Source organism: Eleutherodactylus coqui, chromosome 1 (genome assembly GCF_035609145.1).
Source record: "Eleutherodactylus coqui strain aEleCoq1 chromosome 1, aEleCoq1.hap1, whole genome shotgun sequence".
Classification (NCBI taxonomy): domain Eukaryota; kingdom Metazoa; phylum Chordata; class Amphibia; order Anura; family Eleutherodactylidae; genus Eleutherodactylus; species Eleutherodactylus coqui.
The window spans coordinates 507,851,603-507,923,691 of NC_089837.1; positions in this window are offsets into that span (position 1 = coordinate 507,851,603).

The window sequence follows — 72,089 nt, forward strand, 5'->3', positions numbered from 1 at the left end:
ATCAAAACCGGGGCCAATACAACAGTAACTTCAACTAAAGACATTGCCAGACAGTTCCAACTTTTTTATACGGATCTGTACAATCTACAGAGACAATCCCCAGAGGGACCGACATCTAAAATTAAGGAACAAATTGACTTCTTCTTAAGCAGACTCACTCTACCAAAATTAAAAAGGGACGAAGCAAGAGAACTTCTGGAACCTGTGACACAATCGGAGATAAAAGAGCTAATAGCCTCCTGCCCACCCAATAAGAGCCCCGGACCTGATGGTCTTACTTTGACATACTATAAAGCCTTTGAGTCTACTTTGACCCCCAGTCTGATGGACTTGTTCAATGCATTTCTTTCAGGGTCCAAACTACCCAAACAAGCACAGGAGGCGCATATAGCATTATTCACAAAGAAAACAAGGACCCTGTGCTCTGTGGGAGTTATAGGCCCATATCTCTTATTAATCAAGATGTCAAACTGTGGGCAAAACTCCTGGCTAAAAGGTTAGATAGATTCATACCAGCTTTGAGCAGTGGAGAACAGGCGGGCTTTGTGGGGGGGAGAGAGGGTAGAGACAACTGCCACAGGCTCCTCTATGCAGCACGTTATGCACGGATCCACAACATTCCGTTAGCCTTTGTCGGAACTGATGCCGAAAAGGCATTCGATAGGGTCAGCTGGAGTTACATGAAAAGCACCCTACTTAATTATAATATCCCAGAGGAGTTTGTGTCAGCTATTTTCTCGTTGTACGATTGTCCTCACGCTAGACTTCGGGTGAATGAAGTATTATCACTCCCGTTTGACATTAAGAACGGCACTCGTCAAGGCTGCCCTCTCTCTCCCTCACACTTCATACTGACACTTGAGTCCCTCCTAACACAAATCAGACACGACCCCGACCTTAAAGGCCTAAACATAGGAGAGGACACTTTGTCCACTGCGGCTTATGCGGATGACATAGTCTTCCTCATAACTAATCCTGAAAAAGGCTTTACCAGGTTAATTGAGATACTAAACGCATTTGGCGCAATTTCAAATTTAAAAATAAATTTTAATAAATCCACGGCTCTCAACATCTCCATTCCCGTTTCTCGCTCCGAAATACTTAAGACAACATCTCCCTTTGCGTGGTCGGAGACCTCCCTGGACTATCTAGGCATAAAAATACCAAAGAGAACTAAGGACATATACGCTGTAAATTTTGTTCCACTGCTGGACCAGGTTAAGAAGCTTTTAACCGAATACGACTTGCCAATTATGTCCTGGTTCGGCAGGAGGAACATTTTGAAATCCTACGTCCTGCCAAAAATTTTGTACAAAATTAGGATGCTCCCCATACACCTTCCAGGCAGTTTCTTTAAGTCTCTACGCTCAGCTTTCGCGGCATATGTGTGGAGGCATAAAAGACCAAGGCTGGCATACAGCCTAATGATTAAGAGGAAATCAGAGGGCGGCATCGGACTCCCTAACATACTCGATTATTATAAAGCCTCGCAACTGCGCCACTGGTTGGACTTAGTCCTTTCGGCTAAAAACAACATGCTTCCTAAGCTTGCCTTAGCTCGCAACAATGTGGTACGATTGGAGGATCTATGGTATCCGAGCAGAAATAACTATAGACAAAAGGACTTCTGTCCCCTCTTGAGAGGACCATGCGAGGTATGGGACATGGTGAGAAAGGAATTAGCCCCAGACCCATCTCCAATTTTCCTGTTAAGCACCATTCATAAAATGCTAGACTTGCCATCCGACTCATGCGATGCTTCAATCTGGGTAAAATTCCGGGATCAAAAAATCGGAGATCTACAGGAGCTAGCTCATATTCCCCCTTCAGAGATCCCACAAAGACTGTTACCAAGCTGGTCCCCCTCCTTCCTCACTCTAGCATCAGTGTCCAAGACAATAGGGGACTTTCTCAAGAGTCATGGAACAGCCAGACCCTTGACACCTTTCGAAATTACACTTAAACACATCATGCCAAGTAAGAGGAAAATCTCCCTGATAAGGAAGCACTTCATCACCCCCCATAACTCAACAAAACCCACCCTTATCACCTCGTGGGAAAAGGAACTGAGCCTAACTCTCTCCCCTAGTGAAATTAAAGCGATCATGAACACCTCACTGGGCCTATCTCCTTGCATTCTTGCTCAAGAATCTCATTACAAACTCCTGATCAGGTGGTACAGGACTCCGCAATGGCTTTCAGCATACAAATTATCCTCTCAGGACTGCTGCTGGAGGTGTAAGGGGGAGGTGGGCTCATACCTCCACATCTGGTGGACGTGCGAGAGGCTGAAACCCTTCTGGAAAGATGTGGGGGAGGTCCTGGAAAAGATAAAACCAGTATTCTCCCTTACGCCAGACATGGTGTTTCTCTGGAGGCCATCCCCATCATTCCACCCGAATAGGGATAAGTTGATAGCTTTCCTAATAGAGGCTGCGAAGGCTCTGATTCCTCTCTGCTGGCAACGCGAGGCACCTCCCTCTCTGATGCAATGGAGAGATAAAGTAGACATGATCTACAATCTGGAAGAGCTTTCAAGCTGGCATAACAACTCATATGATAAGTTCATTAAAACTTGGTTTTCCTGGCGTGACCTGAGACTCCTCAATATTTTCACTATCTAGCTCAAGTACATATCTTCAAGACATAGCTACCTCCTGCCGCACCCCTACTAAACACCCAACCTCCCGCCCTGCTACCTTTCTCCATTCCCCCCCTTTTCACTCCCCTTGTCCTTGTCTTTGTTCTGTCTCGTCATGTTTGTCACAACGCTTTATTCTGGAGAGATACCCTCATATTGCTCTTGTCTAGGTTAGTTAAAACTTTACTCTAGCCTAACAATCAACCTGTTAATTGTTAGATTGCATCACAGTCTTCTGACTTACTTTCTATCCTCTGAATTGAAAACTGTGTATTACGATCTGTGATTTGCCTTATGTTGTCTGATGTTGTTAGTATATTGTAAAACTGAAAAATTCAATAAAAACAGATTTAATAAAAAAAAACAAAAACTACTGGGTGTCAAAGCTGGACACGTGACCCGAACTCGCGCTGTATGCCCTGGAGGTGTTGGCGTGCCCTGCGGCTAGCGTCTTGTCAGAGAGGATGTTTAGTGCAGCTGGGGGAATCATCACGGACAAGCGTACCCGCCTGTCAACTGACAGCGCCGACAGGCTTACACTCATAAAGATGAACAAAGCCTGGATTTCCCCAGACTTCTCTTCTCCACCAGCAGACAGCAGCGGTACCTAAAGACCTTTGTCAATCTGTGTATGATATTCGTCCTCCTCCTCCGGATCCTCCTCCTGAAACCTCTCGTAATCACCCCGAACGGGCAATTTTTCTGTGGGCCAAAAGGCTCATATAACTTTTCTAAATAATATTTATCTGTTTCAATTCTCATTAAAGCATTGAAACTTCCACCTGAACCAATTGTTTTTTAGACTGGGCTGCCTCCAGGCCTAGTTAAAAAGTAAGCCACAGTAAGCTAAGCGATTAATGGGTTTCACCTGCCCTCTGGGTTGGGCATGGGCAATTTTTCAGGGGTACATTTGTACTGTCGGTACAACAGTTTTTCGGGCCCTCGCCTACAATGTTATCCAAGTAATTTTTATGGTCTTCGCCTGCACTCATGGTACACCACTGTGTCTGGGGTTGGCCTACACTTTTGCTACAGAAATGTAACTCTGTTCTGCCTACCTATACTTCTGCCACAGTAATGCTACAGGGGTCTGACTATACTTCAGCAACAGAAATGTTACTTCGGTCTGCCGATACTTTTGCTCCTGAAATGTTACCTTGGTTGGTGTATACTGTTACTACTGTAATTTTACTAATACTGGGCTCTGCCCATAATGCTTCAACGGATATGTTACTGGGGCAGGTCTATAGTGCTAAAACAGAAATGCAACTAATAGAGGGCTCTGCCCATACTGCTTCTACGTTACTGTTACTGGGACCTGTCTATACTGCTACTACTGAAATGTTACAAATGCTGTACTCTCCCTACACTGCTGCCAGAAAAATGTGAATCTGCTGCTTTGCCCATCCTGCTTCTACGTTACTGTTACTGGGGTCTGACTATACTGCTACTACTGAAATCTTACAAATGCTGTGCTCTCCCTACACTGCTGCCAGGGAAATGTGAATCTGCTGCTTTGCCCATACTGCTTCTACGTTAATGTTACTGGGGCAAGTCTATACTGCTACTACTGAAATCTTACCAATACTATGCTCTCCCTACACTGCTGCCAGAGAAATGTGAATCTGCTGCTTTGCCCATACTGCTTCTACGTAACTGTTACTGGGGTCTGACTATACTGCTACAACTGAAATATTACAAATACTTTGCTCTCCCTACACTGCTGCCAGGGAAATGTTTATCTGCTGCTTTGCCCATACTGCTTCTACGTAACTGTTACTGTGGTCTGACTATACTGCTACAACTGAAATATTACAAATACTTTGCTCTCCCTACACTGCTGCCAGGGAAATGTTTATCTGCTGCTTTGCCCATACTGCTTCTACGTAACTGTTACTGGGGTCTGACTATACTGCTACAACTGAAATATTACAAATACTTTGCTCTCCCTACACTGCTGCCAGGGAAATGTTTATCTGCTGCTTTGCCCATACTGCTTCTACGTAAGTGTTACTGGGGTCTGACTATACTGCTACAACTGAAATATTACAAATACTTTGCTCTCCCTACACTGCTGCCAGGGAAATGTTTATCTGCTGCTTTGCCCATACTGCTTCTACGTAAGTGTTACTGGGGTCTGACTATACTGCTACTACTGAAAAGTTACAAATGCTGTGCTCTCCCTACACTGCTGCCAGGGAAATGTGAATCTGCTGCTTTGCCCATACTGCTTCAACGTTACTGTTACTGGGGTCTGTCTGCACTGCTAGAACTGAAATGTGACTGGGGCATGTCGCTACTGATACTACTGAAATGTTACTGGGGTCCGTCAATACTGCTGGAACTGAAATGTTACTGGGGTCTGTCTATACTGATACTACTGAAATGTTACTGGGGTTTGTGTATACTGCTGCAAAAGAAATGTTAGTGGGGTCTGTCCTCACTGCTGCCAATGAAATGTTACAGGGTGTTGGTGCATACTCTTACCGCTGAAATGTTACTAATTCTCTACTCTGCCTATACTGCTGCTACTGCAATGTTACAGGGTAGTGGAAACGGAGGCTTCCCAAAGACATGATAGTGGCGAGACCGTGCTACTAGGTTCCACAGGCTCGACAACTTTTCAGCGACTCGGTCACTGGGAAGGTGCATATAACCGCGGACACGGGGACAGGACACGTACTGCCTCAAAAACTTCCCCGTCCTCCTCCTCCAACAATGAAAACATACTTGGCCGAAGCCCACCTGTATTTAATCAGACGTTATCTCTGCTGTCCAGGGCACTGCAATAGGATATATTTTTGTACCGCCGGTGGGTTCCAGGAAGCCACCCATGCTGTCAGGTGGTGAATTGGCCATGGTATTATTAAGCAAAGTTTTTTCTACCTGACTTGGAATAAGTTCAGGAGTAAAAAACATAAATTCCTGGGGAGTTTGTTTAGGTGTGTGTCTCTCATTAGCTATATGACTATGTTCTGGTGACTGGGATTTAGACATAGTGCTACGCTCCACAGAATCTATGACCACCAGGGAACTAATATTGCTGTCCAAATACTGTGCTGTACCTTGATCCATGAACCTAGGATAGCTAACATCCGTTTGTGTGTTAATATCTCTCCGTTTGGAGCTAACCTGATTCCTTACTGGCCTCACCCAATCCCTTTGCTGATCATATTTATTATCAGAGATGTTATTAGATGCAAACCTTCTAGGCCCATTAGAAGAGGGATGGTAAGTCTTCCTTCTTGGAGGATAGGGTCTTCGAGAAAAAAGTTATTACTTCTATTATTTGCTCCTGACATGGGTTGACCCTCATGACGTGATAGATCCCCAGGGGGATTGATGTTACTGGGATGGTTATCATTACAGGACTCACCATTGGGACCCATCGTTGCATTATTATTATAATTACTACGATTATAGTTGGTGAACACTCTGGTTTCACCAGACCAGACCCGTCTACCAATTGTCCCCCTATCGTTAGTATACCCTCTATTCTTATTGTTATGTGAGGATGTTAATTGTCCTAATTGCTCATGTTGATTATTTCTATTATTAGTTTCATCATTATTTTTATTCTTATTATTGTTTTTATTTCTTTTCCTATATTCTGTGGGGAAAAAAAGTCTCAGACTGGAAATCCTCATGATCCCTTATCGATTTCTTTATTTTCCTGAGTAAGATGTCTTTTTCAATTTGATATATCGAATCAATTACATGTATACTTTCTTTTCTAGGGGCAATACCTCCCAAGTTTATAGCTTGTTGTACCTGAGTGTTGGCCATCAGCAAGGGATAAGGGCCATCAACACTATCTTGAATGAAGACTCCCTAATGCCAAATCAACAAAGGGAGTTCATAACTAGAGCGATACTGTTCATTTTAAAGAATAATTATTTCTCTTACAATTCGGTGTATTACAAACAGATAATGGGTACCGCGATGGGGACTAAATGTGCCCCATCTTTTGCTAATCTGCTCATGGGAGCCTTCAAGACCCACGCATTATACTATACAAGCGATACATCGATGATATTCTTATTATTTGGAATGGTAGCAGTGAACATCTAACCGAATATATTGAGACATTGAATACTAACGAGTATGAATTTAGATTTACGGACCATATAAGTAATAAAAGCGTTGTCTTTTTAGATTTACAATTGGTTATTGAAAACGAGACAGAAATTATCACCAGGACCCACTTCAAAAAAGTTGATACAAATAGCTATTTAAGCTTCCATAGTTGTCATTATAAAAGGTGGAAGATAAATGTTCCATATAGTCAGTTCAAGAGAGTTAGGAGAAACTATACGAAAGACTCTGATTTCATCGAACAAGCCAAAATCATCTCCACCAGATTTCAAGAAAAAGGATACCCCCCATCTATTGTTAAATCGGCTTATGATAGAGTATTAGGTAGTACAGAGGATCAGATTAAGGGAAACAAGACTGGGGTAAATGAAACCATATTGAGAGTTGAAGACAAAGGAGGCGAAAAACAAAGTCTTGTTAAGAATCAGGTTTAGGTATACACTATAAAACAGCATTTATAACCAAATATAGCTCGCATCATGGCCATTCTGAAAGAGGACCCTTACTTGAGTAAAAATATGTCTAGTAATCCTGTATGTATATTCCAGAAAAACAAAACTTTGAAAAATATATTGGCCCCCTCACGTCCGAAAAAAGTAAAAACAATCATTTATTCATATCTTCAAAAAAGGGAGTATATAAGTGTGGAGTAAAAAAATGCAAATGTTGCGCTTACATATCGCACAAAACTCAGGGGATTCAGCTTAATACGAATGAACATATCGAGATTAAACAACATCTCACATGTAGCACCGCATATGTTATCTATTTATTGGAGTGCCCGTGCGCTAAGCGATATGTGGGACGCACTAGTAATGCCCTGAGAATTCGGGTTACGCAGCATAGGTGCAATATAAAAAAGGGGTATTTGAAACATAGCATCTCCCGGCACTTTTGCATTGAACATGCTTGTGATCCCTCTGGGCTTAGAGTCACCCCTCTCGATTGTATATATAATAAATCCATTTCAGATTTGCGAAATAAAGAAATGTTTTGGATCTTTAAATGAAATACATTAACACCCGCTGGTTTAAATGAGGTCTTAGAAAAAATTTAAGTAACTTTGTGCAGTTTGATATGTATAATTATTAGAGATGAGCGAACGTGTTCGTCCGAGCTTGATATTCGTGCGAATATTAGGGTGTTCGGGATGTTCGTTATTCGTAACGAACACCATGCGGTGTTCGGGTTACTTTCACTTCCTTCCCTGAGACGTTAGCGCGCTTTTCTGGCCAATTGAAAGACAGGGAAGGCATTACAACTTCCCCCTGTGACGTTCAAGCCCTATACCACCCCCTGCTGTGAGTGGCTGGGAAGATCAGATGTCACCCGAATATAAAAGTCGGCCCCTCCCGCGGCTCGCCTCAGATGCCTTGTGAGTTAGATGAGGGACAGTGCTGCTGGTACCGGAGCTGCTGTAGGGAGAGAAATAGCAGTTAGTGTAGGCTTCAAGAACCCCAAAGGTCCTTATTAGGGCCAGTAATACCTGTGTGTTGGCTGCTGTTAGCAGTGCCTTTTTTTTTCTTTCTCAAAATCGCCTCTGCAGAGCGTTGCACCCGGCATTAGGGACAGAAGTGTTGGATAGGCAGGGAGAGTGTTAGGAGTGAGTGTAGCCTTCAAGAACCTCAACGGTCCTTTCTAGGGCCATATTTAACCGTGTGCAGTACTGTCCAGGCTGCTGTTAGCTGTGCTGCATATTTTTTTTTCTCTCAAAATCGCCTCTGCAGAGCATTGCACCCTCCATTGATACTACAGGGAAAGAATTGTGTAGGCAGGGCCACAACACAGTTATTATTCATTGAATATACGCAGTGGGTCATTTGGTGTAAAAAAAGGGAAACGAAATCTATTTGTCCTGCCTCTGTCCGTCCTAAGGGCTGTGGACACGTGTGAGCTGCGTGTACAACGTTAAAAAATCAGACGCACCCAGCTACGGTTTACTGCTGGCTTCGCCATTTGCTTTCCTTAATTGGGAAAAAAATACCTGCTCTGCCAGAGTTAATAACTCTGCTACCCTCAAGTTCTGTGACACATTAGCAGGGACACAGCACAGTTATTAAACTTAGATTATTCATTGAATATACGCAGTGGGTCCTTTTGGTGTAAAAAAAGGGAAACAAAATCTATTTGTCCTCCCTCTGTCCGTCCTAAGGGCTGTGGACACGTGTGAGCTGCGTGTACAACGTTAAAAAATCAGACGCACCCAGCTACGGTTTACTGCTGGCTTCGCCATTTGCTTTCCTTAATTGGGAAAAAAATACCTGCTCTGCCAGAGTTAATAACTCTGCTACCCTCAAGTTCTGTGACACATTAGCAGGGACACAGCACAGTTATTAAACTTAGATTATTCATTCAATAGAGGCAGTGGGGCCTTTCGTTTTCAAAAAAAGGAAAAAATTATATTTGGCCTGCAGTCTTGCGCCAATTTATTTCTTGCCTGTGAAATCAAATCACTGGTAATACAGCATGCTGAGGGGTAGGGGTAGGCCTAGAGGACGTGGACGCGGCCGAGGACGCGGAGGGCCAAGTCAGGGTGTGGGCACAGGCCGAGCTCCTGATCCAGGTGTGTCGCAGCCGACTGCTGCGCGATTAGGAGAGAGGCACGTTTCTGGCGTCCCCACATTCATCGCCCAATTAATGGGTCCACGCGGGAGACGGTTATTAGAAAATGAGCAGTGTGAGCAGGTCCTGTCCTGGATGGCAGAAAGTGCTTCGAGCAACCTATCGTCCACCCGCAGTTCTGCGCCGTCCACTGCTGCAAATCCGAATCCTCTGTCTGCTGCTGCTCCTCCTTCCTCCCAGCCTCCTCACTCCACTACAATGACACCTGCTCAGGAGCGGGAACACTCCCAGGAACTGTTCTCGGGCCCCTGCTTAGATTGGGCAGGAGTGGTTCCTCTCCCACCAGAGGAGTTTATCGTCACTGATGCCCAACCATTCGAAAGTTCCCGGGGTCCGGGGGAAGAGGCTGGGGACTTCCGCCAACTGTCTCAAGAACTTTCTGTGTGTGAGGAGGACGATGACGATGAGACACAGTTGTCTTGCAGTGAGGTAGTAGTAAGGGCAGTAAGTCCGAGGGAGCAGCGCACAGAGGATTCGGAGGAAGAGCAGCAGGACGATGAGGTGACTGACCCCACCTGGTGTGCAACGCCTACACAGGACAGGTCTTCAGAGGGGGAGGCACGGGCAGCAGCAGGGCAGGTTGCAAGAGGCAGTGCGGTGGCCAGGGGTAGAGGCAGGGCCAGACCGAATAATCCACCAACTGTTTCCCAAAGCGCACCCTCGCGCCATGCCACCCTGCAGAGGCCGAGGTGCTCTAAGGTCTGGCAGTTTTTCACAGAGATGCCTGACGACCGACGAACAGTGGTGTGCAACCTTTGTCGCGCAAAGCTCAGCCGGGGAGCCAACACCAACAGCCTCACCACCACCAGCATGCGCAGACATATGATGGCCAAGCACCCCACAAGGTGGGACGAAGGCCGTTCACCGCCTCCGGTTTGCACCCCTGCCTCTCCCCCTGTGCCCCAACCTGCCACTGAGATGCAACCCCCCTCTCAGGACACAGGCACTACTGTCTCCTGGCCTGCACCCACACCCTAACCTCCGCTGTCCTCGGCCCCATCCACCAGTGTAGTTCAGCGCACCGTCCAGCCGTCGCTTGCGCAACTGTTGGAGCGCAAGCGCAAGTACGCCGCCACGCACCCGCACGCTCAAACGTTAACCGTCCGCATAGCAAAATTCATCAGCCTTGAGATGCTGCCGTATAGGGTTGTGGAAACGGAGTCCTTCAAAAGTATCATGGAGGCGGCGGCTCCGCGCTACTCAGTTCCCAGTCGCCACTACTTTTCCCGATGTGCCGTCCCAGCCCTGCAAGACCACGTCTCCCGCAACATTGTACGTGCCCTCACCAACGCGGTTACTGCCACGGTCCACTTATCAACGGACACGTGGACAAGCACAGGCGGGCAGGGCCACTACATCTCCCTGACGGCACATTGGGTGTATTTAGTGGAGGCTGGGACAGAGTCAGAGCCTGGGACCGCTCATGTCCTACCCACCCCCAGAATTGCGGGCCCCAGCTCGGTGGTGGTATCTGCGGAGGTGTATGCTTCCTCCACTAAAGCACCCTCCTCCTCCTCCTCCGCAACCTCTGTCTAGCAATCAAGATGTGTTAGCAGCAGCATGTCGCCAGCAGTCGGTGTCGCGCGGTGTGGCAGCACAGCGGTGGGCAAGCGTCAGCAGGCCGTGCTGAAACTACTCAGCTTAGGAGATAAGAGGCACACGGCCCACGAACTGCTGCAGGGTCTGACACAGCAGACCGACCGCTGGCTTGCGCCGCTGAGCCTCCAACCGGGCATGGTCGTGTGTGACAACGGCCGTAACCTGGTGGCGGCTCTGCAGCTCGGCAGCCTCACGCACGTGCCATGCCTGGCCCACGTCTTTAATTTGGTGGTTCAGCGCTTTCTGAAAAGCTACCCACGCTTGTCAGATCTGCTCGTAAAGGCGCGCCGGCTCTGCGCACATTTCCGCAAGTCCCACACGGACGCTGCCACCCTGCGCACCCTGCAACATCGCTTTAAGCTGCCAGTGCACCGACTGCTGTGCGACGTGCCCACACGGTGGAACTCTACGCTCCACATGTTGGCTAGGCTCTATGAGCAGCGTAGAGCTATAGTGGAATACCAACTCCAACATGGGCGGCACAGTGGGAGTCAGCCTCCTCAATTCTTTTCAGAAGAGTGGGCCTGGTTGGCAGACAACTGCCATGTCCTTGGTAATTTTGAGGAGTCTACCCAGGTGGTGAGCGGCGATGCTGCAATCATTAGCGTCACCATTCCTCTGCTATGCATCTTGAGAAATTCCCTGCAAAGCATAAAGGCAGCTGCTTTGCGCTCGGAAACGGGGGCGGTGGAAGACAGTATGTCGCTGGATAGTCAGAGCACCCTCCTGTCTATTTCTCAGCGCGTAGAGGAGGAGGAGCATGAGGAGGATGAGGAGGAGGGGGAAGAGACAGCTTGGCCCGCTGCTGACGGTACACCGGCTGATTGCCTGTCATCCTTTCAGCGTGTATGGCCTGAGGAGGAGGAGGAGGAGGAGGATCCTAAAAGTGATCTGCCTAGTGAAGACAGCCATGTGTTGCGTACAGGTACCCTGGCACACATGGCTGACTTCATGTTAGGATGCCTTTCTCGTGACCCTCGCGTTGCACGCATTCTGGCCACAACGGATTACTGGGTGTACACACTGCTCGACCCACGCTATAAGGAGAACCTGCCCACTCTCATTCCCGAAGAGGAAAGGGGTTCGAGAGTGTTGCTATACCACAGGACCCTTGCGGAGAAGCTGATGGTAAAATTCCCAGCCGACAGCGCTAGTAGCAGAAGGCGCAGTACCGAGGGCAAGGTAGCAGGGGAGGTGCGGAGATCGAGCAGCATGTACATCCCAGGCAGTGCAACAGTCTTTAAGGGCCTGGACAGCTTTATGGCTCCCCACCAAGACTGTGTCACCGCTCCCCAGTCAAGGCTGAGTCGGCAGGAGCACTGTAAAAGGATGGTGAGGGAGTACGTAGCCGATCGCACGACCGTCCTCCGTGACGCCTCTGCCACCTACAACTACTGGGTGTCGAAGCTGGACACGTGGCCTGAACTAGCGCTGTATGCCCTGGAGGTGCTTGCTTGTCCTGCGGCTAGCGTCTTGTCGGAGAGGGTGTTTAGTGCGGCTGGGGGAATCATCACAGATAAGCGTAGCCGCTTGTCAACCGACAGTGCCGACAGGCTAACACTCATCAAGATGAACAAAGCCTGGATTTCCCCAGACTTCTGTTCTCCACCAGCGGTCAGCAGCGATACCTAAGCAATACGTAGGCTGCACCCGCGGATGGAAGCTACGTTCTCTCTCACCATCCAAAACGGGGACATTTATGCTTCATCAATCTGTGTATAATATTCCTCCTCCTCCTCCTGCTCCTGCTCCTCCTCCTGAAACCTCACGTAATCACGCTGAACGGGCAATTTTTCTTAGGGCCACAAGGCTCACTCAAATAATTTTTCTGAACAATTTTTAAAAGTTTCAATGCGCTTAAAAGCATTGGAACTTTAACTTGAACCAATTTTTCGTTACACTGGGCTGCCTCCAGGCCTAGTTACCACTTAAAGGGGTGGTCTCGCGAAACCAAGTGGGTCTATGCACTTTCGTATGGCCATATTAATGCACTTTGTAATGTACATTGTGCATTAAATATGAGCCATGCAGAAGTTATTCACTTACCTGCTCCGTTGCTAGCGTCCTCGTCTCCATGGTTCCGTCTAAATTCGCTGGCAGCTTGCTTTTTTAGACGCGCTTGCGCAGTCCGGTCTTCTCCTCTCAGCACGAGCCGCTTCAGTGTGCTCCCCGCTACAGCTCTTCTGCGCATGCGCAGACGAGCTGTCACTGCTCGGGAGCGCGCTGAAGCGGCCATTCTGCACCATCCTCTGTTAGAGGAAGGTGCAGAAACTGGAGCTGCCCAGCGGAGAAGCCCAGCCCAGCCCAGCAGCCCCGAGAAGCCTCCCAGGTAAGTGATTTGTCGGGGGGGCTGTCGCTGCGCCGGGGGGGGGGGGGGGGGCTGTCGCTGCGCCGGGGGGGGGGCTGCCGCCGCGCCGGGGGGGCTGCCGCCGCGCCGGGGGGGCTGTCGCTGCGCCGGGGGGGCTGTCGCTGCGCCGGGGGGGGGCTGCCGCTGCGCCGGGGGGGGCTGCCGCTGTGATGGGGGGGCTGTCGCTAGGCCGGGGGGGGCTGCCGCTGCGATGGGGGGGCTGTCGCTAGGCCGGGGGGGGCTGCCGCTGCGATGGGGGAACTAGCGCTAGGCCGGGGGGGGGCTGGCGCTGCGATGGGGGGGCTGTCGCTAGGCCGGGGGGGCTGCCGCTGCGATGGGGGGGCTGTCGCTAGGCCGGGGGGGGGGCTGCCGCTGGGCCGGGGGAACTAGCGCTGGGCTCCGGAACCTAGCGCTGGGCTCCGGGGCCGGTTACCTGCTGTCTGGTCGGCGGCTGCGATGCGTCCGGTTGCCATGGAGACACAGCTGGCGGCGTCTCGGGAGCGCGCACGTCGGGCTGCAGCGAGCGACGGGGAAAGAGCCGGCGGCCATCTTGAGGAAACTTATATAAGTTGCTGAAACGCTGGAACGGTAAGTACGAACCAGCTAGAAATGTCATTTACAGGGGGGCTTAGTAATGTATGTTTAATGGGGGGGACTGGGCAAAAAAAAAATTTAACTGCTTCCTCGAGACATCTCCTTTAAGCCACATTAACCAAAGCGATTAATGGGTTTCACCTGCCCTCTTGGCTGGCCATGGCCAATTTTTCTGATGTACATTAGTACTGTTGATACAGCAATTTTTGTGGGCCCTCGCCTACAGTGTAATCAAATTAATTTTTAGCCCACCTGCATTACAGCTGACGTTACCTCAGCTGTGTTGGGCAATGCAATGGGATATTTCTATGTACCGCCGGTGGCTTCCTGGCACCCACCCATGCTGTAGCTGCACACAGAGTTTTTACTAAATCTGTACACTTGAAAAGGACCCCAGTCAGACTGGGGCATGCAGTGTGGGCCGAAGCCCACCTGCATTAAGCATGACATTACTACCTCAGCTGTGTTGGGCAATGCAATGGGATATTTCTGTGTACCGCCGGTGGGTTCCAGGGAGCCACCCATGCTGTGGGTCCACAGGGACTTCACAATAGGGAGTTGTACCTGCCTGTGTCTATGAATTAAAAACCGCGGTCTGACTGGGGCATGCAGACACCTTGACAGAATGAATAGTGTGTGGCACATAGGTTCCCCATTGCTATGCCCACGTGTGCAGCTCCTGATGGCGGTGGCACAGGATTCTATTTCTCATTGCTTCTGTACAGCATTGTGGGCTATCGCCCCGCCACTTTTAAAGAGGGTCGCTGCCTAGCCGTGCCAACCTCTGCAGTGTGTGCCTGCGGTCCCTCGTCATGGCAGACGCAATTCTAAATAGACATGAGCGTGGTGTGGCATGAGGGCAGCTGAAGGCTGCGCAGGGACACTTTGGTGTGCGCTGTGGGGGGGAGGGGGGGCGGTTGGGCAGCATGTAACCCAGGAGAAGTGTCAGTGGAGTGTCATGCAGGCAGTGATTGTGCTTTGTTGGAGGTAGTGTGGTGCTTAGCAAAGGTATGCCATGCTAATGAGGGCTTTTCAGAAGTAAAAGTTGTTGGGAGGGGGGGGGGGGCACTCTTGCCGGTATTGTGGCTTAATAGTGGGACCTGGGAACTTGAGATGCAGCCCAACATGTAGCCCCTCGCCTGCCCTATCCGTTGCTGTGTTGTTCCCATCACTTTCTTGAATTGCCCAGATTTTCACACATGAAAACCTTAGCGAGCATCGGCGAAATACAAAAATGCTCGGGTCGCCCATTGGCTTCAATGGGGTTCGTTATTCGAAACGAACCCTCGAACATCGCGGGAAGTTCGTTTCGAATAACGAGCACCCGAGCATTTTGGTGTTCGCTCATCTCTAATAATTATTAATTTTATTAATTAATTTTTTTATATCAAATTTTTCTATTTTATACATATCATTATGTTCCATGTATGTAATATGTAATATAGTAAGTTTTTTAACATAATTATTTACCAACGATGTTTTTATAAGAAATGCTTTTTTCATATATATGTATATATATATTTGGTTTTTATCTATACCAATTTAATCTAATTTATTAACTTAATTGGCTATATACTATACACACACACATACATATATATCTTTATTTGTAACATGAGATATCTTTTTTAATCTGCCTCTACAAGAGGCTATTGATAATTTTTATTTTTTGCCTTTACCTATTATGTGAGCCAGCTAGTGTCCCGGTAGTTACAAAGATCCAATATTTTAACTTGGCCCCCATTCCCCTTCTTTCTCCCTCCCCCCTCCCCTTTTCTCAACAGTGCAATGTCCATAATAACTTATTATCCTTTTGAGACAACGTAATAAACGCATCGATTCATGTAATTTTAGTGACCGAGAGTTAGGTCACATGATCGGGGTATCTCATTCAGCCACGCCCCCACATTAGGGCTTTCTTCTATGATTGTTTCACGTTTCCTTGTGTGAGCGCTACGATAACGCAATGACGCACGATACAATGACGTAGGTGTCACGTGCGCTAGTGTCTGGGATCACATGACCCTTGTTAGCTCTATATCGTAAGGTCTGTTAACTATATTAACGTACAGCGCGGGGTCATGTGCTCATATGTCACACATCACATGATCGTTTTAGTTAATGAAGAATGCCGAATATATCACTTCTGGATGTGTTTTTTATTATCTGATGTTATCCGTTTGGAAGAAGGTTTATATTAGAAAGATGGAGAGTTGTGTATAGCAACTTTGCATAGTGTAAACAATAGTTTTATGATGGTGTGTGTTATCTACACTTGTCCCTGCCTCCAAGATGGCCGCTGCCTGTGGACACATGCAAAGCTCATGGGGGCACTGATGAGCGTACCCGTCGCGCGTTGCCGCGAAGACAGACAGACATACATACATACATTTGTTTTTATATATCTAGATAACAACCAATCACAACGCAGCTTTCAAGTTACCTCAGCGGTATAATATATAACAACCAATCACAGCACAGCAGCTTTCATGTTACCTCAGCAGTATAATATATAGCAACCAATCACAGCACAGCTTTCATGTTACCTCAGCAGTATAAGAAATAGCAACCAATCAGAGCACAGCTTTCATTTTACCTCAGCAGTATAAGAAATAACAACCAATCACAGCACAGCTTTCATTTTACCTCAGCATTCTCAATATCCAGCAATTGTCTTGCGAAACGTTCGGCGGATGCATCATTTTGTAGTTGAACACGCATCCCGTTGCTCGTAATGCCTTTTGCTTTTGTGCTTGAGATGGAAATCAAACGATTTTTGTCTGGGGGGCATAACTGTCGACGATGGATAGTTGTACTATGCCAGTAATCTTCCCAGGAGTGTACTCAACAACTTCCCAAAGTTTCATGGCGATTAGATGAATGGTGTATTAGCGCAAAAAGGACAGACAGACATACATTCCTTTTTATATAAATAGATGACATCAGGAAGTGAGAGAATTAGATTCAGTACGTAAAATTTGGACGCCAATTCTTTTGCGCTAGAATTGAATAATTGAGTTGGGACCCATTAAGCTTTCCTATTTATGACATAATCAATGCTCGTGCCAAATTTCAAGTTTCTATGACATTGGGAAGCGAGAAAATTAGATTCCGTACGTAAAATTTGGACGCTAATTCTTTTGCGCTTCGAATTGAATAATCGAGTTGGGACCTAATACATTTTGCTATTTATGACATAATCAATGCTTGTGCCAAATTTCATGTTTCTATGATATTGAGAAGGGAGAAAATTACATTCCGTACGTAAAATCTGGACGCTAATTCTTTGGCGCATAGAATTGAATAATCGAGTTGGGACCCATTAAATTTTCCTATTAATGACATAATCAATGCTTGTGCCAAATTTCAAGTTTCCGTGACATTGGGAAGCGAGAAAATTAGACTCCGTACGTAAAATTTGGACGCTAATTCTTTGGCGCTTAGAATTGAATAATCGACTTGGGACCCATTAGCTTTTCCTATTTATGGCATAATCAATGCCCGTGCCAAATTTTAAGTTTCTATGTGAGAAAATGACATTCCGTACGTAAAATTTGGACGCTAATTCTTTGGCGCTTAGAATTGAATAATGGAGTTGGGACCCATGAACTTTTCCTATTTATGACATAATCAATGCTCGTGCCAAATTTCACGTTTCTATGACATCGCGAAGTGAGAGAATTAGTGGCAGTGATGGAAATCGAACGATCTACGTGGGGAGGGGCGTAACTGTCGACGACGCTCGCACGCGCGCCATTTATCGTAGGATAGATGTACTATGCCTATAATCTTCCCAGGAATGTACTCAACAACTTCCCAAAGTTTCATGGCGATCGGATGAATGGTGTAGTAGTGCATAAAGGACAAACAGACACACTCACAGACAGACATGCATACATTCAATTTTATATATATAGAAGATGGAGAGTTGTGTATAGCAACTTTGCATAGTGTAAACAATAGTTTTATGATGGTGTGTGTTATCTACACTTGTCCCCGCCTCCAAGATGGCCGCTGCCTGTGGACACATGCAAAGCTCATGGGGGCACTGATGAACTTCTTGATTGTAAGTCTTGTTTTTGTCTATATATACTGTTTATGTATGATTTATTTTTATGCTTGAAAAAGACCATGTTTGGCTGAAACGCGTTGCAAATAAACCAGTTACTTCTATATTTCATTGGAACATTCTTCTCCAGCGAGCGCTGGGGCCATTTTTCTCTATTCAATTTGGGGTCCCCTGTCTGGGGCACCCAAGGAACCCTGCAGTTCTCCGAATTTCCGGATGCGGAGGAAGGATTTTCATCTTAATTGTTAAGGCGATCTTGGACTAGGAGGTGCTGGCAGGGCCTGTCCACGACTGGACCCTGCTCAGTACCGGGTAAGTCCCTATTAGTATTCTAATTTCACTATATATGACCGCAGGAGCGCTGCACTGACCTTCGTTTCTTTATTTGGGCATATCTACAACCTCTCAGAACTAGAGTTAGGATCTGTCATGGAGATTAATAGAAAACAGCTTTCAGAACAAGATCTGTCCATTTTGAGTATCTAGTGATGCCGTTCGGTTTCTGCAATCCTCACAGACATTTGCAGCCTGGGTTTCCATTGCAGTGTTATGAGTGGGAAGACAAGTGTGTTCAATATGCATAATGTTTAGCTAGGCTACACTATTGGACAAAGTGTGGAACTAGCGATTTGCAGTCATTAAGCTACATTACCCAATTTATCTGGGTGTTTCCCATCCAGGCCAAAAGTGAATGCACAGAGGCAACAAGCTCACCAACCACATCCCCAAGGGTTGACCCAGCTAGGATATAGGAGGAGCCAGGGCCATCCACTTGACTTGGCCCATCTCAAGGGCCATAGCCTGCATTATCAGCAAGCAGAGCCAGGCGAACAAGGGAGAAGGACCCAGTGGGATGCCTTGTGAACCAGCAAGTCCTGCCTCAAGACTGGTGGGCTGGGTGCATAACTTTGGGCAGACTTTGGTGGACAGTTTGAAGGCCTTGGCTGTGGAGTGCTGCTTCCCATTGCAGTCTGCAATCATGACATTAATAGAAATATCTTCCTCCCCAGTGATGCCAGGCTGCTATGTGAAGGCATACATCAGTTCAGGCTAAATTGCTGTCTCCATCCCAGAGCCTTCCTTCATGTCGCTTTGATTTTGTTTACTTTGTTATGTAATTTTTTTGCTAAAAAATGTGTAGATTTTTTCAAAAGCCGATGTGGTGAATTTTATGTTGTTCATATCCCTTCTTTAAAAGAAAAAAAAAAGTTTTTTATTATTGTATGTGTATTTCTTGTTTTCAGCCCTCGAAAACGTAAAAGAATTTTAGCGCTATTCCCCAACAGGTTTAACAAAAAAAGTGTCAACATTCTTGTTAAGGACGGACAGAGGCCTTTACTGGGTATCCCATTTAATCTACACATGAGCTCCTTGCTGGAGAACAAGACTATGTAATTTGTTGTAAGAACGTTGTAAAATTGCATAGGTCCCAACTAAATTACTATTGCGGGCCTATGCGACTGTATCTATGGCAACAATATACCAGCCATTTGCCTTTGAACCTTCAGCACTGATGTTTTAGCTTACACAAACTTTTTTTTATACACAATGATAGATGAACAATTTTTGAAAGGCTTGACAATTACACTACCTTTAGCAAATATGTGAAGATTACTGCAGACACATGGTTTAGGCAGTGACGAAGCAGGCAAGCACAGGTAAAATATCCTGAATTTGCTATTTTAGATTCAAAAGATATTTATGCACATTTGTCAACATTACAAATATTTAGTGTGAACTCACATAAATTGCGGAAGAGAAAAAAAAAATTCCTGGCCCATTAAGGTCGAGGAATGCCTCGGCCTCCGCAATCACATTCTGGTTACTGGACTGGTGGTCTCCCTTGATGTTATATAGCTTAGTGTAGTAGCTCTTAAATTCCTCTAAGATGTCTGAAGAAGCGTGGACCAGGCCTCCCTGACCTGACTGGATTTTGGAAATGTGTGTTAAGGGAGCTCTAAAATGAAGGGCCTTTGATAACCATCTTCTGCACTTATCCCCATACTCAAAGGAACCAAGGCATAGCCTGTCCCTCGAACCCAAGGACCGTTGGTCAGGAATGCTCAAAATTTGTTGTCTTAGCGTGAAAATTTCTACCTTCGGAACTTCCTGTTGGCGCCGTTTATAAGCTGCCTCCTTGGACTGTAAACTTTGTATTAGCGGAGTTATCTTTTTTAAAGTCTCGATCCATGTGCGATCAGAACTTCCCTAAGGACGCATTTTAGTGCTTCCCATTGTATGGGAGCTCCTGTGCTGTCACTCTGGTGAGTTTCTATGAACTCTGCTATTGCTTTTTTTAATGTCTAGTATGCATCCTTTGTGATAGACATGATGATTATTTTGTATAAAATGTCTACCGATTTGTATAACGTAAATGTATTTTGCTATTGTAATGACTTTTAGCTCTGAGGAGTTTAAAGGACACACACACAATCTAATCATGGTATTTGCTCTCAGTACATAGAAATTGCACAAGAAGCCTCTAAGAGTTAAGGGCCATAGTGTTGTGTAGATCTGTGTTCAATACTGAGTGTTTACCTAGGCCCCTTCCACTCCTTACACAAGCTAGTTAAACAATGATTTGTCAACTACACAGAATTCCTTAAGGATGTCTGCATGCTAAAGCAGACAAAGTCCACACTATGGCGGACGTGAGGAAGGGTGGGCAGAGAGGTGGGGGATTCTATATGATCCGACAAATGAGAATCCTATATGTTACTGATGTAATCTGTTGCACGCCCATTAAGGGCGGTTGTCATGTGTTATAATAAAAAGCCTGAGCCTCTACACATGGTAGAGACTCTCCCGGTTTTAGACCAGCATTTGTGTCTGATTCTGCGCGACAATGTGTGCACACAATACAATTCGGAAGCGACAAAATACCCCGAAGCCTGCTGGAGAAAATCATGTCCAGAACAGTGTCGTCCTTGGGTGGGCGAGTGGATCTGTGAGGTCACAGCCTGGAACGTACAGAGATCGGCAGATGGCACGCAGAACTCAGGGGCCCGAAAATCTACAGAACACGGTAAGATTGCTTTATGTAAATCTACCGATGTGAGCTGGGTTCTGACTGCTTTTCTGCCTGTTCCTGATCCAGACTGGACCTTCACTGAAAGACAGGTCTGTCCACTCGAAAAATCACCATGTTACCTGTCTAGGGGTATTTTGTATGATGTGGCTGCTATGTCTGAGACGGTTAAACACTGTGTATACAAGACCAAGAGATAAATTCTGTGAGGGTTAATGTGTCAGGAGGGCGGACTCGGCTGTTTAAGTCTGAGGGAGCACGCCAGAGACTTACTCCTAGGTAAACTAGTGTGAGGTTAGGAAGATTTATGATACGCATATTTACTTTTTATGATTGAGCGTGTTATGTTCTCATATGTGAAAAGGTATATACGCGGGAATATAGCCGTGGTGTGACGGCTGATGTCTCCAGAATATTATTGAGGTTTTGGTCATTGAAAATAATCGTCAGTCTCTGTGTATAGCTAAAATGTCCTGTCCAGACGGATTACTAGTATACGGTGGGTTGATATAAAGGTAGATGAGATATATACCTTGAGCCGTTGTGGGTATTCTCCAGTAATCCCGTCTGTCTGGTATTATAGAAAGAATGTGCAGTGTTTATTATTGGGGGGAGGGGTGCTGATAAGAGAGTGAACTGAAAGCTTTTTCCAATTAACCCTTCTGTTTCCTTTGTCTAGTGCTTTGTAGAATTAATGTGCATTGTGATCTGAGTGGGAAAGAGAGGTTATATTGGAAGGATTTGAAGAAAGCAGATTTTACAAGAGAAACACTACTGTGTCCAGAAACTTCGAATAGAATAGAGTTGAGCAGATTGAGAAGGTTAGGCATAGACGCAGGTTGTTTAATGAATGGAGAAGCAAAGTGAGCAAGGGCAAAGGTCATAGAGCTTGTGATCTGGTTGCTGAAGGGAAGGGAGCAGAGTTTACTGAACAATGGGAAAGGACCAGAAAAAGTTGCAGAAAGAAATGTCAGGTCATGGACAGATAAGCAGAAATGAATATGGTAAGATAGGTTGTAGAAAGTTTTCAGAAGATGAGCAGGAAGCCTAGCAGAAAGAAAGGTGTTTTTAGATTGCTAGGAGGAGGTATAATGTAGTTAAGAGATTGAAGAGGGGAAAGCATGTAGTGGGGTATGTGTATTGCTAATGAACAATGTAATGCCTTTGTGTTGACTACAGCCCCTCCCTGTAATGGCGGCCCTGCTTGCAATGTTTACAATCCAACATAGTGTGACTCTGCAGTAAATGTAGTGAGGCCTGCCCCCACCCTGAAGTTACTTCCCCCCATGTGCTCACTTTCAGGGTGTGTGATGTTACTTCCGGTCCCTCCCCATCCGGGACAGGACCTGGCCCCGCCCCTTTCTGTCTCTAGCGGCCATTTTGCCTCACCTGGGAGTGCTGCTGCCCCTGGCCCCGCCCCTTCTTCTGGCAGCCATTTTGCCTCACCTGGGAGATCTGTGGCCCCGCCACTTTCTGCCTCTGGCGGCCATTTTGCTGCACTTGGGAGGCCTATATTCCCCAATGCCACTGTATCCAGTGCTAACATCATGATTGTCTGAAGTAAGGTTTTGTTTGACCGGACTTTGTTACGCTCCAAGATGTGGCCACTTTGGATGTGTGATAAGTTCAGGGAAACAAACCTTTGTGAAGATGCAGCTTGGGACATAGTAGACGACTAAGCTGGTTTATAGTGCATGGAAGATTGGAGTTGATGCATGGGGGGCAGAGACCAGGAATACATGACAGGGGACGCTCTCTCATGTTCCCAGGGGCTCTGTTTTCCACTGCCCGCTTCTCCCATGGATACTCAGACAGATGATGTTATGGAAGGCTCCTACAGATGGAATAATTTCCCTATAGTCACCCAGCAAACTTTTTCACGCAATTTGGTGAAGTAATTTTACTTTTTATGTGAAGAAAGAGGGACTGAATTGCCCAGAGTAGGATGTTAATTCATCCGTATTCTTTAGTTTTTCTTTAAGTCTTTTGTATATTCTAGTGTCAGTCTACACTGAAGCTATAATTATATTCCGACAGGAGAGTAAAAGCTAAACGCTGGACTTCCCCTGAAATACTATTACACTGGGTGACGTAAAATTTGACTTGTGTTGCGCCCACTTGTATTAAAAAATGCTAACTGCGACCTGAAAGGAAAAAAAAATTTTTTGTAAGGAGATTTTCGCTCAGACTTTGCTGCATACAATGTCACCTTGACCTACAAAGTGCTTGTTTTTGTGCCTCTTGGTTTACTAGTTTGAACGCAATTACTCTTTTTTTTACATTGAGTATTCCGGTTCAAAAGGGGGGAGGCAGAGGTGATCTGGGCCATAGATGATCTAGGTGTTGTAGATCAGCGATTGGGTTTGAAAAAAATAAATAAATAAATAAATGGAATAAGATAACAAGATTCCGAGCCATGTGAAATAGAACATCAGCACGATTATTTAGTACTAATACAGTAAGAAACTGCAGGTATGGAAACAGTTACCAGAACCTCTGTTGATAATACATATGTTGAGCTTTTTGCAGATGGTACCAGGGTGAGGACTGATGACTCCACATCGGATATGCAGTGGTCACACAACAAGATGTCCTAGAAGCAGAAGCTCTGCCTCCGCATGTCACAGTACAAGAAGCGGAATTGAAGGCCCTCACTGAGGCGAGTAGAGTGGCGAGAGGTAAGACGGCAATCCTTTACACTGACTCCTGGTATGCATTTGGCATAGCTCATGATTACGGCCCAATATGGAAGGCCAGACAGTTTTTTTACCTTAGCAGGACAACCAATTGAGAATGGTGCAGCGGTACAGAGTCGCATGAAGGCCCTGCTTCTACCTGACAAAGTTGAGAGTTCGCACCGATTCCTACACTGGAGAGGCGAGAGACGACACACTCGCTGACAGCATAGCAAAGGCAGCGGCCCTCAAGCCGTGGAAGAAAGAAGAAAAGATACTGACAGCATGAGTCAGTGGTAAAAACTTTGGACATTGACAAAAATTTGGACTTTGATATGCTAAAGACTTTTACAGTTACAAGCCAGCAAGGAAGAAAAGAATAAATGGACTAATATGGGAGCAGCAGAAACAGGACAGTGTGTGGTGAACAGTCAACAGCACTTGCCTACCACAGTTCCTGTATCCCATGATGGCCCAGCTGATGGACAGAAAGACCCACCTAGTAAAGCAGCAATGACGACGACGCTTGAAAGAGGTTGGGCGACTTCTAGGTTCTCTGTAGCTGCTGCATCATTTGTCCGGTTTAGCATGATCTATGCCATGGGTGAGACAGGGCAGAAGTAAATTTGCCACATCACACTTGCCTAGACCACTCTACCCATTTCAGGGATTGCAAATTGACTACGTTCAGCTCCCACTTGTTGGGAAGTATGAATACGTGTTTGTTGTTGTTGATGTCTTTGCAGGTTGGAGGCTGACCCTGTTACCAAGGCAAACAAGTAGGTAACCACAAAGAAGCTCATGAACAAGGTAAACTGTGAATATGGGGTACCAGAAGTGACTCAGAGTCAGACAGAGGTATAAACTTCGCAGGTGAATGTAACATGTCATGTCTGCTCTGGGTGTATCCCAGGCCTTTTACATACTCTACCATTTTTAGAGTAGTGGAAAGGTGAAGATACGTAGTGGCACGCTAAAAGTAAGATACTTAAAAATGACGCCACTTTGGAAAGACTGTCATCCAATAGCCTTATACAGTGTTAGATATGAACCCAGGGGGGATTATACATTATCTCCCTACGAGATTGTTTGGGCTAGCCCCAAGGCTAGGTTGTTACTATCCTCAGTAGTTACAATTACAATCTGATGTGTTGACTGAGTATGTGATTTCCGTTGTTAAAGAACTAACCAAAGCCTATGCACAGGTGTTCTCTTCCAGACTCAGAGGTAGACACTGGGACACATATCTTGCAGCCTGGGGATTGGGTGTGCGTCAAGAAGTTCCTCAGGAAGCACCCTCTTGAGCCCCGATTTGATGGCCCCTACCAGGTGCTTCTGACTACTGCCACAGCTGTGAAACTAGCCGAAAGACTTACATAGATCCATGCTTCATACTGTAAGAAAGCTTCAGATCCGGGAGACCAATCTTAGTTGTGCCAAAGACATTACTCTGATTAGGGCTAGTGAGAGAGGAGGGTGGCAACTGGAATCCTTAGTCGGAAGAATATGAGGGTATGGTTACCTTCTGGTATAACTCGTTCAATGCTCAAGTAGCTGCATATTCCTTCGACTATTGTACTGTGGTCCCGTGTCTAGGTGCAAGATCCCACCGCAGGCCAGATTTAGCTCAGTCCAGCTGGTTATATGACTGACATACCCGGGGAATACAATATGTTTGCGCCACTGATAACGTCTGGGGAGAAGACTGCCGTTATTGGGGATTAGTGGGATGTAACACAGGAATAGACTGGTCCTATAAACCGCGAAGTGCCTTAAATAAGAAAGACAAGAGCTGGAAATCCCTAATTAGTCATATAACCCTCCTTGAGAATAATAAGGACAGCAGGTATTGGAAGGCTGAACTTAGTATGCTGCTTGGTTTTAATGCGGTTTTTACATTAACCATGGGAGATCCAAGCCCGGGGGACGGAGGGACTTATAGTCTGGGGACATACCGGTACGGGAGGACAGATCCCTTAGGGAAGTTTAAAATAAGGGGTATGGTAGATGCAGCCGAATGGAAGCCTTCACTTAGTCCCGTGCCCATAATTAACCCCCTCCGCCGTAAGATAAAGACCTTGACGAACATGATGATCATAGCCGACCCTACCTTTTGAGGACACCTTGACAGTAGCGACTGGCTACTCTGACCAGAATCTCTGGTTGGAGTTGATGAGGTACAATGCTAACAGGAGCAACAAGTCTAACTGTTGCGTGTGCGGTAGTGCCCGACTATATTCGGGGATGGTCCCCCTAAATCTCCATGTAGATGCTGAAGAGTGGTTTATTAGTCTCTTCACGAACATTTCCGCTAATTACACTGTCCGTGAGAAATGGAAGAAGGAATACTCTATAACTACTTAAGTGTTTTGCACCGGAGAGAGTATTACTGACTACCCTGGAAACTACACCTGCCAGGCAAATAGGCAGGGTGGAGGGAGATTTTTGGGGAACTCACCAACGGGTATTGCTCCTCCTATAGTACGATACGAGGGGAATGGACACAGAATCGGGTTCAGTCCTTAGGAGACGTTTACTGGCTTTGTAGTGACATGAGGTAGAGGACCCGCCTGGAGGGTAATTGGACAGGGGAGTGTGCCTTAGTAAAGCCCTTATGCTCCTCCACATCCTGTCGGACAGCATTGAGGATAATGAGGTTACCCCCAATAGTAAATTTATCTCGATCCAACTCAGTCTGTGTTTTGTGGTTATCCTGTCATGTTGGTCTATCCTTGTTTTCCGCATAGGTACGGCGGTTCCTTCCAGTCTTGTCACTAGGTAGTGTAGGGTCAGGGTGAGGCGACCTGGATGTGTTCACCATTAGGACTATCTCCAGGAGGGACATTGGTGTGGGTGAAGATTAGGGAGTCCCACGCCGTGCGTACCTGTGCACGCTACTAGTATTGTAACATTATGCTAGAGCGAGAAGAGAGACCCCTGGTGGTAGTTTTGATCTACACGTGTACATTGACATCATAGGATAGTAAAGGGGGGTACCTGACAAGTTTTAAAAATTAGAGACTAAGTTAAAACTAGAATCGAGTCCATTTTCCCGGTCATTATGGTAAATAAACGTTGATTGGATTAATTATGTTTATTATAGTTAGCAGTGGTTTATAAATTATACTAGAGACGCCTTATAGGGACTAGTCGACCAATAGGACCTACTTCGACTATGACTTTTTAAAAATAGAATGACCTTAGATATGACTTTAGCTAAAAAGGGGAGTGTCTGTAAGATGATAGGGGAGACTTGTTGTACCTACAACAAGTAGGTACAGACGCAGTTGCCGCGGGTAAAGACGCAGTTGCCATTAAGAAGCTGACCGCGCTAACTAAAAAGAGCTAACTTTTGGGACCAGTACTCGCCATGGATGAGCGGGTGGTAAAGGATCCTGGCACAGACGGGCGTTGCTGTTGTATGTGAACTGATGGTTACCTTTTCTTTTCTAGTCTGCTGTGTTATTCCCTGTGTCAGAGAGACCTGTGAAACTGATGCTGGAAAAGTCGCTCCCACCATGAGTTTGCTGGATGCATCCCCAGAAGGAGTGGACAAGTCCTACACCCCCTTGAAGACTCTAAAACGAACCTTCAACGCGCTCCAGTTATAGGCTCATGCGCAGAGAACTGTGAAAATTAGATAGAGAATTAGAGGATAGACATTTTAAGGGGGGATTGTGATAGACATGATGATTATTTTGTATAAAATTTCTATCGATTTGTATAACGTAAATGTATTTTGCTATTGTAATGACTTTTAGCTCTGAGGAGTTTAAAGGACACACACACAATCTAATCATGGTATTTGCTCTCAGTACATAGAAATTGCACAAGAAGCCTCTAAGAGTTAAGGACCATAGTGTTGTGTAGATCTGTGTTCAATACTGAGTGTTTACCTAGGCCCCTTCCACTCCTTACACAAGCTAGTTAAACAATGATTTGTCAACTACACAGAATTCCTTAAGGATGTCTGCATGCTAAAGCAGACAAAGTCCACACTATGGCGGACGTGAGGAAGGGTGGGCAGAGAGGTGGGGGATTCTATATGATCCGACAAATGAGAATCCTATATGTTACTGATGTAATCTGTTGCACGCCCATTAAGGGCGGTTGTCATGTGTTATAATAAAAAGCCTGAGCCTCTACACATGGTAGAGACTCTCCCGGTTTTAGACCAGCATTTGTGTCTGATTCTGCGCGACGATGTGTGCACGAAGCCTGCTGGAGAAAATCATGTCCAGAACACCTTAAGAAGATTGTCGTTGAGCCTCCAGGAAAAGCCCCAAGTCGACTGCCGCAGTTCGAAAATTCATCACAGACCGGTGCATGGTTGGACCAGATAAGATTGCCCTGGTAGCATCTCAGGGAGCAGTCCAAAAAACTCTGCGAGACTACAAGTATGTCTATCCTACTGTATGAGTTGTGGGCCAAGGAGTGGAATGTGTAATCCCTGACCCCCGGATGAAGGATCCTCCACAGGTCAACCAGATGCATTGCATCCAGCATATGTTTGAATGTGCAAAGCGCTGCTCGAAATACGGAGGTCCTACCTGACGACGTGTCTATCTCCAGGTCCAGGACCAGGTTGAAATCACCCCCTAGTATGATCCTGGAGCCTCCGGCGAATTCCGCCAGCGTTTGTAGCATACTTGATGCACCTGTGATCTTATCCCAGTTAGGGAGATAGACATTAGCTAAAGTTACAATAGACCCAGCTGCATCAATTTTCAGGAAAACATAACGCCCATCTGGATCCGTTTTAGAATCCAGAACCTGATGTCTAAACTCTTTGTGTAGAGCTATTGACACACTTTTTAGAGGGGTGGGGGCCATGCAACCAGGTGGGATAATATCTGGAACGACAGGAGGAGACTGTCAGTTCGAAAGTGTGTTTTCTGGAACCTGGCCACCATCACACACTTCTTGTGGAAGTGGTAGAGTATCTGGTTCCTTTTCTGTTGAACATTTAGCCCTTCCACGTTCAAAGTACTACATGTTAGGTCACCCATAATGTCTGAAGAAAAAAAGAACTGGCCCCCCAGGGGGAGGTTGGGGGAGAGGAGAGGAGCAGGGTAAGGGAGAAAAACAGTAGAAAGACAAGACACAGACATTTAACATATAAGACAAAAGGTTATTATCATGGTATGACAGACAGCAACGGCCAACGGAGCCCTTGCTTCCCGGCAGAGCTGTGGAAGCCAACAAACTTTTGAACAAACGTCCACCCCCACCACCCGCACTATAGATTAAACTTCTTGAATAAACATTATCAACCCCCAACAGGTCCCGGACCCTCTAGGACAAGCTCAGGTCCTTTTGACAAGGTACAAGAGTGCAAGCCACTATATTCCCTTCACGTGAGGTCACCAGCTGGAGATGCGCATGTCCCCGGTGTTTTCAGACGCTAGTGGTCTGTTCATACTGGGCGCTAGATCTGCTTGTGAATCCCCTCCAGGTGAGGGTTGGTGTGACTCTAGTGGGCTGTAAGCCTCCGTGAGGGATCTCCCCCTTGTATCCTCCTGCTGGTGAGAGGTTCTGGGGGGTGTCAGAGTGAGCAATTGTCTTCACTTCATCTTTCCTGGTTGGGGCTGGAAGTTGTGGAGAGGCCCCCTTTACTGTCCTCGTGGGGGTAGCAGTGGACATGTTTCTCTTCACCCCCAGGCCTCCCCTCTTTTCTGGCAGGGGCTGGGCGGTGTGGGGAGACCCCCCCCCCCCTGCTCTGTCCTGCTAAACTGGAAGTGTGTCGGGGCCCCACTGGGCCATGTGCTGTGATGGGCTGTTTCCCCTCTGCAGGGCTTCCCGCCTGTTCCCTCTCTGCTCCAGACATGCGGATGGCCGGACCCCAAAGGTACTCCACCTGACACCGTGCTCTCTACCTGGAAGCAGTCATCGCTCTCCATGGGATCTTCTCCACTGACTGATGGGTTTCCTGCTCTCTCTGCAGCCAGCTAGTCACTTGTGTCGGGAGCGATGCAGGGACATGTCCTAGCAGCTCATCCGCAAGTCGAACTTGCTATTTTATTAAAGATTTGACTATTTTGAATAATGCCCTACAAAAAAAAAAAAAAATAATAAAATAAAGGTACAAAGATTTTTTGGCCTTTTTAATGTTTCCCCAAAATTTGCATTCAATGTAATTATTAAAAAAAAAATCCTGAATTATATCCAGGACCCTTTCCTGATCAAGCTAAAGCTAAAGCTGGAAAATTTGCCACGTGGAAATGGTGTGCCAAAAGCACACTCCATAAAACGCTGTGCCCTTGTGAGCCTGTGATCTAATCCTCGCATTCTAATATTAAGGCCGTGGCAGGTAAAAAGATGCAACAAGGTGTTGAATGAGCCTGAATTCCTCATCTACTTCCAGGCTGCTTGATCCCAGAAGGTTGTGAGGACGTGGGGCAATAGCTGGAAAAACTCGCGTCTGTCCCATCCGGCAAGCCATGAGGATACATGCATCAGTAATGCTGCCATAGTCAACTATTTATTTTTGTTAGCCATGTGCAACCCTAAAGGCGAGCTTTCTCTATGTTTTTCGGTTTTGCACTGCTTTCAGTTGTGTGATGCCAGTATCAGCTTTGACAGTATCAAGCCATCGTGTCCTTTGAGGGCCAGGTCTTCTTTTGCCACTGATCTGTCCAAGCATTATAGATTTTTCTAGTGACTGCTTGCATTACAAAGCCAAAATATGTGAGTCTGAGTCTGGTCTTCTTGCCCTCCAGTGATATATCGGGTATTATACGATTCATGACTTCTCTGTTTGTTACTCTCACCATCCAGGGCATGCACAGAAGCCTTCACCAGCACCACAGCTCAAACGCATCAATCCTCCTTTTATTAGCTGTTTTTGCAGTCCAGCGTTCACATCCATACATGGCTATGCAGAAAATGGTTGTTCACTTTATCTTGCATTTAGTTGCTATACCGATATCCCTACGTTTTGAGATTTTGTCCATATAAAGCACTAAGTTTCGTCCCAACGCTATCCTACATTTCGGCTATAGTCTGGTCATCTGGCCCTTCATTAATATATCAGGTCTTATATGCTTCAGGACTTCTCTGCTGGTTACTCTCTCTGTCCAAGACATACGCAGCAGCTTTCGCCAGCACCACAGCTCAAATGCATCAATCCTTCTTCTATCAGCTTTTTTCCGCAGTCGAGCTTTCACATCCACACATGGCTAGGGGTAAAAGGTGGTTTGCACCATTCTGCATTTAGTTGCTATACTGATATCCCTACTTTTTTAGATTTTCGCCCCAATGCTATAGTACGTTTTATCACTGGCATAGATTGTCCAGCCTGGTCAATTTTGGAGCCAAGGAAGATGAAGTCTTGCAAACATTCTATGATCTCATTGTCAATTTTGATGTTTAGTTTTAATTTTCCATATCACCTACTTCAGCCCTTCTTCTGCTTCCACAAGCAGAGTTCGTTCACCTGCATAACAGAGACTGTTGAGGTTTCTTCCACCTATTTTCACCCTGATTTTCAATTTGTCTAGGCGCATTTTCTGCATGATCACTTCCGCATATAGGTTAAACAAGAAAGGTGAGAGGATGCAGCCCTGTCGGACGCCTAAGCTGATCCCAAACCAATCGGTGTCCCCATAATGTGTTCTCACAGTGGCTTCTTGATTGGTATAAAGTGATTTATTAGCTTAACAAGATATGCCCATACGCCAAGTTCTTGTAGGGCCTGCCATAGTTTGTCATAGTTAGAGATGAGCGAGCACCAAAATGATCGGGTGCTCGTTACTCGAGTTGGACTTCCCGCGATGCTTGAGGGTTCGTTTCGAGTAACGAACCCCATTGAAGTCAATGGGCGACCAGAGCATTTTTGTATGGGACCTATGCTCCGCTAAGGTTTTCATTTGTGAAAATCTGGGAAATTCAAGGAAGTGATGGGAACGACACAGAAACGGATAGGGCAGGCGAGGGGCTACATGTTGGGCTGCATCTCAAGTTCCCAGGTCCCACTATTAAGCAACAATAGCGGCAAGAGTGCCCCCCCCCCAACAATTTTTACTTCTGAAAAACCCTCATTAGCAAGGCATACCTTAGCTAAGCACCACACTACCTCCAACAAAGCACAATAACTGCCTGCATGACACTCCGCTGCCACTTCTCCTGGGTAACATGCTGCCCAACCGCCCATTTCAGTAATAGTAGCAGTCAAGACAGGCCCCAGTAACAATTCCAAAGCAGCAGTATAGGGGGAGCACAGTATTAGTTCCATTTCAGTAGTAGTTGCAGTCTAGACAGGCCCCAGTAACATATCACTAGCAGCAGTATAAGGGGAGCACAGTATTAGTTCCATTTCAGTAGTAGTAGCAGTCAAGACAGGCCACAGTAACATTCCCGTTGCAGCAGTTTAGGGAGATAACAGTCTCTTGCACATTTCAGTAGTTGCAGTATAGACAAGGCCCCAGTTACATTTATGTAGCAAAAGTGTAGGCCAACCCCACACACCTTGCTGTACCATGAGTGCAGGTGACGCCCATAAAAATTACTAGGATTACACTGTAGGCGAGGGCCCCAAAAAATTGGTGTACCAACAGTACTAATGTACCTCAGAAAAATTGCCCATGCCCAACCAAGAGGGCAGGTGAAACTCATTAATCGCTTTGGTTACTGTGGCTTAATTTGTAACTAGGCCTGGAGGCAGCCCAGATAAAATGAAAATTGGTTCAGGTGCAAGTCTCAGCGCTTTAATGAGAATTGAAACATATAAACATTGTTTACAAAAGTAATATGACTGAGCCTTGTGGGCCTAAGAAAAATTGCCCGTTCGGTGTGATTACTTGAGGTTTCAGGAGGAGCAGGAGGAGGAGGATGAATATAATACACAGATTGATGAAGCTAAAAGGTCCACGTTTTTTATGGTGATAGAGAACGATGCTTCCATCCGCGGGTGCAGCCTACGTATTGTTTAGGTACCGCTGCTGTCCGCTGGTGGAGAAGAGAAGTCTGGGGAAATCCAGGCTTTGTTCATCTTTATGAGTGTAAGCCTGTTGGCACGGTCAGTTGACATGCGGGTATGCTTATCCGTGATGATTCCCCCAGCCGCCCTAAACACCCTCTCTGACAAGACGCTAGCCGCAGGGCAAGCAAGCACCTCCAGGGCATACAGCGCGAGTTCAGGTCACGTGTCCAGCTTCGACACCCAGTAGTTGTACAGAGCAGAAGCGTCACGGAGGACGGTCGTGCGATCGGCTACGTACTCCCTCACCATCCTTTTTCAGTGCTCCCGTCGACTTAGCCTTGACTGGGGAGCAGTGACACAGTCTTGCTGGGGAGCCATAAAGCTGACAAAGGCCTTGGAGAGTGTTCCCCTGCCTGGGCTGTACATGATGCCTGATCTCCGCGCCTCCCCTGCTACCTGGCCCTCGGAACTGCGCCTTCTGCCACTAGCGCTGTCGAATGGGAATTTTACCATCAGTTTGTCCACCAGGGTCTTGTGGTATGGCATCACTTTCGAACCCCTTTCCTCTTCGGGTATGACAGTGGAAAGGTTCTCCTTATACCGTGGGTCGAGCAGTGTGTACACCAAGTAATCCATAGTGGCCAGAATGCGTCTAATGCGAGGGTCACGAGAAAGGCATCCTAACATGAACTGTACGCAACACATGGCTGTCCTCACTAGGAAGATCACTTTCAGGATCATCCTCCTCCTCCTCCGGCCATACACGCTGAAAGGATGACAGGCAAGCAGCATGGGTACCCTCAGTAGTGGGCCAAGCTGTCTCTTCCCTCTCCTCCTCATTCTCCTCCCCCTCCTCCTCCTCCAAAACGTGCTGAGATATAGACATGAGGGTGCTCTGACTATCCAGTGACATACTGTCTTCCCCCGCCTCCGTTTCCGAGCGCAAAGCGTCTGCCTTTATGCTTTGCAGGGAACTTCTCAAGAGGCATAGCAGACGAATGGTGATGCTAATGATTGCAGCATCGCCGCTCACCATCTGGGTAGACTCCTCAAAGTTTCCAAGGACCTGTCAGATGCCAACCAGGCCCACTCTTCTGTAAAGAATTGAGGAGGCTGACTCCCACTACGCCGCCCATGTTGGAGTTGGTATTCTACTATAGCTCTACACTACTCATAGAGCCTGGCCAACATGTGGAGCATAGAGTTCCACCGTGTGGGCACGTCGCACAGCAGTCGGTGCACTGGCAGATTAAACCGCTGTTGCAGGGTCCGCAGGGTGGCAGCGTCCGTGTTGGACTTGCGGAAATGTGCGTTGACCCGGCGCACCTTTTCGAGCAGGTGGGTAGCTTTTCAGAAAGCGCTGAACCACCAAATTAAAGACGTGGGCCAGGCATGGCACGTGCGTGAGGCTGCCGAGCTGCAGAGCTGCCACCAGGTTACGGCCGTTGTCACACACGACCATGCCCGGTTGGAGGCTCAGCGGCGAAAGCCAGCGGTCGGTCTGCTATGTCAGACCTTGTAGCAGTTTGTGGGCCGTGTGCCTGTTCTCTCCTAAGCTGAGTAGTTTCAGCACGGCCTGCTGACGCTTGCCCACCGCTGTGCTGCCACGCCGCGCGACACCGACTGCTGGCGACGTGCTGCTGCTGACACATCTTGATTGCGAGACAGAGGTTGCGTAGGAGGAGGAGGAGGAGGAAGGTTTAGTGGAGGAAGCATACACCGCCGCAGATACCAGCACCGAGCTGGGGCCCGCAATTCTGGGGGTGGGTAGGACCTGAGCGGTCCCAGGCTCTGACTCGGTCCCAGCCTCCACTAAATTCACCCAATGTGCCGTCAGGGAGATATAGTGGCCCTGCCCGCCTGTGCTTGTCTACGTGTCTGTTGTTAAGTGGACCTTGGCAGTAACCGCGTTGGTGAGGGCGCGTACAATGTTGCGGGAGACGTGGTCGTGCAGGGCGGCACATCGGGAAAAGTAGTGGCGACTGGGAACCGAGTAGCGCGGGGCCGCCGCCATCATGTTTTTGAAAGCCTCCATTTCCACAAGCCTATACGGCAGCATCTCCAGGCTGATCAATTTGGCTATGTGCACGTTTAACGCTTGAGCGTGCGGGTGCGTGGCGGCGTACTTGCACTTGCACTCAAACAGTTGCACTAGCGATGGCTGGACGCTGCGCTGAGAGACATTGCTGGATGGGGCTGAGGACAGCGGAGGCGAGGGTGTGGGTGCAGGCCGGGAGACGGTCGTGTCTGTGTCCTGAGAGGGGGGTTGGGGCCATGGGGGAGAGGCAGTGGTGCAAACCGGAGCCGGTGAACGGCCTTCGTCCCACCTTGTGGGGTGCTTGGCCGTCATATGCCTGCGCATGCTGGTGGTGGCTCCCCGGCTGATCTTGGTGCGACAAACCTTGCACACCACTGTTCATCGGTCGTCTGCACTTTCAGTGAAAAACTGCTACACCTTTGAGCACCTCTGCCTCTGCAGGGTGGCATGGCGCAAGGGGGGCGCTTTGGGAAACGGTGGATTATTCGGTCTGGCCCTGCCTCTACCCCTGGCCACAGCATTGCCTCTTCCAACCTGCCCTGCTGCTGCACTTGCCTCCCCCTCTGAAGACCTGTCCTCAGTAGGCTTAGCAAACCAGGTGGGGTCAGTCACCTCATCGTCCAGCTGCTCTTCCTCTGAATCCTCTGTGCGCTCCTCCCTCGGACTTACTGCCCTTACTACTACCTCACTGATAGACAACTGTGTCTCATCATCATCATCCTCCTCACTCACTGAAAGCTCTTGAGACAGTTGCCGGAAGTCCCCAGCCTCATCCCCCAGACCCCGGGAACTTTCCAAAGGTTAGGCATCGGTCACGACAAACTCCGCCGGTGGGAGAGGAACCATTGCTGCCCAATCTCGGCAGGGGCCCGAGAACAGTTCCTGGGAGTCTGCCTGCTCCTCAGAATGTGTCATTTTTATGTAGTGAGGAGGCTGGGAGGAAGGAGGAACAGCAGCCAGAGGATTCAGAGTTGCAGCTGTGGACGTCGTAGAAGACTGGGTGGTCGATAGATTGCTGGATGCACTTTCTGCCATCCATGACAGGACCTGCTTAGACTGCTCAGTTTCTAATAAAGGTCTACCGCGTGGACCCATTAATTGTGATATGAATCTGGGGACCCCAGAAACGTGCCTCTCTCCTAATCCCGCAGCAGTCGGCTGCGATACACCTGGACCAGGAGCTCGGCCTGTGCCCACACCCTGACTTGGGCCTCCGCGTTCTCGCCCGCGTCCACGTCCTCTAGGCCTACCCCTACCCCTCAGCATGGTGCATTACGAGTAGAGCAGAAACAGAACGCTGTAATTAAATGTGCCGCTTATTGGCCTATGGTTGGAGGCTGACTTCGCTTACGGAACGCACAGCAGAGCCAGGAAACAATTATGCGCAAGCCTGTAGTCAGACCTAGGTGCGTATGACTGAGCTACTGGAATTCACAGGGCAGAACCAGTCAAGTGGCCAAAGGCCAGTGGTAGGCCTTAAGTATTTTGCTTCAATTTTTTAAAATGTTGAGGTGAAAAACCAGAGAGACACCGTATGCAGCATATATATGTATACTCTTTCCCTCTGGCGGGATGACGGCGATCATGTAACCGACACAGCAGAGCCAGGAAACAATTATGCGCAAGCCTGCTGTAACGCTTAGCTGGGTAATAATGAGCGACTACTACCCCCAGCAGACACGCAGTGAACTGTACACGGTCACAGGCTTGGCTGGGTATTAATTAGTGACTACTACCCCCATCACACACGCAGTAAACTGAAAACGGTCACAGGCAGCCCAAATATAGTATTTTTTCCCAATTTTTGGGAAAAAGCCCACTGCCTATATAGTCTGTATATGGATTTCCCTGTTGGAGGATGACTGTGGTTATTGAAAGCACAATGCAGCCAGAAAAAATTATGCGTAACGCTGCAGTAACACCTAGCTGGGTATTAATGAGTGACTACTACCCCCAGCAGGCACGCAGTAAACTGAACACGGTCACAGGCAGCCCAAAGATTTTTTTTTCCAATTTTTTTGAAAAAGCCCACTGCCTATATAGCCAGTATATCTCTTTCCCTGTACCACTGTCCCTGCCTCACCAGTACTGCCCCTATACTCAGTAAAATGACTGCAGACTGAGGACGCTATGGTCTGCACGCCCGATATACAAAAAAATTTTTTTTTGCAAAACTGCTAAAAGCAGCCTCAACAGTACTGCACACGGTCAGATGTGGCCCTAAGAAGGACCATTGGGGTTCTTGAACATGAAGATAACAGCCTAACACTCTCCCTATAGCAGCTACAGCAAGATGGCACTTTCCCTAAAGTCTCTCAGCGTGCATCCGTGGCAAGCCGCGGCCGGCCCCAGTTTATATACTCGGGTGTCACCTGATCTCCCCAGCCACTCACTGCAGGGGGGTGGGATAGGGCTGGAACTTCACAGGAGGAAGTTGTAATGCCTTCCCTGTGTTTCTATTGGCCAGAAAACGGCGCAAAATTTTCTGGGAAGAAAATGGAAGTGACTCGAACACCGCGTGGTGCTCGTCTCGAGTGACGAGCATCTCGAGTACCCTAATACTCGAACGAGCATCAAGATCGGACGAGTACGCTCGCTCATCTCTAGTCATAGTGGACACAGTCAAATGCTTTGATGCAGTTGATGAAGCACATGTAGATATTCTTTTGGTATTCTCGAGCTTCTTCCATGGTCCATCACAGGTTTGCGATATGGTCGCTGGTGCCGCATCCTCCCCAGAATCCTGTCTGCACATCAGGGAGCGCCGCATCAACTACTAATCTCAGGATTTCCGGTAAAATTTTGAGAAGGATCTTGCTTGCATGCAGAATGTGGACTATTGTTTGGTAGTTAGAACAATTCTGTGAGTCGCCTTTCTTTGGTAGAGGGATGAAGACAGATCTTTTCCATTTCTGTGGATGCCCATATTGCCTGGCACAGCACTGTGATGGTTTTCACTGTTACTGGCAGCAATAGCTCTGCCGGTATGTTATGTATGCCTGGTGCTTTATTTTTAGCTAGTTGTTTCATTGCCGTAACCACTTCTGGCTCCATAATGGAGGGCTCCAAGTCCAGGGGCTCCACATCATGCAATGGTCTTGGCATGTGGTTGCAGGCATATAGTTCCTCTGAGTATTTCCTCCACCTATGCTTGATACTCTGTTGATTATTTTGTTCCTTCCCATTTTTGCCTTTGATTGTGTTGTTGCGTGCCATGAAAGGTTTTTGGGCCAGCCTGACCTGTGAGAATAGGCCTCGCATATGGCCTTTCATGGCTTCTGCTTCAACTTGTTTGCAACGCTCATTCCAGTCCATTTCCTAGTTACCGAACATCGTTTTTGCTGCTGGCTGCCCTTGATGCTCTTCTTTATCAGCTATTCTGAGGGTTTGCTCAGAACCCAGCCATGTATCCTATATACGCCGCTCCCAAGCCCGTATAAATAGCAAGGGTTAGGAAAAGACCTGACGACCTACCCTGTAAAAACTTTGCCTTGGAAACCCTACGTAAGAGCTCTCCAATGATTCAGATATGGTATCCAATGGCAGGCCCCCCGGGCCAAAGGATTCTCTAAATGCTAAAGAGCAAGATGTGAGTACAAGAAGTCGAGGTTCCCTCAGTAGCCTTTATTATAAACAAGCAGACTTCAAAAGCTGTAGAAAGTTTTAGAACAATCAGTGACCATATCACTGCTATCCAGATACGTGGTAAGCCAGTGAACATCTCACTCTTACAGGTTTATGCCCCAACGACGGATGCTGATGAGGAAGCCATTGAAGATTTTCATGCCGACATCTTGAAAACTCTAAATGAAGTGCCAAAGAAGGACATAATTTACATTATGGGTGACTTCAATTCCAAAGTCAGCAGCCAGACAGAAGCAACCGACACAGGAAGATTTGGGCTTGTGGAAATGAAATGAAGTTGGTGATCGTTTGGTACAGTTCTGCCATGAAAACCGGCTCAGGATAGCAAACACATGGTTTATGCAACCCAAACGCAAAATGTACACGTGGACATCTCCCAACGGCCTCCATAGAAAGCAGATTGATACATCCTATGTAATCATCGTTGGCAAAGTTCAATTGTTGCAATAAAAACCTGGCGCCGTCAGCAGCTCTGATCATGAACCCACAATCCAGATAATGGGAACTTGACAAGCAGAAAGAATGCTTCAATCTATATTAGATCCAATATGCCACAAAAACAAGCAGGTTTACAGAGAATGCGTTTCGGGTTCACAAGCGAACCCTTCTTCACCTCAGTGTTAAAATCATGTGTAACCTGCTTAAATAGATATCTACTATCACCAAGTAAAAAACAACCTGTGTGTTAACCCTTGGAACGCTGAATAGAACATTGAAATGGAATGTGCTCTGCTATTAGCACCAACCAGTGTAAATATATAGCTGTATGTATCAGGTAATTCATTATTGTTAGTTGATGCACATAATAAACTTATGATGTTATAAACAAAATGTGTCGTGTTAAATTACATTAACCCCTTTGTGACCAAGCCTGTTTGCGCCTTAATGACCAGGCCAAATTTTGCAAATCTGACATGTGTCACTTTAACATGGAAAAACACCAGAAAGGTTTTGCATATCCAAGCGATTCTGACATTGTTTTTTCGCCACATGTTGTGCTTCATTTAGGCGGAAAAAATAGACCGATAGAAATTGTGTTTATTTATTAAAAGCGCCAAAATTGGGTAAAAATTTTGAAAAAATCGTCATTTTTTCACATTTCCAACTGCAATATCTTAAATATGTGCAAACATAATATAGAAATTTTTGCTAAGATTTATATTTCCACCCGTTTACTTTATTTTGGGCGCACATTGGAAAAACGTTCGTTTTTTTTTAACCATTTAGGAGACGTACAAATTTAACATTACTTTTTAGCATTTTGAGGAACACTTTGTTTTCCTATACCAAGCCAGGATTGGAAAGGCTCATGAGTGTCAGAATAATAGATACCCCCCCAAATGACCTCATTTGAAAAACTGCACCCCTTAGTGTATTCACTGAGGGGTGTCATGAGTATTTTGACCCTGACAGTTTTTTTTCAGTAATTAATTCAATTTAGAGGAGAAAAAGTAAAATTTCATATTTTTGCATATCTGTCATTTTAAAGACATATTTTTTTTTCCTATAGTTTACATGAAAACCAGGATTTACACCCCAAAATGGATACCCCTATTTCTCCCGTGTTCAGAAATATACCCATTGTGGCCCTATTGTTATATCTGAGTCCACAACGGGGCCCAAAATAAAAGGAGTTAACGGTGGCTTTCAGAATATAGATTTTGCTTGAAGTCCTTTTAGGCCCCATTGCCCACTTGTAGAGTTCTTGAGCGCCCAAAACCATATAGAACCCCCACAAATGACCCCATTTTGAAAACTAGACCACTTAAGGAATTTATCTAGGGGTGTACTGCATATTTTGACCCCACAGTTTTTGAATGAATTCAAACCAAGCAAATGGAAAAAATTGTGATTTTCGTTTTTTCGGCAATTCTGTCATTTTAAAAACAGCTTTTTTTGTACAGCACACATATGAAGGAAGACTTGCACCCAAAAATGGATACCCCTGTTTGTCCCGTGTTCAGAGACATACCCATTGTGGCCCTAATCTTATGTCTGGATACACAACGGAGCCCAAAATGAAAGGAGCGACCGGTGGCTTTCGGAACACAAATTTTGCTTCAAGTCCTTTTAGGCCCCATTGCCCACTTGTAGAGTTCTTGAGCGCCCAAAACCATAGAGAACCCCCACAAATGACCCCATTTTGAAAACTAGACTCCTTAACGAATTTATCTAGGGGTGTACTGCGTATTTTGACCCCACAATTTTTGAATAAATTCAAGCAAAGCAAAAGGAAAAAATTTGGATTTTTGTTTTTTTGGCAATTCTGTCATTTTAAAAACAGCTTTTTTTGTACAGCACACATATGAAGGAAGACTTACACCCCAAAATGGATACCCCTGTTTGTGCTGTTTTCAGAAATATACCCATTGTGGCCCTAATCTTATGTCCGCATGCACAACGGGGCCCAAAATAAAAGGAGTTAACGGTGGCTTTCAGAATATAGATTTTGCTTGAAGTCCTTTTAGGCCCCATTGCCCACTTGTAGAGTTCTTGAGCGCCCAAAACCATATAGAACCCCCACAAATGACTACATTTTGAAAACTAGACCCCTTAACGAATTTATCTAGGGATGTACTGCATATTTTGACACCACAGTTTTTGAATAAATTCAAGCAAAGCAAAAGAAAAAAAATAGGATTTTCATTTTTTGGGCTATTGTGTCAATTTAAAAACAGTTTTTATTGTACAGCGCACACATAAATGAAGGCTTTCACCCCAAAATAGATACCCCTGTTTGTCCCGTGTTCAGAAACATACCCATTGTGGCCCTAATAGACTTACAGGACCCATGGCTAGGCCTACAATGAAAGGAATACCCGTTGGATTTCAGGGTACCACTGAATAAATTTCAGGCCCCATTGCCCACTTATAGAGCCATTGAGCGGCCAAAACTATAAATAACCCCCACAAATGACCCCATTTTGAAAACTAGACCCCTTAACGAATTCATCTAGGGGTGTACTGCGTATTTTGACCCCACAGTATTTGAATGAATCTAAGCAAAGCAGAAGGAAAAAGTTACGATTTTCAATTTTTTTTGGCAATTTTCGGGCCCCGGAGCGGCAGGAGAGCGGGGAGCAGCGTGCCGGACCTGGGTGAGTAATTTCAGCTGCGCCGATGGATCCGATCCATCAGAGCAGCTGAATCTTTAACTTTTGTGTACTTTTATTTACTTTTTTTGCGATCGGCGCTATCCATTGCATAGCGCCGATCGCAATGTCGGGGGGGTGTCCGAACAGCCCGGGATGACAGCTCCATGCTGTCAGCTACCTGCGGACACCGACAGCATGGAGCTGTCACGTCCACAGCCCGAGGGGCATTATTCTCTGCAGGAAGCATGTTTTTACGTCCTCAGAGAATAAAGCCCACTTCGGGAGGACGTAAAAACACTATGGGCTGGTCGTTAAGGGGTTAATGGTAGAGATGAGCGAACGTACTCGTCCGAGCTTGATACTCGTTCGTGTATTAGCGTGTTCGAGATGCTCGTTACTCGTGACGAGTACCACGCGATGTTCGAGTTACTTTCACTTTCATCTCTGAGACGTTAGCGCGCTTTTCTGGCCAATAGAAAGACAGGGAAGGCATTACAACTTCCCCCTGCGACGTTCAAGCCCTATACCACCCCCCTGCAGTGAGTGGCTGGCGAGATCAGGTGTCACCCGAGTATAAAAATCGGCCCCTCCCACGGCTCGCCACAGATGCATTCTGACATAGAGGAGGGAAAGTGCTGTTGGTGCCGGAGCTGCTATAGGGAGAGTGTTAGGAGTATTTTAGGCTTCAAGAACCCCAACAGTCCTTCTTAGGGCCACATCTAACCGTGTGCAGTAGTGTGGAGGCTGCTTTTTGCAGTGTTGCACATTTTTTTTTTTGTATATCGGCCGTGCAGAGCATTGCGCCCTGCAGTAATTATACATACTCCAGGGCCAGTAGTGGTGGTGAGGCAGGGACAGAAGACATATATTGTGAGGCAGGGACAGAAAACATATTTATTGAATATAGGCAGTGGGCCTTTCCAAAAACATTTGGGAAAAAAAATCTATTTGGGCTGCCTGTGACTGTTCTCAGTGTACTGGGTCTGTGCTGGGTGTAGTTGTCCTCCTAATTCATACGCAGCAAGCTAAGTGTTACAGCAGGCTTGTGCAAAATTATTTCCTGGCTCTGTGTTGGCTGTTACATCACCGCTGTATTCCTGTCCACAGTGCAACAGTCTGCAGTTATTTTACATACTCCAGGGCCAGTAGCGGTGAGGCAGGGACAGAAGACATATATTTATTGAATATAGGCAGTGGGCCTTTCCAAAAACATTTGGGAAAAAAAGTCTATTTGGGCTGCCTGTGAGTGTCCTCAGTGTACTGGGTCTGTGCTGGGTGTAGTTGTCCTCCTAATTCATACGCAGCCAGGTAAGTGTTACAGCAGGCTTGCGCAAAATTATTTCCTGGCTCTGCTGTGCGTTCGGTAAGCGAAGTGAGCCTCCAACCACAGGCCAATAAGCAGCACATTTAATTACAGCGTTCTGTTTCTGCACTACTGGTAATACACCATGCTGAGGGGTAGGGGTAGGCCTATAGGACGTGGGCGAGGACGCGGAGGCCCAAGTCAGGGTGTGGGCACAGGCCGAGCCAGTGCGGTGGCCAGGGGGTAGAGGCAGGGTCAGACCGAATAATCCACCAACTGTTTCTCAAAGCGCCCCCTCGCGCCATGCCACCCTGCAGAGGTCAAGGTGCTCTACGGTGTGGCAGTTTTTCACAGAGACGCCTGATGACCGACGAACAGTGGTGTGCAACCTTTGTCGCGCCAAGATCAGCTGGGGAGCCACCACCAGCATGCGCAGGCATATGATGGCCAAGCACCCCACAAGGTGGGACGAAGGCCGTTCACCGCCTCCGGTTTGCACCACTGCCTCTCCCCCTGTGCCCCAACCTGCCACTGAGATCCAACCCCCCTCTGAGGACACAGGCACTACCATCTCCTGGCCTGCACCCACACCCTCACCTCCGCTGTCCTCGGCCCCATCCAGCAATGTCTCTCAGCGCAGCGCCCAGACGTCGCTAGCTCCACTGTTTGAGCGCAAGTGCAAGTATGCCACCACGCACCCGCACGCTCAAGCATTAAACGTGCACATTGCCAAATTGATCAGCCTGGAGATGCTGCCGTATAGGCTTGTGGAAATGCAGGCTTTCAAAAGCATGATGGCGGCGGCGGCCCCGCGCTACTCGGTTCCCAGTTGCCACTACTTTTCCTGATGTGCCGTCCCAGCCCTGCACGACCACGTCTCCCGCAACATTGTACGCGCCCTCACCAACGCGGTTACTGCCAAGGTCCACTTAACAACGGACACGTGGACAAGCACAGGCGGGTAGGGCCACTATATCTCCCTGACGGCACATTGGGTGAATTTAGTGGAGGCTGGGACCAAGTCAGAGCCTGGGACCGCTCACGTCCTACCCACCCCCAGAATTGCGGGCCCCAGCTCGGTGCTGGTATCTGCGGCGGTGTATGCTTCCTCCACTAAACTACCCTCCTCCTCCTCCAATGCAACCTCTGTCTCGCAATCAAGATGTGTCAGCAGCAGCACGTCGCCAGCAGTCGGTGTCGCGCGGCGTGGCAGCACAGCGGTGGGCAAGCGTCAGCAGGCCATGCTGAAACTACTCAGCTTAGGAGAGAAGAGGCACACGGCCCACGAACTGCTGCAGGGTCTAACAGAGCAGACCGACCGCTGGCTTGCGCCGCTGAGCCTCCAACCGGGCATGGTCGTGTGTGACAACGGCCGTAACCTGGTGGCGGCTCTGCAGTTCGGCAGCCTCACGCACGTGCCATGCCTGGCCCATGTCTTTAATTTGGTGGTTCAGCGCTTTCTGAAAAGCTGCCCACACTTGTCATACTTGCTTGGAAAGGTGCGCCGGGTCAGCGCACATTTCCGCAACTCCAAGAGGGACGCTGCCACCCTGCGGACCCTGCAACATCGGTTTAATCTGCCAGTGCACCGACTGCTGTGCGACGTGCCCACACGGTGGAACTCTACGCTCCACATGTTGGCCAGGCTCTATGATCAGCGTAGAGCTATAGTGGAATACCAACTCCAACATGGGCGGCGTAGTGGGAGTCCGCCTCCTCAATTCTTTACAGAAGAGTGGGCCTGGTTGGCAAACATCTGCCAGGTCCTTGGAAACTTTGAGGAGTCTACCCAGATGGTGAGCGGGGATGCTGCAATCATTAGCGTCACCATTCCTCTGCTATGCCTCTTGAGAAGTTCCCTGCAAAGCATAAAGGCAGACGCTTTGGAATCAGAAACGGAGGCGGGGGAAGACAGTATGTCGCTGGATAGTAAGAGCACCCTCATGTCTATATCTCAGCGCGTTGAGGAGGAGGAGGGGGAGGAGCATGAGGAGGAGGGGAAGAGACAGCTTCGCCCACTGCTGAGGGTACACATGCTGCTTGCCTGTCATCCTTTCAGCGTGTATGGCCGGAGGAGGAGGAGGAGGATCCTGAAAGTGATCTTCCTAGTGAGGACAGCCATGTGTTGCGTACAGGTACCCTGGCACACATGGCTGACCTCATGTTAGGATGCCTTTCTCGTGACCCTCGCGTTACACGCATTCTGGCCACTACGGATTACTGGGTGTACACACTGCTCGACCCACGGTATAAGGAGAACCTTTCCACTCTCATACGCGAAGAGGAAAGGGGTTCGAGAATGATGCTGTACCACAGGGCGCTGGTGGACAAACTGATGGTAAACTTCCCATCCGACAGCGCTAGTGGCAGAAGGCGCAGTTCTGAGGGCCAGGTAGCAGGGGAGGCGCAGAGATCAGGCAGCATGTACAGCACAGGCAGGGGAACATTCTCCAAGGCCTTTGCCAGCTTTATGGCTCCCCAGCAAGACTGTGTCACCGCTCCCCAGTCAAGGCTGAGTCGGCGGGAGCACTGTAAAAGGATGGTGAGGGAGTACGTAGCCGATCGCACGACCGTCCTCCGTGACGCCTCTGCTCCGTACAACTACTGGGTGTCGAAGCTGGACACGTGGCCTGAACTCGCGCTGTATGCCCTGGAGGTGTTTGCTTGTCCTGCGGCTAGCGTCTTGTCAGAGAGGGTGTTTAGTGCGGCTGGGGGAATCATCACGGATAAGCGTACCCGCCTGTCAACCGACAGTGCCGACAGGCTTACACTCATCAAGATGAACAAAGCATGGATTTCCCCAGACTTCTCTTCTTCACCAGCGGACAGCAGTGATACCTAAGCAATACGTAGGCTGCACCCGCGGATGGAAGCATCATTCTCTATCACCATCAAAAACGTGGACCTTTTAGCTTCATCAATCTGTGTTTAATATTCCTCCTCCTCCTCCTGCTCCTCCTCCTGAAACCTCACGTAATCACGCCGAACGGGCAATTTTTCTTAGGGCAACAAGGCTCATTCATATAATTTTTGTAAACAATTTTTATACATTTCAATGCTCATTAAAGCGTTGAAACTTTCACCTCAACCAATTTTTATTTTAACTGGGCTGCCTCCAGGCCTAGTTACCAATTAAGCCACATTAACCAATTCACCAATTTTTTGGGGCCTTCGCCTACAGTGTAATCCAATTAATTTTTTGCCCACCTGCATTACAGCTGACGTTACATCAGCTGTGCTGGGCACTGCAATGGGATATATTTATGTACCGCCGGTGGGTTCCAGGGAGCCACCCATGCTGTCGGTCCACACGGAGTTGTAACTACATGTGTCCACTTCTAAAGAACCCCAGTCTGACTGGGGCATGCAGTGTGGGCCGAAGCCCACCAGCATTTAACATGACATTAGCTCAGCTGTGATGGGCAATGCTATGGGATATTTCTATGTACCGCCGGTGGCTTCCTGGCACCCACCCATGCTGTCGGTCCACAGGGACTTCACAATAGGGAGTTGTACCTGCCTGTGTCTATGAATTAAAAAGCCTGGTCAGGTTGGGGCATGCAGTGTGGGCCGAAGTCCACCTGCATTTAATCTGAAGTTAGCTCTGCTGTCCAGGGCACTACAATGGGATACATTTATGTACAGCCGGTGGGTTCCAGGGAGCCACCCATGCTGTGGGTGCACACGGAATTCCCATTGCGGAGTTGTACCTGCCTGTGACTATTTATAAAAAAACGCGGTCTGACTGGGGCATGCAGACACCTTGACAGAATGAATAGTGTGTGGCACATAGGTTCCCCATTGCTATGCCCACGTGTGCAGCTCCTGATGGCGGTGGCACAGGATTATATTTCTCATTGCTTCTGTACAGCATTGTGGACTATCGCCCCGCCCCTTTTAAAGAGGGTCGCTGCCTAGCTGTGCCAACCCTCTGCAGTGTGTGCCTGCGGTTCCTCCTCATGGCAGACGCACTTATAAATAGACATGAGGGTGGCGTGGCATGAGTGCAGCTGAAGGCTGCGCAGGGACACTTTGGTGTGCGCTGTGGACACTGCGTCATGCGGGGGGGGGGGGGGGGGTTGGGTAGCATGTAACCCAGGAGAAGTGGCAGCAGAGTGTCATGCAGGCAGTGATTGTGCTTTGTTGGAGGTAGTGTGGTGTTTAGCTAAGGTATGCATTGCTAGTGAGGGCTTTTCAGAAGTAAAAGTTGTTGGGGGGGGGGCCCACTCTTGCCACTATTGTGGCCTAATAGTGGGACCTGGGAACTTGAGATGCAGCCCAACATGTAGCCCCTCGCCTGCCCTATCCGTTGCTGTGTCGTTCCCATCACTTTCTTGAATTGCCCAGATTTTCACAAATGGAAACCTTAGCGAGCATCGGCGATATACAAAAATGCTTGGGTCGCCCGTTGACTTCAATGGGGTTCGTTACTTGAAACGAACCCTCGAGCATCGCCATAATTTCGTCCCGAGTAACGAGCACCCGAGCATTTTGGTACTTGCTCATCTCTAATTAATGATGAAATAAATACACAATGTGCATAACTGTATTAATACCAATAAAATCTATCAAAAAGCACACTTATGCAAAATCAATATCTAACGGGGCAAAATGGATGATAAATAATAATGAAATAAAAAACTGTAAATTAATATACATACATTAAATCCGTTCTGGTTTTCCTACCCAGAGGTATTCTGGGGTTTAGTTCCATAATCCAATAAGCTTCCTGTTTATAAAGCTTTTGTCTTCTATTATCGGTCACAACTTTTAATTCGTTCCGCCTAAAGCTAATGATGTTATTCTTATTCCACAAAGTGTTTTACTGCTCCTGAATGTCCTGATAAAGAATTTTTTATACCTCTGGCATGTTCTGTAATCCTCGTTCTTACTTTTCATGAGGTGCATCCCATGTCCTGAATATTGCAACTAGTGCATTCAATTATATAGATCACATTAACTGAGCTGCAGTTTATGAAACGGTCAATATTATACTGTTTTTCATTTTTATTGTTGGAAAAAAGTGTCTTTATGGTTAAAACCACTGGGTTTTTGGATTTTTCTGAATAAACATGCTGGGGGACAGTATGAATGGCCCCCTGCACAATTCCCACCCGCGCCCGCTGCCATAGGATTGCATTAGAAAATGCAATAATATGCACACAGCCGCAATTTGTCCGTGTGAAAACGTGCGCGGAGCACCACTTCTAGGAGCTTATCAAATGTAGCAATTGAGATGTGGGTGAAGTAAAAAAATGTATCTGGATGCCTGTGCAAATCCAAAAACAAGGAATGGAAGTGCGCTTTTTCAGACCACATAGCCACCAGAGAATGCACCCACATGCTGCGCCTCCTTCTTGGCTCCTCTTGCGACATGCTACGCCGCTCGCCAGACGTCCTGGAAATAAAGCAGCTCAGGACAGAATTTAGCTGGGAAGTCATGTCAGAAGATACAAAACATGAGCCAACAAAGCAAAAATACTCAAGCATCTCTGTTCTCTTCCAAAAGAGTGAGCTGTATGCCAACGATGTGAGAGCGGGCCGGACCGACACATCAGCAAATCTGCATCTCTTGCACAGTAAAAAGAACAAAATCGTGCATGAAAGAAGCACGCTGCAGCGCCGCGTGTCGGAAGCGTCAGAAGAATCGCTATTACGATATCGCTGTGAGTATCTTGGCCCAGTATCAAGCTTGCCTGTTTGAAGGTAGACTCTAACTCTTCAAATTAGGGGGCTAAATTTACACAAATAATAAATAAATAAATAAATTTAAAAAAATTAAAAAAAAAAAAAAAAAAAAAAAAAAAAAAAAAAAAAAATCGGCCCCAAATGGTTTGAATTTTGTTGCAGATTTTGTGCTGCAGACTTAGGCCTTGTTAATACGAGCGTTGTATTGAACATGCATGCATGCATGTGTGTGTACACAAATCCGCAAGTCCATGCATGTGCAAAAACACACGTGAACGAAGCTGCGTGCCTATTGCTGTCAGTGGGGCCACTGCTGAAAGCAATAGTATGTCAGCAAACCCCCCCCCCCCCCCCCACCCCCAGTAATTTTCAGGGGAAGACTTTAAATATAATCCCCTCCCTGAAAATCATTCCTAGCTGTAGATATTATATATATATATATATACACACACACACACACACACACACCTCTGCAGGGGCTCAGGTGCGTCTAGCTGCTTGAGCTCTGCCTGTGATTGGTCACAGCACTCAGCAATCACAGGCAGCGCTCGCCCATTTATTGAATTCTTGAAATTTTACTGAACTTCTTTGACACCATTTTTTTCATCCCTCAAGGGGAAGTGAAGATGTAATTGGTCACTACCCTGTTTCACTGAAAATAAGACCTAGCATGATTTTCCAGTATTTTTGAGTATGCAAAATGATTTTGCAGGCTTTTTGAGGATGCTTGAAATATAAGCCCTACTCCAAAATTAAGCCCTGCTAACAGTTAATTAAAAAAGTCAATTTAAATAGTATCCAGGCAGCTATACATGTAAAGAAGTTAAACCTTTTTGAACAAAAAATAATATAAGACACTGTCTTATTTTCAGGGAAACACGGTAGGAAAGTACACTGCTGGGTGCCAAGGGGCAACAGAAGGATCCCCTTCCCCCTGTCATCTGCTTACATCTGCAGTTGCTATTGATTGTGGCATGTAAGAGATTAAACAGGCAAGATCTGAGGTTTCTCCATTCCTGGCAGAGCAGGAGCCTGGCTATCAGTAGGCAGCCAAGCCACCATCCTTAACCCTTTCCAATCCAATGTCGGGCCTGCCCCGACATCATAATTTCCCTCCACAGCTCCGATGTCGGGGCAGGCCCGACACTGCAGTGCAGAAGTGCATCTGCACCCGATCGGCAGACACATCGGGTGCAGATACACTTGTGCACTGGTCCCCATCGTGGACCCCCTAGGAGAAGGCAGAAAGGGTTTTTAACCCTTTCTGCCTTCTCCTTTACACATTACATAGCGCTCAATTAGCGTTATGTAATGCATAGAGATTCCGGCCGGTGATCATGTGACCGCCGGTGTTACCTGACCCCCGGCGGTCACATGAACTCCGAGTCGGGAGCCTGCACTGTGGGACCTGCTTACCTGACCGGCGTCTTGCATGTTCTCTCTTCTGTCTCCCAGCCAGGCGATCATGTGACCGCCATGTGCCACCTGACCCCAGCGGTCACATGATCGCCGAGCCGGGAGGCAGAAGGAGAATGCGGAAGACGCCGGACAGGTAAGCAGGTTCCTAAACGGTTCAGTGAGCACCTGCACCCTCCTGAACTCTGTCAGTTCAGGAGGGTGCAGAGAAATTTATTTTTTCTCACCCATTCTCCCCAGCTCCAAATAAATTGGAGCTGGGGAGAATGGGTGAGGAAAAAATAAATGGATTGGAAAGGGTTAATAGATGTATGTGCAGGATTAAAGCCCATCAGTGAGGTCAGTAAAAAAGCATATTGGCCGTCTCTAGGGGAACAGGTTGTGCTGTGGAATATCTATATATATAAAATTAAATGTATGCGTGTCTGTGTGTCTGTCTGTCTGTGTGTCTATTTGTCCTTTATGCTCTACTACACCATTCATCCGATCGCCATGAAACTTTGGGAAGTTGTTGAGTACACTTCTGGGAAGATTAAAGGCATAGTAAAATTATCCTACGATAAATGGCGCGGGTGCGAGCGTCGTCGACAGTTGCGCCCCCCCCCCCCCCCACGTAGATCGTTTGATTTCCATCACTGCCACTAATTCTCTCACTTCGCGATGTCATAGAAACTTGAAATTTGGCAGGAGCATTGATTATGTCATAAATAAGAAAAGCTAATGGGTCTCAACTCGATTATTCAATTCTATGCGCAAAAGAATTAGCGTCCAAATTTTACGTACGAAATCTAATTTTCTCACATAGAAACTTGAAATTTGGCACGGGCATTGAATATGTCATAAATAGGAAACGCTAATGGGTCCCAACTCCATTATTCAATTCTATGCGCAAAAGAATTAGCGTCCAAATTTTACATACAGAATCTAATTCTCTCACTTCCTGATATATATAAATGAATGTCTGTCTGTCTGTCTGTCCTTTATGCATTACTACACCATTCATCCAATTGCCATGAGACTTTGGGAAGTTGTTGAGTACACTCCTGGGAAGATTATAGGCATAGTACATCTATCCTACGATAGGTGGCGCGTGCGAGCGTCGTCGACAGTTATGCCCCCCAGACAAAGATCTTTTGATTTCCATCTCAAGCACAAAAGCAAAAGGCATTACGAGCAACGGGATGCGGGTTCAACTACAAAATGATGCATCCGCCGAATGTATCACAAGACAATTCCTGGATATTGAGAATGCTGAGGTAAAATGAAAGCTGTGCTGTGATTGGTTGCTATATATTATACCTCTGCGGTAACATGAAAGCTGTGATGTGATTGGTGGCTACTTCTTATACTACTGAGGTTGCATGTAAGCTGTGCTGCGATTCGTTGTTATATATTATACCACTGAGGTAACAGGAAAGCTGTGCTGTGATTGGTTGCTATATATAATACCGCAGAGGCAACATGAAAGCTGCGTTGTGAGTGGTTGCTATTTTTTATATTGCTGAGGCAGAATAAAAGTTGCGCTGTGATTGGTTGTTATGTCTCTTACTGCTGAGGTAACATGAAAGCTGCGCTGTGATTGGTTGTTATATATTATACCACTGAGGTAACATGAAAGCTGAGCTGTGATTGGTTGTTATCTAGATATATAAAAACGAATGAATGTATGTCTGTCTGTCTGTCTGTCTTCGCAGCAACGCGCGACAGGTAAGCTAGTCTATATATATAAAATTGAATGTATGTCTGTATGCGTGCGTGTCTGTTTGTCCTTTATGCGCTACTACACCATTCATCCGATCGCCATGAAACTTTGGGAAGTTGTTGAGTACACTCCTGGGAAGATTATAGGCATAGTACATTTAGGCTACGATAAATGGCGCGCAGGCGTGCGTTGTCGACAGTTAAGACCCCCCCACGTAGATCGTTCGATTTCCATCATTGCCACTAATTCTCTCCCTTCCCGATGTTGTAGAAACATGAAATTTGGCAGGAGCATTGATTATGTCATAAATAGGAAAAGCTATTGGGTCCCAACTCGATTATTCAATTCTATGCGCCAAAGAATTAGCGTCCAAATTTTACGTACGGAATCTAATTTTCTCGCTTCCCAATGTCATAGAAACTTGAAATTTGGCACGAGCATTGATTATGTCCTAATGCATGTCTCAAATCATCAATTCTATGGCAACATGTTAAGAAATTGGCTTTGAAAACCAATATGCGTGTTCAACTACAAAATGATGCATCCGCCGAATGTTTCGCAAAACAATTGCTGGATATTGGAAATGGGAAAATGCCTATCGACAGATCTACACAATGTATCACATTGCCAACAAACTTTGGAAAGATGACATCAACCAAAGACGAATTGATCCAAAAGGTGTTCCCAAATATCGCGCGGAATTACAAAAATCATCAGTGGCTCAGCGCACGGGCTATATTAGCAGCTACCAACAACGATGTCAATGCCATCAATTTCAGCATTCAAAACGGAATACCAGGCGAAGCGACAACGTATAAGTCCATCGATACTGTGATGAATCAAGATGAAGCTGTCAATTACCCAACGGAATTCTTGAATTCACTCGATTTTCCAGGTATGCCACCGCACATTTTAACATTGAAAATAGGCGTGCCTATCATTCTTCTCCGAAACATCCATCCACCACGACTTTGCAACGGTACAAGACTTTCAGTGAAAAAGATGAACCATGTCATCGTAGCTACAATTTTGAATGGGAAATTCAAAGGGGAAGATGTTCTGTTGCCACGTACTCCAATTATCCCAACAGATATGCCATTTGAATTCAAACATTTACAGTTTCCGGTGCGACTCGCTTTTGCAATGACCATCAACAGAGCACAAGGACAATCGCTGCAAGTGTGTGGGCTAGATTTGGAGAATCCGTGCTTCTTACATGGACAACTGTATGTGGCCAGCTCACGCATCGGAAAACCCTTCGGATTTATTCGTGTACGCACCAGACGGAAAAACAAAAAAATATTGTGTATCCACAAGCACTTGATTAAATACATAGAATTAAAACAACATAAGACACAATGTAAATTCAATGTTATAAGAACGAGTTTCCTTGATTTTCCTTTCTTCTGATGTTGCAGCAACGCGCGACGGGTAAGCTAGTACTGTATATATTTTGAAGGGCCCAATTCTGAACATTGTTATGGGTCCTGTAGCAATGCAGGGGAACACACTTCATGCCACAACCGGAATACTGTCTGTAGTAAAAAAAAGAGATGAATAAAGTGCCCCCCCCCAACTGTCCAGTATCAATCAGCTGACGTTCAGGACATTAGAAAAGCCGAGTTGACATCCTTTCCCCTTATAGATAGATATTAGAAGGGTAGATAGATACCAGAGAGATAGATAAAGATATGTGATTAATAGATATGCATTGTGATGTGGAAGTTGTAGTCTGTCAGTCATTTTGTATAGTTTGTAGAAAGAAGGGTTAGATGTAGAGATGAGCGAACGTACTCGGATAAGCACTACTCGTCCGAGTAATGTGCTTTATCCGAGTATCGCTGTACTCGTGCTGAAAGATTCGGGGAGCGCCACAGAGCGGGGAGCTGCAGGGGAGAGCCGGGAGGAACGGAGGGGAGATCTTTCTCTCCTTCTCTCCCGCCCGCTCTCCCCTGCTCCCCGCCGCAACTCACCTGTCAGCAGCGGCGCTCCCCGAATCTTTAGCCCCGAGTACAGCGATACTCGGATAAAGCACATTACTCGGACGAGTAGTGCTTATCCGAGTACGTTCGCTCATCTCTAGTTAGATGCCTTTCCGCATATAGGAGCCTGGTGCTGAAATACCTTTGAAGTAGACTTTAGGAAAAGCTGTTACACTTCTCCCCCAGGGGGTCTTTGATGTCCTACAGCCCCTCTGGAGCCAGAGCCAGCAAATGTTCATATAGGAAATAAGGAGAGGCAACAGGCTTCACACCTCAGCAGGTCTTTCCCTCCCTTACTGGTCCAAATGGTCGTTACTGAACTGATAACTTTTGAAGGCAAAGTTAACAAAAGAACGTGCCCTTAAAGGGGTTGTCCCGCGCCGAAACGGGGTTTTTTTTTTTCAAACCCCCCCCCCCCCCCCCCCGCTCGGCGCGAGACAACCCCGATGCAGGGACTGAAAAAAAGAACAGCACAGCGCTTACCTGAATCCCGGCGCTCCGGTGACTTCTATACTTACCGGTGAAGAGGGCCGCCGGGATCCTCTACCTCCGTGGACCGCAGCTCTTCTGTGCGGTCCATTGCCGATTCCAGCCTCCTGATTGGCTGGAATCGGCACGTGACGGGGCGGAGCTACACGGAGCTACACGGAGCCCCATAGAGAACAGCAGAAGACCCGGACTGCGCAAGCGCGGCTAATTTGGCCATCGGAGGGCGAAAATTAGTCGGCTCCATGGGAACGAGGACGCCAGCATCGGAGCAGGTAAGTAAAAAACTTTTTATAACTTCTGTATGGCTCATAATTAATGCACAATGTATATTACAAAGTGCATTAATATGGCCATACAGAAGTGTATAGACCCACTTGCTGCCGCGGGACAACCCCTTTAAGATAAAGAAAAAAGTAATTTAGGAATTATGAAAGATCTGTACGTCGCAGCCCGCGGACGAGGATATTTTATGGAACGTTGCATCCCCGCCAATAACATGCAGGGACTCCCACATTTGCACGATGCTCAGGAACCGAGAATTGCGTATCTCGGATCAGATTCGTCCAAAACTACTCATGCGAGGGCTCAAAACACACGTAAAATCACAACAGGAAATATCGTGGTCATATTTTCATGGTGAGTCACACCCACACGGAGTTATGAAGGAAATATGTATTTCAGGGAATTATGTGTCCCAAGATAAGCCATCCCTCACGGGGGCTGGAAGGAACTAAATGGGAGTTACCCCAGTGAGAGTTTAAAAATCGCACACGGACGTGTGCTCAGGGTCAGCCCCTTGGAGGTCACTATACGGGAGGTCTGGTCCGCAGTTCTGGCGCGACTCCACGCCAAAGAATGGTAACACTCTTCTTTTAACCATTGTTATTTTACTGTCTGTGATATCACATGTAAGTCTCTTGCCATTTATCTTGTAACATCATTTTTGTATTTTTCTATAAATAAGCGCTGCTCTTTTCTTTGAGAATTAAACGTTAAATTAATTATTGAGCCTCGTCCGTGTTAACACGAAACCATATTCTCCGAAGATTGTATTCATAAGTCATAGATCGGGTTCCAATTTACCGTAACGAAATTGGTGGTGGCAGCGTTTGTGTATGCATATTGTAGAGCTCTGGAGTGCGTTAGGACGGATCAGGTGGGTGATTTGAGTTTCCGCTTCGCATGCGTGCAGAAGTCGGAGAATGCTATATACAAATCAGCCTGTATTCTAACGACTGCCAGCTTGCAATACTGCAGAATGTTTGAGGACCAGAGGCGGGATCGATAGGTTTCGTGGGTTGCTGTGGAGTTGTGGCTGTGGCTCATGGTTGCTTTTCTGGAGTCTGGAAAGTTGGGAACCAGTCACTCCACAACCTAAGAGCTTTCCTCGCCCTGATACGTGACACTGTCCGTGTCTCTTTTTATTCATTGGCTGAATATAAGATAAATGCACCGGTAATCTCCAGATAACAGAAAAACAGGAAGAAAACGTCCTTTTCCACGTCAACAGTCCAGCAAAGACACAAAGTCCTTTTTAAATAAGAGTGGCAATGGCCCAGCAAACCTTTGTTGCAGAGTGTGGTGAAGTCTGCAGTTCCACTCACTTGCAGCTTGTGTCTCTCTCACCAGGCAGCTCTGAACTCCCCACTCACACTGCAGCCTGCACCCATTTATGCACCTCACCTGTCTGGGCCAGGTGGAACTGAGTACTGGAGTGAGTCACGGACTGGGTTTACATCACAGATGCTAGTAGTCTCCGTGATATGTACCTTCTGTCCCACACTTCACCGCTCACTCTACTACATACCCACCCTCCCTCTGCCCCCTAGGCACTAACCACCAAACAATGAGCCCTTGGACAGGGCATCCGCATTACCATTGGCTTTTTCTGGCCTGTGTTCAACTTCAAAGTCAAACTCCTGTAAGGCCAGGAACCATCTTGCTACTCTGACGTTGTTCCCTTTCCTCTTGCTCATCCACTTTAGGGGGGCATGATCTGAGACCAATTTAAATTTCCTACCCAGTAAGTAATATCTCAGCGCATCTAATGCCCATTTTATTGTCAAGGCCTCCTTCTCCACTATTACATTTTTTGTCTCGCAGGGGGTAGGCTTCCGACTTAAAAACATGACAGGATGTTCTTCCCCGTTAACCTCCTGTGAAATAACGGCTCCCAGACCCACATAAGACACATCTGTATGGACTCTAAATGGTTTCTTGACGTTAGGAGCCACCAACACGGGCTGCTGACACAATGCACATTTCAACTCTACAAATGCCTTTTCTGCTCCTGGTAACTATTGTGCCATTACCGAATTTCTCCCTTTCGTGAGTTCTGTTAACGGGGCTGCCATAGAGGCAAAAAAATCAGGGATGAAACACCTGTAATAGCCCACAATCCCCAGGAAGGCTCTCACTTGGTTTTTTTGTCAGGCCTCATGTCCACGGGGAAAATAAGAATTAAAATCTGCAGCATTTTTCCCGCACGCGGATCCACGCCCCATAGGAATGCATTGACCACCCGCTTGTAGATAAACACCCGCGGATGGTATTTAAAAGTGAATTAAAAAATTTCTGGAGCATGAAAAAAAAACGGACATGCTCCATTTTAGTGCGGATCACACGTGCGGGAGCACATAGAGCACATAGCTCAATTGATCTCCCGCATGAAAAATAAAAGACAATTACAGTGCATCCGCAGCCCAAATCCGCAGCGGATCTGATTTTCCCCGTGGACATGAGGCCTCAGGGGTTGGGGCTAGTTCTGTATGGCCTCTACTTTATTGCATTGAGGTTTTACCAAACCCCTTCTGACTATGAAGTTGAGGTATTTAACTTCCTCCATGCCTAAGGCACACTTTTTGGGGTTTATCGAGAGCCCCGCTCTTCTGAGAGAGTCCAGTACTGCCTGAACTTTACTGAGGTGGCTCTCCCAATCCTGGCTAAATATTACGAGGTCATCCAGGTAAGCGGCTGCGTATCGTATGTAAGAACCTAACAATCTATCCATCGCCCTCTGAAACGTGGCAGGGGCATGTTTCAACCCAAAAGGCATTCTCCTATATTGGAAACAGCTGCCTGGAGTTGAAAAAAAAACTGTCTTCTCTTTAGCTTCCTTTGTGAGGGAAATTTGCCAAGACCCTTTCATTAAATCTAGGGTGGTAATGTACCTGGCTGGGCCTAACCTCTTAATTAATTCATCAACCCTGGGTATGGGATAGGCATTCGACTTTGATATCTCATTGAGCTTCTGGTAATCATTACAGAATCGCCATTCCCCTGAGGGTTTAGGAACCAGCACTATTGGGCTTGACCATCCACTCTTAGACTCCTCGATTACCCCCAGTTCTAGCATTCTTTTTATTTCAGCGGACACTATTTCTCTACGAGCCTCCGGAATTCGGTACAGTTTTTGGCAGACTTTTATTTGGGGGTCTGTGAGAATCTTATGTTCAATGACCCTGGTGCGACCAGGCAGGTCAGTAAATAGGTCCATATTGTGCTGCAGAAACTCTTTACATTGTTGTACCTGGGACTTTGACAATGCCTCAGCTATTGTCACATCATGGATGCCACTCGATGAATCCATAACCAAGCATGGTCTGTCCAGAGAGTCAGTCTCCTTCCAGGCTTTCAACAGGTTAACATGATATATTTGTAGAGGTTTTCTTTTCCCCGGCTGATGAACTTTATAGTTGACCTCACCTACTTTTTCTCCGACCTCATAGGGCCCTTGCCACTTGGCCAGGAACTTGCTCTCTACCGTGGGGACAAGCACCAGTACCCGGTCCCCCGGACTGCATTGCCTGACCTTTGTCGTTCTATTATACACCTGGATTGGCTCTCCTGAGCCCTGGGGAGTTGCTGACTTTAGCCATTCTGTCTTGCATCTGGGCCACATGTTCCACCACACTTCGATGTGGAGTAACCTCGGCCTCCCATGTTTCTTTGGCAATTTCAAGCAATCCACGGGGTTGTCGCGCATATAACAACTCAAACAGCGAGAAGCCGTGGATGCTTGTGGGACCTCTCGGATGGAGAAGAGCAGGTAGGGAAGCAGACAGTCCCAGTCTCGTCCATCCTTCTCTACTACCTTTTTAAACATACTTTTTAAGGTTTTATTAAACCTCTCTACCAACCCGTCGGTCTGGGGATGATAGACAGAGGTACGTAACTGCTTAATTTTTAGCAGTTTGCAGAGTTCCTGCATCACCTTGGACATAAATGGAGTCCCCTGGTCCACTAATATTTCTTTTGGTATGCCCACTCTAGAAAATATATGAAACAATTCTTTTCCAATACTTTTGGAGGAAGTATTCCTCAGGGGAACTGCTTCTGAGTACCTGGTTGCGTAGTCCACTACTACCAAAATATACTGGTGACCCCTATCCGACTTTACCAAAGGCCCTACAAGGTCCAAGGCAACCAGTTCGAATGGCACATCAATTATTAGTAACGGGACCAATGGGCTCTTAAAATGTGGAGCAGGAGCTGTCACCTGGCAGGTGGGACAGGATTGGCAAAACTCTGCTATTACCTTGTAGCAGCCTGGCCAGTAGAATCTCTGCAAGATGCGCTCCTGCGTTTTTCGACCCCAAGTGGCCCCCTAATATGTGCGTGTGTGCCAAGTGTAAGACTGTGTCTATAGGAACCAGGTACTAGAAGCTGCTCCACTACCTCATCTCTAATTTTGGTCACTCAGTACAACAACTCATTTTTAATGGTGAAGTGAGGGAAGCTCTCTGCCGCCCCTGTACTCTGCAGTGCACCATTTATAACAGACACATTCTCAAGCGCATATTTCAAAGTCTGGTCATTAATCTGGGCAGATACAAAATTACCCAGTGCCACCTCAAGATCAATCATCTGTGGTTCTGACAGCTCCTCTTCCTTGGTTGCCCCTGCAAAAGGCAACTCATCATTAGTGACTTCACTGCCCTGATTACCCGGCGGTAACAAATTGGTCCATAAGTTCCAGAACAGGGGGAAGACTCTCCCAAGGACAACAGGGTGGATCAAATTTTCCACCACCCCAACCTTGTGTGCACACACTCCAGAGTCAGTGTCTATGGATACCTGGGAAACTAGCCACCCTTTTGTGTCCCCATGTATGCAAATGACCCCCAGTTTTTCCCCCTGTAGCAACACATGGGGAAGGGAGGCCCTGATTAGCGTGACCAAGCTCCCGGAGCCGAGCAAAGCCGACACCTTGACCCCGTTCACCGTTACCTGGCACCTCTGGGGCTGTGGGTCTTTGGTCGGCGTCACACTACATACTGGATGTGCAAACCACGAACATCACCGACCATGTGTACAGTCCATGGGCTCTGTTTTCGCTGGACAGTGAACTGCAATATGCCCTGGCTCCTGGCATTCCCAGCACCACAGCGGGGTGACTTGGCTCCTCCTGATGGGCACCACTCCCCACGAATTCTGTGACTTCTCCTCCATGCTGACCCGGGATTCCTTCCTCCGGGCATCCAACCCAACTGTGCTCTGACTGCCGTGCTGACTCCCAGGCGAGCAAGGATTTCGGCTTTTAACTTGGTGTACTCTCGGGCATCCTGCTGCGCCAAATAATAATATGCCTTCTGGGGTTCTCCAATTAAGTACGGGGCCAACAACTCCGTCCACTGCCCTTGAGGCAATTCCGCCCTCTCTGCCACCCGTTCAAAAATGGCGAGGAAGGCCTCCACGTCATCTTGTGGCATCATCTTTTGTAATGTCCCTCTTACTGTTTTTAAAGTGTCCATCTGGGCATGTTGCCTGGAGGGATCTACAGTCTCTTTGGCCTGCACCACCTCAGTTAGTATGGCCAATTGCCTTACCAGGAGTTGGTTTGTCTCCTGTTGTGCTAGTTGCTGCTGGGCGACTGCTTTCTGTTGCACTTGCATTACCTCTGCTTGAGCCTTCTGTTGCTGGGCCATCATTTGTTGCTGCTGAGCAAACGTTTGTTGTTGCTGCATGTTCATTTGCACCAGCTGCTTTATCGACTCCTCCATGGTTGTATTGGCCGCCTGCATGCTCACCGCTGATTTCACCCAGGACATGTACCCGTGGGTCTTTTACTGCCGGCGCATCCTCCACCAATTGTAGCAATGCAGGGGAACACACTTCAGGCCACAACCGGAATACTGTCCATGTCTCTTTTTATTCACTGGCTGAATGTAACATAAATGCACTGAAAACATCCTTTTCCACGCCAAAAGTCCATCAAAGCAAAAACACCAAACGTCCTTTTTAAATAAGAGTGGCAAAGGCCCAGCAAACCTTTGTTGCAGAATTTGGTGAAGTCTGCAGTTCCGCTCACTTGCAGCTTCTGTCTCTCACACCAGGCAGCTCTGAACTTCCCTTCACACTGCAACCTGCACCCATTTATGCACCTCACCTGTCTGGGCCAGGTGGAACTGGGTCTACAACGGACTGGGTCTACATCACAGATGCTAGTAGTCTCCGTGATATGTACCTTCCGTCCCACACTTCACCTCTCACTCTACTACAGTCCCCTGGGGTCTATGTAAGCCCCTGATTATAGTAAGTCACGAGTAGCCCCCCAAAAGTCTGTACATCGCTAGGAATATGTTAGCAGCTGATGTCCCAATATGGGGGGGGGCATCTGTGGGTGAAACCTGACTATGAGACCAATGCCAGCTGATGACAATACAGGAGGCATTACTGACTGTCACCTTAGTACAAGGGGCTTGAGAGCACAGAGTCATTATATAAGGAGGGTAAGAGCCTGTTGTCAGTTTATTTATACATTTCCAGCTGGAATGACAAAAATAAAATCACATGTCTTAAGGCTGAACAAAGGCGAGGTGCAGACTAACAGGAAAAAAACACCCCTGGTCATGAAAGGGTTACAGAAGTAAAAGGTCTTGATTCTGAGGTTCTCTTCTGGATGCGGCGTCCTTACTGCTTATAATAATATTTTTATTACTGTAGATATTTGCTGTGCAAACAGATAGAGGGGAAGACTCAAGTAGATGCACAAACATCCTGGAACGTCTGCTGCGAATGCCGGGCAATCTAAGGTAACCTAAAAAAATACCTTACATACAGCCCTAAATCCTTTATTTACCTCACTGCACTTAAAGGGGTTGTCCCGCGCCGAAACGTTTTTTTTTTTAACCCCCCCCCCCCGTTCGGCGCGAGACAACCCCGATGCAGGGGTTAAAAAAACAACCCGCACAGCGCTTACCTGAATCCCGGCGGTCCGGCGTCTTCATACTTACCTGCTGAAGATGGCCGCCGGGATCCTCTGTCTCCGTGGACCGCAGGGCTTCTGTGCGGTCCATTGCCGATTCCAGCCTCCTGATTGGCTGGAATCGGCACGTGACAGGGCGGAGCTACACGGAGCCGGCATTCTACACGAGCGGCCCCATAGAAGACTGCAGAAGACCCGGACTGCGCAAGCGCGGCTAATTTGGCCATCGGAGGGCGAAAATTAGTCGGCTCCATGGGAACGAGGACGCCAGCAACGGAGCAGGTAAGTATAAAACTTTTTATAACTTCTGTATGGCTCATAATTAATGCACAATGTACATTACAAAGTGCATTAATATGGCCATACAGAAGTGTATAGACCCACTTGCTGCCGCGGGACAACCCCTTTAAGGGGTCTGTCAGTCACCACAGATGGCCACTTACCTCCAGTATAATTAATGGCACCACTCATGATACAATTAATGTCACCACTCTCCTGCAGTACAATTACATCCAGCATTTACCTCCATTATAATAAATGGCACCACATACAATACATGTAAAAGGAATCTATCACCGGACTTATGGGGCCAGATTGGAGAGCTGCAGAAACCTGTGGCAGAAACCGATAATGACAAATTACTGGTTTTCTTTCCATAAAATCACTATTTATGTGACAGTATTTACAGCCATCCAGGAACATGGCACCGCGCCACTTCCCTCTCTACCGGTCTCACTGCTGGGTCACACTGTGCCCTTTACACAATCCACAACCCTGACAGTCGAAACCCATTTGGTCTATTAATTCCAGGATCTGCTCACCCTGCGGCAATAGGGGTGTCACCTCTCTCTCGAAACAATAAGTTAAGTTTTGTCAGTTGTGTCCTCTATATCAGCACACAGTCCCCTGTACAGCCTCATAAATACATATACAGTATATATCTCAGATAAACTGTACAGTATGAGCTCCTAACATAGGAAATATGATGTCATAGGCATCACAGAAACTTGGGATGATACACAAGATTGAAATACAAGACTTGAAAGATACAACCTTTTTATAAAAAACAGACCTAATAAAGAGGAGTTGTGTTGTATGTTAGGAAAAGGGGTGGGTGCTGTGGCCCCCAATGAACGTGATGAGAAAGAGATTTTACGGTAAGTTATACCAAAAAATATCTGTTTCTCGTCCGTATCATTGGGGCCCACAGCCTAGACCATGGGACGTCCACAAGCAGTCCCGAAAATATCTATATATTGGGTGGGGATTTAAAGTTTGACCGTGTGGTCAAAGGACCGCCGCCTGCAAGATCTTCCGGCCGAACGCGGCGTCCGATGATGCAGATATGTGGACCTTACAAAACTTTGAAAACGTATGTAAGGAAGTCCAGGTGGCTGCCTTAAACACCTGAAGCGCCGACGCCCCGTGCCGGACCGCCCAGGAGGCCCCTACCGCCTGTGTGGAGTGGGCCGTAACCCGAAATGGTGGCGTGCGTCCTGAGGTGCGATACGCCTCTGTTATCAAGGACCTTATCCACTTAGATAGGGTGACCTTTGAGGCTGCCGAGCCCCTCCGGGCCCCCTCCGGAATCACGAAGAGGGTGTCAGTTTTACGGAATTCTTTGGTTCTTTTTACATAAATCTTCAACGCCCTCACCAAGTCCAGGTGGTGCAGCATTTTTTCCCTCGTGTGTACTGGCGTTGGACAGAAGGAAGGCAAGACAATTTCTCATTCCGAGACTACTTTAGGTAGAAATTCTGGTGATGGTCTCAGTACCACTTTATCTTGGTGGAAAGTCATATAGGGGGTCTGTATAGACAAGGCCGCCAGCTCCGAGACCCTACGAATAGAGGTAATAGCGACGAGGAATACTACCTTCCAGGTCAGTAGTCATATAGGAATCTCTTTCAGCGGCTCGAACGGTTGGTCTGTCATAGCCTCCAACACGAGATTCAGATCCCATGCTTGAACCGGGGGTTTCAACGGGGGTGTCGTATGGGCGACTCCCTGTGGGAATGTACGCACAGCCATTCTGTTTGCGATTGGCCTCTGAAACAGCACCGTCAGTGCTGACACCTGCCCCATTAGCGAGCCTACCCTTAATCCTATTTCGAGACCCGATTGTAGGAATGCCAGTATTCTGGCCACCGAAAATTTCATCGGCTGCAATCGCCGCTCCTCACACCAGGTGAAGAAACGCTTCCAGACTCTGTAATAAATAGCCGACGAGGCTGGTTTCCTGGCCCGTATTATTGTCTGAATCACCTTCTCCGAGTAACCTTTTCTTCTTAACACCTCAGTATCAACGGCCAGGCCATCAAATGTAGAGACCTGGAATCCGGGTGTAGCAAAGGCCCTTGGGATAGCAGGTCTCTTCGATCCGGTAGGTGCCATGGTGTGTCGGTCAACATTTCTATGATGGTCGCGTACCAGCTTCTTCTTGGCCAATCTGGCGCTATTAATATCGCTGGTTGCCCTTCCTGTTTGATTTTCCCTAGGATTCTTGGTATGAGGGGGATTGGTGGAAATACGTACAGGAGTTTGTATCCCCCCCACGGGATGGTCAGTGCGTCTGTTGCCGCTGCTTGCGGATCCCGTGCTCGGGCCACAAATGGAAGAGTTTTGTAATTCAGTCTGGATGCCATGAGGTCCACGTCCGGTGTACCCCATCTCAGACATATTGTCCGGAATACTTCTGGGTGCAGCCCCCATTCGCCGGGATCTACCGTTTCCCGACATAGGTAATCTGCCACCCAGTTGTCTACTCCGGGAATGTAGACTGCTGATATTGAGTTCAGATGATTCTCCGCCCACGTCAGAATGCAAGCTACTTCGTTCATTACTGATGCGCTCCGTGTGCCCCCTTGATGGTTGACATAGGCCACAGCTGTGGTGTTGTCCGTCTGGATGCGCACATCCTTCTTTTTGAGACTGGACCCGAAGTGCCGGAGAGTCAGGTAAATGGCCCGTAATTCTAGGATGTTGATGTGCAACCTTGTTTCTCTCTGAGACCAAACTCCCTGAACAGACTGGCCCCCCAGTGTTCCGCCCCAGCCTCAGTGGCTGGCGTCCGTCGTCAATACTACCCATCGTTTTGGGCCCAAAGGCCGTCCCGCCTGAAGCCTCCCAGGTTTCAACCACCACTTCAACGCATCCTGGACTTGAGGGGTTATCCGGATTCGTTGTTCCAGGGTCAGTGTGGACCTGTTCCAGTGGGACAATATCAGATGCTGTAGCATCCTTGACCGGAACTAGGCAAAGGGGACCGCATCGAAGGCTGCTACTATCTGGCCCAGAATACTCATACAGTGTCTGATGGTTAGTGTTCTCTTCTGCATTAGAGATCGAATACCGTGTAGAAGCTTGTCTACTTTTGTTTGAGGTAGTAGAACTCGGTGCTGGCTGGTGTCGAATATCATGCCTAAAAACTCCAACCGTTGTGCTGGTACGTGGTTTACTATCCAGCCAAATTCTTCTAAAGTTTCCATCGTGAAACGTAAACTCCTGATGTTGCCGTCCCGTGACGGTGCTTTTACTAGCACATCGTCCAGGTATGGTATGGCTGCTATGCCCTTTGCATGGAGTAGTGCCATCACTGCTGCTAGTACTTTCGTAAAGACTCTTGGGGAGAGTCTTCACGCGGGGCCGTGAATTGAAAATGCCTTTCCTGCGTCTCGAAACAAAGGAATTTTTGGTGTGCTTCCCGAATCGGAATGTGGAGGTAGGCGTCCTTGATGTCTATTGAGGACAAGAATTCCCCCGGCTGCATGGAGGCTATCACGGATTTGATCGACTCCATCCGAAAATGCTTTTTTTTGATGCATTGGTTCAGTCTCCTTAAATCCAGTACCGGCCTGACCCTGCTGTCTTTTTTGGGCAATAGAAAAAGATTTGAGTAGAACCCTTGCTTCTCTTGCGCCCCTGGCACTGGTTTTACAACTCCGTGTGCCAGAAGATTTTCCACTGCCAATTGTAGGTTGGCTACTCCTTCTGGGGTGGCAGGCACTCTGGACTTGCAGAACGAATTCTGTGGCAGAGTCGCGAATTCGATCGCGTACCCGGATGCCACGATCTCCTGCACCCACTTGTCGCTCACGCGACTCCACCATGTCTCCCGAAATGGGGAGAGCCTGCCCCCCACCCTGGTGACACTGGGTGGGGGCGGCGCCTCATGCCGCATTCTTTGATCCCGCCGCCTTAGATGTTCCAGGTCAGGATCGCCATGCTTGTCTCGTCTTGAAGGTTGGACCCTTCCTTGCGTCTGTCGGGGTCTTCCTAGATTGGGACCACTCCCCTGACCCAGCACGGGACGAGAAACGCCGAAAGGACTTAAAAAACGGTTTCCTCTTTAATGGAACCTTTTCCTTTCTTGTTGGAATTTGTGGCAATGACGACCTTTTGCCGCCTGTGGCGTCCTTTATCAAGTCATCTAATTTAGGCCCAAAGAGCCTATTTCCCTCAAATGGCAACTTTGTTATCTTGGACGCTGAATCGGCTGACCAGTTCTTTAGCCAGAGGGTTCGCCTTGCGGCGGACGCTCGAGCCACGAACTTAGCTGCATCTAGCTCTGCTGCACATACGAATTTGTTCGCTTGTATGATATTGTCTGTTGCTTCCAGCAGTTCACTAGGTGGAGCGCCTGCCAGAATGTCTTTCCGCAGCTGTTTGGCCCAGGCTATGGACGCTTTACTGACCCATGCGGCCGCGAAGATCGGCTGCAGGGCGGTGCCCGTAGCCTGAAACACTGATTTCGTCAATGTATCCAGTTTTCTGTCTTGAGGATTAGCCAGAGTTGCCACCTCGGCTGTTGGCAACGCCGTGCCTCTAGATAGCCGTGACACTGGTGGATCGACTACCGGGGGTACCGCCCAACCCTTTTTCAGACTTCCTGGGAATGGGTATGTAACTTCCCAAGTTTTCCCAGGTTGCCTAAATTTTTTGTCAGGGTTCTGCCATTCTTTATTAAGGACGTCCGCGAAATCCTGATGGTCTGGAAAGACCTGTCGTGATCTCTTCTGCCGTCTAAACGACACCGTGAAAGGAGTCGTCTCTACTGGTTCCTCCGTTACTTGGAGGGTTTCTCTTACAGCTATTACTAGGCTGTCCATTAGGCTCGCCAGCCGCAAAACCTGTTCATCGTCCAGATCAGAAGCAGACGAGACCGCGGAGCGTTCGTCGTCTTCTGACCCACTGCTCTCGCCCGCTGTTTGGGCCGTATCCTGAGAAGCCAACGAGCACGATGCTCGGGGGGAGTCATGGCAAGCCCAGCCCGGTCTTGCAGAGTACCGGGACCGCGAGGAATGCCTTGACCTGTGGTAAGTATGGAAGGACTCCCTGGACCCATGGGAATCATGAGAGTCTCTGGACCGCCTGGACTTGGAGGGTCTAGACGACCTCCTGGTATGGCAAGATTTACGGGAGGTGTGCTCGCTGCTGCGGGACCTCCTTCTTTTGTGTGCCCTCCCGCGCGCATATTCTGAAGAGGAAACGTCCGAGCTGGATTCTAACCGGCGTAAAATCGCCGCAAAAGATGTGGCCAGGCCGGAGACGGCAGCGGCCAAGGACCTCGTCCATTGGGGTTTTGGGCCCTGGCTCCACAGGGGCGGCGGGGGGCACTGGGATCCCTGGAACCACGCGTGCCGTGGTACACTTAGCGCAGCGGGGGTCGACTTGACCGCAGGCAAACTTAACGCTGCAAACTGTGCAAGCATAATGCTTCACCCTCCCCTTGGCCAGGCTGGAACCCTCTGATCTAGGGTCAGACATGGCAAAAGGAAACCCCCGGGTAGGTGGGGATGCTACGTACTGCCACAGGAGTACCTGCAGGGGGGACAGGGGAGGGGAAGGGGAGACACCGCAAAGTGCTGCCTTGGAAGGGCTTACCCGGTCTAGCAGCTGTTTTAGCGGTTCCCCTGATCCAGCTGGAGCCTCTGGTCCTGAAGCTTGAAAGCCGTCACGAGTCGACATGGGTCCACCATACGGAGATAGTAGCGCTGGTGACCCGGCAGGTGTGTAGCAGAAACTGCTGCGGTGCTGCTACAGCTGCTGGTGCCCGTTACAGAAGGTGCTGCTGCTGTCTGGGTGCTCACTCTGTAGCCAAAAGTCTGCAGGGCCGTATAAGGGCTGGATGCTAGATGCTGCTGTGTGCTGTGTGCTGCGAGCTGAGAGCTGTGCACAGTGCTGGGCTCAGTAGTGCCAGACAAACGGAGTGTCTTGCTGCTGAGAGCAGCCATTCCTCTGTCTGGCTGCTTCTTTTAAGTTTACCGCGGTCGGAGGGGGCGTGGCTTGCCCCGGATGTCCGCCCGCGACCCGGAAGTGACGTTTTCCGGCCCAGCGTCGGCGCCCCCCGGAGCGCCGCGACCGGAAGTGACCTGCCCAGCCAGCGCCCCGGCGTCCTGCTAGCATGTCGTGCTCCTACCCCTGCTGCCGGGAGAACTGTTACCGCCGCTGCCATCTTGATGTCCATTCTGCTCCATCACGTTCTCCCTGAGGTACCTTGCGTCATCATGGAAGCCACAGCCTGTCCGCACACCGACCTGTCTCCAGCAGTGCTGCCCCCTATGCGTCACTGGTCAGACAGTGCGCTACTCCAGGGAGGGGGAGTCCTATGGCTGGCGGATAACCGATGCCAATGCGCATTGCAGAGTCGGGCCCCTTTTTTCTTCTCTGGATGAGACGCCGCAGAAGTGGGGGAGACACCCCCTGCCTGCGTCTCCCCCGGGAGGCCATTAGAGCCAGGGAAAAGCCCCGACTCCCCGGATTCCCGCAAATAGCCACGTCTGCCTCCTAGCAGACACTAAGCTAAAGACTAATTAGCTGAGTGCCTGCAGGGGGGATATAGCCAGGAGGGAGGAGCTAACACTTTTTTGCTTAGTGTCGCCTCCTATATCCCATGCTCTAGGCTGTGGCCCCCAATAATACGGACGAGAAATGTATTTATTGAGGTTTTCTTAAACAAAGCACAATCCGCACAAATAATCGAAGGAAAAATGAATAAAGCTCGCTTATCAGAGTTGCAAATAAATGACCTGTCTCACTAAATAACTTATGGCAAGCCGCAGTCATATAATAACAATCTATAGGTGGGTTTAAATGAACATTAGGTTAATGACATTGGCACTACTTGTCGTAGAGACCCAAAGACATGTTAAGATCTTGGATACTTGGTAGTATAATTCAATTTTAGGTAGCGATACTTGGTAGTATAATTCAATTTTAGGCAGCGAGGCATACTATATTAATCATAAGCGTGAGCCATGCGGCCCGTGGGCCCCCATCGCTCCATGAGGTCGTGTGATGACAACCTCTATGTTCTACTGTGCGACCCCTCGGGGAGTCTCAGAGGTAAACCCTGTACCAGAGGGGTCGAAGGGGTAACCTATGGGTCAGAAGCATATGTATATGTAGGGGTCCATGTCCTGGGCTCCTATATCGATCTACAAAAACCACTTTAGAACAAAGAAAGAAAAAGAGGAGAGAGGGAGGGGGGGGGGGGGGGGAATAGGGTAGGTATTAGCGCTCGCCTCGGTCCCCCGCGCAATATATTGAGGCTTGAAATTTGTGGTAGTAACATACATAGTAACATACTTTGTAAGGCCGAATGAAGACAAAGTCCATCTAGTCCAGCCTGTCTATCCTCCTGTGTTATTAATCCAGAGGAAGGCAAAAAAAAACAAGAGCAGAAGCCAATCAGCCCTTTTGGGGGAAAAATTCCTTCCCGACTTCCTAATGGCAATCAGACTAATCCCTGGATTAACCCCTAATATTTCCTACCTGCTGTGTACCCAGATTAACAAATAACCTAAGATTTATATCCTGTAATATTCTTCAACTCTAGAAAGACATCAAGTCCCCTTTTAAACTCCTCTATGGATTTTGCCATGACCACATCCTCAGGCAGAGAGTTCCACAGTCTAACTGCTCTTACAGTAAAGAACCATTTTCTGTGTTGGTGAGGAAACCTGCTTTCCTCTAAACGTAGCGGATGCCCTCTCGCTACAGTCACAGTCCTGGGTATAAACAGATCATGGGAGAGATCCTTGTATTGTCCCCTAATGTATTTATACATAGTTATTTGATCACCCTTTAGCCGTCTTTTTTCTAGAGTAAATAATCCCGATTTTGATAGCCTCTCTGGGTATTCCAGTCCCGTCATTCCATGTATTAGTTTAGTTGCCCTTCTTTGAACCCCCTCCACCACTGTAACATCTTTCCTGAGCACTGGTGACCAGAACTGCGCGCAGTATTCCATGTCATGACAAGTGCCTTATATAGTGGAAGAATAATGTTCTCGTCCTTTGCCCCTATACCTCTTTTAATGCACCCCAAGACTTTATTAGCTTTTGCAGCAGCTGACTGGCATTGGTTACTCCAGTTTAGTCTACAGTTGACTAGTACCCCCAGGTCTTTTTCCATGTCACTTTTCCCTAGCAGTACCCCATTTAGTGTATATTGGTGACATCTGTTTCTCCTGCCCATGTGCATAACCTTACATTTATCCACATTGAACTTCATTTGCCATTTTTCTGCCCAAGCCCCCAGCTTATCTTGGTCAGTTTGTAGCCTTACATTGTCCTCTGTTGTATTAATTATATTGTATAATTTTGTGTCATTTGCAAATATTGATATTTTACTGTGCAACCCCTCTATCAGATCATTAATAAATATATTGAACAGAATGGGGCCTAATACTGAACCCTGTGGCACCCTGCTAGCGACGGTGGCCCACTCAGTATGAACCATTTATTACCATGCTCTGCTTTCTATCATTGAGCCAATTCTTTACCCAATTACACACGTTTTCACCCAATCCGAGCTGCCTCATTTTATATATTGGCCTATTATGCGGCACAGTGTCAAATGCTTTAGAGAAGTCCAGATATACAAGATCAATAGACTCTCCCAGATCCAGACTGGAGCTTACTTCATCGTAGAAGCTGATCAGATTGGTCTGACATGATCAACCCTTCATGAACCCATGCTGGTGAGGAGTTATTCCGTTGTTCTCCTTGAGGTAGTCTACGATTGTGTCTCTCAGAAACCCCTCGAATATTTTTCCCGTTAGTGAAGTGAGACTTACCGGCCTGTAGTTACCAGGCTCACTTTTGGTCCCCTTTTTGTAAATTGGAACCACGTTGGCAATGCGCCAATCCAATCATATAACCCCGGTCTTTATTGCCCCCCTTACAGTCTTGTCGAGCCACATTGGTTTCCTTTTACTCTAAGTTCTTTTATTTTTAAAGGGAATTAACTGCTCACTTGAGGTGATTAGGATCCTTTTAAACATTTCCCATTTGTCCTCTGTACTGATATTTTTGAAGATGTTGTCCCAATTAATATTACCGATAGTAGTTCTAAGCTGTTCAAATTTTGCTTTACTAAAGTTTAGTTTGTTTGTCGCTCCCTGATAAGGTTTATTATTAAATGACAGTTGGAAGTTGATTATATTGTGGTCACTGTTCCCCAAGTGCCTCTCAACCTGCACTCCCTTTATTCGGTCCGGTTCGTTAGTTAGTACTAAGTCCAGAATGACCCTCCCTCTTGTTGGTTCCCGCACAAGTTGGATAAGGTAATTCTTTAATTGATCCTAAGAACATATCACCCCTATGGGATTTGCAGGTTTCATTTACCCATATTATATCTGGATAATTAAAGTCCCCCATGATAATTACTTCATTGCGGTTTGACACTTCTTCTATCTGCCTTAATAGTAAGATTTCAGTTTCTTCTGTTGCTTTTGGTGGTCTACAGAAAACCCCTATCAGGATTTTGTTATTTTTTTCCCCCTGTATTTCCACCCACAGAGATTCCACGTGTTCATCTCCTGCATCTATATCCTCCCATAGCTTCGGCATTAAGTACGATTTAATGTACAGACATACCCCTCCCCCTTTCTGGTTCCCACGGTCTCTTCTGAAGAGATTGTAACCCTGTAAATTCACCACCCAATCGCACTTTTCATCAAGACATGTTTCCATAATTCCGACTATATCATAGTTTTCATTGGCCATTCTCGCTTCAAGCTCACCCACTTTACCGATCAGACTTCTTGCATCCCTGGTCATACAATTTATACGTTTTTTTTTTGTTCTTTAAATTCGTTTTGTTACTAATGGTACTGTTGGCTCATCTGTCAGGTCTAACTGTACTATTCCCTCCTCCAGCTCAACCCCCATTCCCATTACTTGGCCCCAGATCGCTAGCTACACTGACTACCCCACTATTTATCTTTCTGCCCTTCCCCCCAGTCCCTAGTTTAAACACTTTTCCAGCCTTCTAGCCATCTTCTCCCCGGCCTAGGTCCAGGGAAGTGCACAGTGCAGCTTCTTATGTTAAGCCATCGGCAAGCCACCTAACAAAGGCCGCGGAGCTTTTATGGTCTAACCACACAGTCCAGGTGTCAGAGAAGTTTTCTGCTTCCTGGTCTCCCTCAGAGTCGGTTCTCCTGAGCTCCTCCATGTACCTGATGTGTTCTAGTGCCTCCGTCCACATTGACCTTGTTAGCTCTCCCCTCCGTTTCCAGTGTGGCGCATGACCATTATAAAAGGTCTTAAAAGCCCCTTTTTAACATGGGAGATAGGACCTGGAAACATAGACAGAAGAGCCACTTCGGGGGTGAGGACCAGGGGTGACCTACACATCGCCTCATACAACCTGGCAACGTTACTCCAGAGTGGAGCTATTAGTGAACAGCTCCACCAGATATGATACATAGTTCCCATCCCTGAACCACACCTCCAGCACTTACCAGGAGTTGTTGGGAAAATTCTATGAATCTTTTCCGGAGTCCTGTACCATTGCTTCATTATTTTATAGTTTAGTTCCTGTGCCTTGCTCGAGATGGACAATTTGTGTATGAGGGTATAGGACTTAGTCCAAAGCTCTTCGGGGAAACCTCTTCCGAGCGTCTCCTCCCATCCCGTCTGCCATCTTGG